At 42.7% G+C, this 72089-nt stretch overlaps 1 protein-coding gene across 1 annotated transcript; it reads left to right on the top strand.

Annotated features, from left to right (window-relative positions):
- Window positions 1-8452: 8452 nt before the first annotated feature.
- LOC120940623 (glutamate decarboxylase 1-like) lies at window positions 8453-49342 on the top strand. Its single transcript, XM_040353579.1, has 15 exons — window positions 8453-8603; window positions 12124-12273; window positions 17985-18227; window positions 19530-19620; window positions 22769-22881; window positions 23067-23182; window positions 24882-24961; window positions 32168-32222; window positions 32369-32485; window positions 33645-33709; window positions 33934-34012; window positions 34557-34706; window positions 38140-38247; window positions 38786-38875; window positions 49055-49342. Exons 1-15 carry the CDS (start codon window positions 8573-8575, stop codon window positions 49232-49234), a joined length of 1668 nt encoding a protein of 555 aa, XP_040209513.1. The 5' UTR covers window positions 8453-8572; the 3' UTR covers window positions 49235-49342.
- Window positions 49343-72089: the final 22747 nt, after the last annotated feature.

Here is a 72089-nt window from a genome sequence, read left to right on the forward strand (position 1 = left end):
GCAGCATAACATCAGTATCTCAGTAGAAAGAGAGAAGAATAAAACGCAAGGTCTCTTTCTTTATATTGCTTCAGACCGGCACCTGGCTATACAGGTGCAAGTGTACAGTACATTAAAGCAAATGTATACAATTAGCATCTCATACAGTAGAGTCCCTGTGCAGCCAATCTGGTCATTTCTAGCCTCAGCAATATGTTAGGACACATTGTGCTGGTATCCTGTAGAGCAGGTATGACCAGAAATACAATGTATTTAGGCTACATAGAGAAGACTGGACTAGGTGAAGTAAACTAGGTGAAACATGATTTATTACAAAGTGACAACAAAACAACAGAAACACAGCATAATACAATACTGTACAAAACTCTTATGCCGCTTACACACGATCGGTCAAACCGATGAGAACGGTCTGATGGACCGTTTTCATCGGACTAAACCGATCATGTGTGGGTTCATCGGTTATTTATCCATAGGTTAAAAAAATCAATCTTGTTTTAAATTTAACCGATGCATACCTAACTGATAGAAAAAAAAACGATCGTTAGTAGGCACGACCATCGATTAAAAATCCACACATGCTCAGAATCAAGTCGATGCATGCTTGGAAGCATTGAACTTCATTTTTTTCAGCACGTCGTTGTGTTTTACGTCACTGCATTCTGACACGATCGGTTTTTTAACCGATGGTGTGTAGGCACGACTGACCATCAGTCAGCTTCATCGGTTAACCGATGAAAACGGTCTATCAGACCGTTCTCATCGGATGGACCGATCGTGTGTACGCGGCATTAGGCAGGTGAAAAATGCTGCAAATTAGAACTGTTAATAGTCTATTTTTTTTTTATCAATTAACAAAATAGAAAATGAATGAATAGAAGAGAAAGTAAACAGGTAATCAATATTTGGTGTTACTACCCTATTGCCATCAAAACGGAATCAGTGCTAGGTTTTTAACATTTTGGAGAACTAACCACAGATCTTCTGTGGATGTAGGCTGCCTCAAATCCTTCTGTCTCTTCATATATTCTCAGACAGTTCAGCATGCATGTATGGGAAGGCTGATTGTACCCAAATCGATCCATCGATGGACTTGGGTACAACCAGCCTGTTGAATTTTTCTTCATGCGTTTACTGCCAGCGACTATAGTGGCTAGCAGTTGTCACTTTATTCTGGTAGCCAGGAAGGCTCCCTGCACTCCACCCCCCCTCCCACCCGGCAGAATACAATAGCACTCTGGGAGGCATTCCCCCATCAACACTGAATGTGTTGATAGGGGGATCCAGTGATTTTATTTCCTTCCATCTGTGATGAAGGGAAAGGAAACAGAGTAATCTATGGGCTGCTTTAGACAAACATGCTAATGTTACAGTATGTAAACAGATACAATCCATGTATGTGTGAACAGAACACAAACGTGACACCTAAAGTAATCTACTCTTTTGTTGTAGGAGCCATGTGACCATTTTGTTGTAGCTTATGTTCTGAAAATGGTAGTAAACTTGATTTTTTTTAATTGCTGACAGACAGGATATCTATGATAGCAGGGACCCCATCAGTCTCTTCTGTCATAAATGCTTCCTCCTGCCTATCTGCCATCATATAAACTAAGCCACGCATGCGCAACTCAGCGAACAATTTACTGCCCTGATCTATGCCTCTGTGATATGATGTGACATCATTGTGGCCCCCCCATTCAAGAGACTGAAGTTATGGCATCCAGGAGGAAGACCGGGGGGGCAAAGATGGAAGCGCCTGGGACCTGCCAGATAGATGGATCACAAAGCAGTCCTAGAGGGCCAGGTTTTACCCGCATCCAATTCGCATGACAGGAGAGTGTGACCGGCTCTCAATGGATTCAGTTCACATAGCTCTGGGGCGGCCCCAGTCCGCATTGAAGAAGGGTTCTGTGCGTCTTTTGGTCCAAGTCAGGTGCAAATTCAGGCAAAAATTAAGACCTGATTTGCACCTGAATTGGTGTACAAGGACGCACCGGATCCCATGCTGTGAGCCACGGCTGCAGCTGTCAGGGAAATAGCAGAGTTATTGGCATTCCTGCCAGTATCCATCATGGGTGCGCCAGACTTACTCCATTGCGCAGATGCGCACGCCAGACAGCGCGCACAGACGCACACAGGCACGCACGCCGTGATTGTGTGGGCACATCCTCTGGCCTATTTAAACCTGTCACTGGCGCATACAGGTTGCTGGATTATCATCAGCTCCCTGTGTCTCCTGTGTCTCCTGTATCCTGTGTATCCTGAATCTCTGGCTTGACCCTTGGCTTACGTGACTCTGCTCATCTCCTCACATCTGACCCCGGCTTGGCTGACTATTCTATTATCTTCTGCTCCTGTGTATGACCCGGCTTGTTCCTGTAAATTCCCTTGGACTGATTCCTGTGTATGACCCCTGGCCTGGCTCCATACTCCATTCTTGGTTTACCTACGTTACCGCACCAGAACCCTTCCTTGCACGACTACTGAGTCCGCTCTTCCAGCGCACCTCAGCTATCTTCTGCCTGCATCTACCCAGTCTGCAGCAGTACTGGCAATCCGTGTACCTTTGGGCCCCGCACTCCCTGTCTCATCCCCAGGGGTGCGGTGCACTTAGCCGCAAGGGGTGCACTCTCAGCAATCTGGTCTCACACCAGAGACTTGACAGCAGCATATGTAAACAGAGCCTTAATATGCCATAATGTGCCAATATGCTGTGCATACTAGTACATTATGACATATCCCACCTGGGGGTCCCTAAAAAGAAGAAATGATAGCAGACTTTACCACCGCTTTAAAATAAGCTAGGACGTAGGAGTGTAAACATTGGGAGTATTTCAGACAGGTTTTATGGGTGACAGAAATACCTATTGGTATTGTATTTGCTTTAAGCAATATTTTTACAAACTGTACATTGTATTTGAAATTATTGGGTCTCCTAGTCTGTATGAGAAAGTTTATGAAAAAAAAATGTAACCTTTAACCTCTCAAGGAAGGCCCCACCTGATATACTGTGGCAGGGCGCACTCCTGTGCGAAATCGCATACCTGTACATAATTTCATGCACAGGGTCTGGGGCGGGCGTGCGGTGAATCGCTATCATTGTGATTGGGCACAGCGGGAGTCAATCAGCGGTCGCAATGTCCGTCGGAACCCACCGATCATTCTCAGGAGAGGCAGAACAACGGTCTGCCTATGTAAACAAGGCAGACCGCCATTCTGTGAAAGGGGAAAACACAGATCTCTGTCTTCCTCCAGGCAAAACATCTCCCACACAGTTAGAAAGCACTCCATAGGAGCACACTTAACCCTTTGATCAACCCTAATGATAACTTCTTCCCTGCCAGTGTCATAGTACAGTAACAGTGCATTTTTTTTATCACTGATCACTGTATTGGTGTCATCGGTCCCCAAAAAGTGTCAGTTAGGTGTCTGATTTGTTCGCCGCACAGTCCCGCAATTTTTTTTTTTTAAAGTAAAAAAAAAAAAAAAAAAAAATGATAAAAGTTCTAGAAATATATCCCATAGTTTGCAGACGCTAAAAACTTTGAGCAAACCAATCTATATATGCTTATTGGGATTTTATTTACGGAAAATATGTAGCATAATACATATTGGCCTAAATTGATAAATAAATTTGATTTTTTTAATGGGTATGTTGTATAGCATAAAGTAAAAAATATAGTTTTTTTGTTGTTCAAAATTGTCTGTCTTTTTTTGTTTATAGTACAAAAAATTTAAAACCGCAGAGGTGATCAAATACCAACAAAAGAAAGCTCTATTTGTGGAAAAAAAAAAGGACATCAATTTTATCTGGGTACACGACCGCGCAATTGTCAGTTAAAACGCAGTGTCGTATCGCAAATGGCCTGGTCATGAAGGGGGGAAAAGAGGTGTTCACTTAAATTTTCCAATTATGTGCAAGCAAAGAATATCTTACTTTCCCTTGCACATCATTGGGTAGAACACAGCTTTGTAAAAATGTAACATTCTCTATACCCTTTGGAAAATCATCCCCAACTTCAAAAAGAACAAGGAGTCAGGCCTCACCTTACTTCAAGATGGCTTTGCTTGATGTAAATCTTTGAAACAAAAGTTCCAATGTTCCATTTATAGTATTATAAGCAGCTCTGCATAGAACCCAGTCATAACAGAGTTTGCAGAAACGAAAGCTGGCCATACACTAGTAGATTTTTTAAACGACTTCTCAGTGCATTTGATAGCTTGACAAATGTTGATTTAACATACGTCGAAAGGTTGGGCTTTACCAAAGGAAAACCACATTAAGGGCCCTTTCACACGCACAGATAAACGGTCCGTTTATTACAAGTCCGTTTACGGACTTGTAATGTACCCCTATGGGATTGCAGATGTTAGCAGATGATGCATCCGCTAACGTCCGCAACCATCCACGTCCGCAAAGATCCGCTTTTGCGGACAGAAGAAAACCCTATTTTTCTTCTGTCCGGCGGAACGGATCGGATGAATACGGACACACGGTCCGTATTCATCCGATTCCCCATAGGGGAGAGCGGAGGAGAGACAGGGCGGTCTCTGCACTGTGTGCGGGGACCGCCCTGTCCGCCGACAGCTCAGCGGGGATTAACGAAGGAATCCCCGATGAGCCAAACGGGCTAACGGAGCGGATCAATACGGATCCGCTCCGTGTGAAAGAGCCCTAACTGTTACACATTTGCTAGTTCTGGAAACAAATGTCATCCTGCTCCTTGGAATATTCTCAACACTGCGGTCGAAAATGAATGTCGTTTTGACACCACTACTGGTTAGAAAATGATATGATCATTCTCAAAATGAAAGATTTCAAACAAAATTCTACTGGTGTATAGCCAGCTTAACATCCAAAAAGTACAGTTTGGATAGAGTGGAAAAGTGTTATACCGTCTGTCAAAATGTTATTGCTATCTATGCCCCTCCTGGGTAGCTTCACCTTTTCCATTTGTTCTAGTGACCGTTGCTTTTGCTGATTCCGTGTTAGTAAAAGACGATTTGCGCTTTTCTGGCTGTTACAGTGTGATGAATGTGCTTACTCCATTATGAACGCTAGTTTTACCAGAACGAGCGCTCCCGTCTCATTACTTGCTTCTGAGCATGCATGGATTTTTAACGTCGTTAAAGCCCACGCACGATCATTTTTTACTACCCGAAAAACGACATAGTTTAAAAAATAGAGTATGTTCGAAAAAAAATGTGGCCGTTTTTCAGAACCCAAAAAATGCTCTGAAGCCCACACACAATAGTTTTAAATGACATTTTAAAAAAAATGTAGTTTTTTACAACCCGAAAAATGATCGTGTGTACGCGGCATTAGAGTTGTCACCAGAATAAGAGGTAAGGGAAAGTTTTCCAGTGGAGAAAACTGTTTTAGTGACAGTGGTCTACCAAGTGAATTCACCAGACTTTGGGAGAATTTCTTATTACTTATGCGAATTGGATGCGGGTTTCCATGTATTCAATTTGCATAACAGGAGACCGTGACCAGCCTTCAATGGAACCAGTCCACACATCTCCAGGGCGGCTGCAGGACGAATTGCACAAGGGTCCTATATGTCTTTGGCTCAGTTTCAGGGTCAATGCCTATTTTTCATGTAGAACAAAAAAGATCTGGAGCCTACACACGATCGTTTTTAATGACCAATTTAAAAAATTTAATTTTTCTCGTCATGAAAAACGGTCGGCATTATACTTACCTGAGCTACAGTGATGTGCATGATAGCCTCGGCTCTTCGAGGACTCTCACTTCTTTCATTGATTTCCGTTACTTTCAATCACAACTATTAAGCCAATGAGGAAAGAGAGGGGGCGGGGTTCAAACTGCGGCTCTGTGTGTGAATGGACATGCACAGCATTGGCTTAGGAGTGTGTGCGCAAGCTGCTTGCACTGGGGGCACTTGGCAGGAGGGAAGGGCCTGGAGCATTGATGGGGCACCTGAGAAGAGGATGATCTGGGCTGCTCTGTGCAAAATCACTGCACAAAGCAGGTAAGTATGACATGTTTTTTTTTTTTTTTTTTTTTAGAACAGCAAGCCTTTAACCACTTAAGCCCCGGACCAATATGCAGCCTAAAGACCCAAGGTGTTTTTACAGTTCGGGACTGCGTCGCTTTAACAGACAATTGCGCGGTCGTGCGACGTGGCTCCCAAACAAAATTGGCGTCCTTTTTTCCCCACAAATAGAGCTTTCTTTTGGTGGTATTTGATCACATCTGCGGTTTTTAGTTTTTGCGCTATAAACAAAAATAGAGCGACAATTTTGAAAAAAAAGCAATATTTTTTACTTTTTGCTGTAATAAATATCCCCCAAAAACATATATAAAAACATTTTTTTTCCTCAGTTTAGGCCGATACGTATTCTTCTACCTATTTTTAGTAAAAAAAATCGCAATAAGCGTTTATCGATTGGTTTGCGCAAAATTTATAGTGTTTACAAAATAGGGGATAGTTTTATTGCATTTTTATTTTTTATTTTTTTTTTACTACTAATGGCGGCGATCAGCAATTTTTTTCGTGACTGCGACATTATGGCGGACACTTCGGACAATTTTGACACATTTTTGGGACCATTGTCATTTTCACAGCAAAAAATGCATTTAAATTGCATTCTTTATTGTGAAAATGACAGTTGCAGTTTGGGAGTTAACCACAGGTGGCGCTGTAGGAGTTAGGGTGCACCTAGTATGTGTTTACAACTGTTTGGGGGTGTGGCTGTAGGAATGACGTCATCGATCGTGTCTTCCCTATAAAGGGAATGACGCGATCGATGCGCCGCCATAGTGAAGGACGGGGAAGCCGTGTTTACACACGGCTCTCCTCGTTCTTCAGCTCCGGGGAGCGATCGCGACGGAGCGGCTATAAACAAATAGCCGCGCCGTGGTCCCGGATCGCTCCCCGAGCGGACCCGACCACCGCATGTAGCGGGGGGGGGTCCCGATCGGACCCCCCACCCGCTAATAGGCGAGGACGTACCTATACGCCCATGTGCCTGTACGTGCCATATTGTGGACGTATATGTACATGCGGTGGTCCTTAAGTGGTTAATATCACTTTAACGTCCTGGTGTGCATCTGAGACATATGCACAAAGAGGGATCTCCTGAACAGCACACAGACAGTAATACCTATCCAATTAAAGTGGAGGTTCACCCGAAAAGTTTATTTTTAACCTTAGATTGATGCTCATTTTGTCAAGGGGAATCGGGTAGTTTTTTTAAAATCGAAGCAGAACTTACCGTTTTAGAGAGCGATCTTCTCCGCCGCTTCCGGGTATGGGCTGCGGGACTGGGCATTCCTATTTGATTGACAGGCTTCCGACGGTCGCATCTATCGCGTCACGATTTTCACGAAGTAGCCGAACGTCGGTGCGCAAGCACCGTATAGAGCCGCACCGACGTTCGGCTTCTTTCGGCTACTCGTGACGCGATGTATGCGACCGTCTGAAAGCCTGTCAATCAAATAGGAACGCCCAGTCCCGAAGATCATACCCGGAAGCGGCGGAGAAGATCGCTCTCTAAAACGGTAAGTACGGCTTCGATTTTAAAAAAACTACCCGATTCCCCTTGACAAAATGAGCATCAATCTAAGGTTAAAACATTTTTTTCGGGTGAACTCCCGCTTTAAGTAGAAATGCTTATCTATACATAAAGTTTAACGTTTTTTTTTTTTTTTTTAAGCTTAGATGCCCAAGATGTTTAGCAGTGTTGATATGCATCAAATAATTTGACAGCAACTCTATGGCCTCGTTCCCACAGCCAAATTGGCTGTGGTGCGCCAAGTTTTTTGTGAAAAACTGAATCCGGGAGGCCAGGTGTATGCAGACAGCTGCCTGTACAAAGCAATGATAGGCTAACAGTGGCCACAGATGTCTGCCTCTGTTTGGATTAGAGTTACCACCTCATCCCTTTAAACCCAAACACATATGGATTACACAGGTTCTGTGGGTGATTACGGTGGTAACTAATCTCACTTGGTGCCTTACCTGCATTGAATTATCCTCAGAATCTGTGTAATTCCCGTGTTTCCCGATGCTCGGCTGCGGAGATGGGGAAATGTCTCCCTGCCTGTGGTTAGCGCAGCGCCGTGCAGACTTCTTGGCGGGCTCTGCACATGGACTGTGCGAACACGCCGGAGCTCATCCCTAATGGACAGCAATCTGCGAACTAGGAACAAATGCAGCTGCACAATCCTAGATCTTTGCTTCAAAATTAGTTACATTTCCACAGCAATGGGCATATATATGAGGATTTACAAAGTTGTTTTGAGGTCACAAAGGAATGAACAGAGCAAATGTAGAACTAATTTTTTTTTGCTGTAATCAATTCTATTTTCCTAGGAAAGTTTAAAGTTGCTGTAAAGTACAGCTGCGACCTTACCACTTTTTTGCTCCAGGCTCCTTTAAGACCAAGAATTAACAAGAAACTACAATGTGTGCTACTAATTGTTAGACACACCCTCAGCAGAAGAGTACAACAGGTACCAATCTGCCTTATGATCAGTTTTGTTGTGTTGTAGGTGGACAGGTTTCTGTAAAGGTGCTGGCTTTCTGGACGTGGTGTCTGCGCAGGAATGGATTTTAAGACTACTATCAGTGATGAATGTAAGGCTTCTTTTTCTTTTCTATTTCTGGTAATTTTGCAGTTATGTAAGAAGATCCCAATAGTTAATTAACCTGTTTTAGAATATTAACATGCTATAGCTTGAAATTTACTGTGGTTGTTTTGCTTACTTGAAAATAAGTTGAAAACCCTCCTATTGATTTAAAAACTTGTATGATGTTACAATCTATACACAGTAAATTGATTTTCATGCTATTAAAAATGTATTCTATAATAAAAAAAAAAAAAAAAAAAAAATATATATATATATATATATATATATATATATATATATATATATATATATATATATATATATATATATATATATATATATATATATAATTTTTTTTTTACTAATCTAATGCCTGTCTGTTGCATGACACTCCTCCTATATTAGTTGTATGATAAGGTAACTGGTGATAAACTTCTTCTGAGTTTGTACCTGAGCAAAAAATGTAATATCTGAATGGATCGTATATATTTAACTATCATGCTGTACCTGCATTTTTGATTGAAACTGATGAGTGATTGTGCTAGCTCTATGTTCCCACTGGTTGGTGAGATGTTGGCTTGGTCAGGTTTTGCCAAGAGTATGTGCATATATAGGCAGTGTATGGTTGCTTAAAATGTATAATAATAATAATATTATTATTATTATTATCGGGCATCTTTGTCATTTGAACCCCGGGCATGTGGCTATTTATGCAACTGAAATTCTTATTTTGTGTACTAATCCGCTTGTTTGAGGATTTTTATTTTATGTTCAGCCAGACTTAAAAAAATAAAATAAAAACATACACTGCATTGGCAGTTTATCTTGGTCCAGGTAAAAACAATAAGCACTAACATGCTATCGAGGGCACCTTCTTGCTCCCCCCCCCCTTTTTTTTTTTTTTTGGTCATTGCATTTGGGTCTGATTAGTTGTTTGCACTTGCCATTTCCCGTACAGTTCTGCAATGCAGGAAATTGCATGATATTTTGATATTCCTGCATAAAGGCTCCCTCACACCACAGTGTGGCTCGGTGGGTTTCCAGCACCACATTTAAAACGTATTGGGTGTGTGAAATGTTGCCGGTGTCACTACGTTGCCTACACTGGATAACAGTGCCGGCCCAAGACATTGTGCTGCCTGGGACCAAGAATGAAATGCTGCCCCCCCCAAAAATAAATCACGCCCACCAAAAGGCCCCCACATTCATTATTTTGTATCATGATAACTAAATGGGACACGTCATGGCTCTATACATGTATAAAGAGGACCTGTCATGGCTCTATACATGTATATAGAGGACCTGTCATGGCTGTATATAGGAGTATAACGAGGACATGCCATGGCTCTATACATGTATAAAGGGACCTGTGCATTCCCGGCGGCCACAATGTCTTTTGCGCAAACTAACCATGTACGCTAATTGTGTTTTTTTTCTTATTTATTTTTTTGGTACCAAAAATATGTAGAAGAATACATATTGGCCTAAACTGATTTAGAAATTCGTTTTTTTATTCTAGCAAAAAGTAAAAAAAAATATATGTATATAATTTTTTTTTTTGTTTTTATAGCACAACAAATAAAAACTGTCAGGGCAGTGGATGGTGTCAGCAGCGTTGTACCTCCATCCAAAAACCAGAATCCGCTCTACTGAACCCAACCCCATACAAACTGTTCACAAAGTGGCACTGTGCATTCTACAACCCTTTCAAGCTCCTTTTTATTTACAAAAAAAGCCCAAAAAATTCAAAGCAATCCACAGGCACCCCACAAATAGAGAAGAAAATAACAGATTAAATATCAGACAGTGCCTGTGCCCCCTCAATAGAGACCTCCATTACAGCAAGACAAAAAAAAAACCTTATGCCGCGTACACACGATCTTTTTTTCGGCATGACCAAAAAAAACAAAGTTTTTAAAAACTTCATTTAAAATGATCGTGTGTGGGCTACACATCATTTTTCGGCTTCTTAAAAAACAACAAAAATGTTTTTTTGAACATGCTGCATTTTTTAACAACGTTTTAAAAAAGTGTTGTTTTCCGGGTAGTAAAAAATTATCGTGTGTGGGCTAAAACAACGTTTTAAAACCCGCGCATGCTCAGAAGCAAGTTATGAGACGGGAGCGCTCGTTCTGGTAAAACTACCATTCATAATGGAGTAAGCACATTCATCGCGCTGTATCAGACAGAAAAGCGCGAATCGTCTTTTATTAACACGGAATCAGCTACAGCTAAAGCAGCCCAAAGGCGAATAGAACTTCCCCTTTAGAGTGCCGCTGTACGTGTTGTACATCACCGCGCTTTGTTCATCATTTTTTAAAAACTATGGTGTGTGGGCAACGTCGTTTTTAATGATGAAGTTGGAAAAACGTTGTTTTTTGGACATGCTGAAAAACTACGTTTTTTTTTTTTTTTTTTTTTTTCATGCCGAAAAATGATCGTGTACGCGGCATTACCTTCCAGGAGCCGCTGCAAAGATGTGTGTGTGTGTGAACCTGTTAGGGGATGGGGTCTGTAATACCACGCTTTCTCCTGCAAAAGCATCACTGGTTGCTAGGACATCAGTCAAGTGGCCCTCCATTCACTGTCTCTCATGGCATCGGTGCCAGCAGCTGGGTGGGAGAGGGAGAGTGCACAACCAGACAGTGCAGTGGCCTGGCTGCAGGACATTACCCCTGCTGGAGCGGGGGAAGAAAGGAGGGGTTTGCATGCTGTTTGGGGGTAGCTGATAGAAGGGGGGGGTAGCAGACATAGGAGGGGGTAGGCGACAGAGGGGAGGGGTGGCTGACAGGGGGGTTGCTGACAAAGAGGCAGGTAGGGGGGTTGCTGGCAGAGGGGAATGGCTTACAGAGAAGGGCAGGCTTACAGAGGGGTGGCTTATAGAGAAGGGTGGTCTGACAGAGAGGGGCGGGCTGACGGGTGGGTTGCTGACAGAGAAGGGGGCTGATGGAGGGGGGTTACTGACAGAGAGGGGGCTGACAGGGGGGTTGCTGAGTTCCTCTGCTTGAGAGGAAGACCAGAGAAAACCATTTGACTGCACAAAAGCACTGCTGGGAAAGGATTTAGAGATTATGTTGCTGAAAAACAAACACTGCCATTACTATTGCCCCATAAGCAAACCTATCATGGGAGTTTATTAACCACTTTAAGACTATGGTATGGCAGCTTTAATATTTATCTGGTGTGGGTGTTAGGAAAGGTAGGAACCTACTGTATCCTGACTCCTCTACCTGATATGATTTAAGCCCATTTTGTTGAAATGTGTCAGAGTGGAGCCTCATCTAAGAATGTTTGTCTGACCTGTCTGGTACCAATAAAACTTGTTGCAGCTCGGCAAGAAAACCCAGTTCAGCAAGAAAACCATGACCCACGGAGGTAAGTATAGGAAGAAGAAAATTGTCCAGGTTAGGCATGATATCTGAAGGGATTCTATTTTAGTGTTGAAGGTGAACTTATGCTTTAGTAAACTTAAGAATGGCACCTAACTTTCTAATTTCCTTTCTTATAAATGCATTTCTTGTCAACAGATAAATCTCTCAAGATGAGCAAAAATGAAGAGAATTATCAAGACAGCAAATGTCTGAGGGATACATTCAATGGTAATCTGGAAACTGGAGATAAATTGCAGAAGACTCACTCTGGGCAACATAATGACTTTTCAAATGTATTTGCTTCGAGTAAGTAGCTATCTGTAAGATCAATCTAATATTGTGCATATTATACTGTTCACACATGCCTGCCACTATTGGCTTTGACACCTGTTTTTTTTTTTTTCCAGATTTGTAGGGCTATAATGAACTTAATGAATACAGTTGACAAACCACACAGTTAAAGCTGTAACACAAAATAGTTTTTGGAGTGCTGCCATGCATTAAGGGCTGGCAAACGATGTGGGATCCTTAACACACAGAATGATCTTATGTTCTTTCAATCATTCCTAAAGTAACTAGATAACCCAGTAATTAGAACATCCAGGAAAAAGCTAAACCAGTATATATACCATCCAGGAAAAGCAAACTGCTTTTTATAAAACATGAGTCTCTCTCTATCTCTCACGTGTTTATTGAGCACAAAATATATTTGTACACACATGGTTCATAGCAAAAGATCTGTCGGTTCCAACACACATCAACAACGTACTATACAGAACAATCTAAAAGAACAATGACAACCCACATTTCACTGTGGATAAAGGAACACTCTGCCCCTCCCCCCAGACAGATGCAGAAGTGCGAACAGCAGACACTCTAATAAAACAGTCGGTCATAGACCAGATCCAATGGGGCCAGTCCGGGAACACCTAGCCATGGGGCCCACAGTTTATCAAATGTACCTCTCTTACCCCTATGTTGATCAGTTTTTCTAACTGGATAGTATCACCCTTTTGGGCAAGCCACTCCTGCAACGTGGGGGGTTCTGTGGATTTCCAGTGTCTTAAGATTACCTTCCGAGCCTGAAAGAGAGCTCTTGCTACCGCTTGCCTGTGGAAGTGCGTCTAATATCCCCAGCAAACAATGTTTAGGGTTGACAGGAATTTTTATCTGAAAGACTCTATCAATGGTACCCAGGACTTGTGACCAGTTTAGGTGGAGCTTTGGGCACCTCCAAAGGAGATGGATCAAATCTCCATGATCCCTACTGCATCTGGTAAATTCTGCACCTGACCTTACCCCATGCGAGCCAACCTAGCTGGCGTGTAGTGCGCCCGCAGAAGAAAATATAGCTGCGACACACGCTGGGCCACATTCAGAGCGCACAGGGGAACGGCCTGCAAGGCCTCCTCCCACTGTTCCTCATGAAAAGTTCCAATGTCCCATTCCCACAGCGACACCACCTTAAGAGGGTAGTCCCCGTGGAAAAGGCAGAGGAGCATAGCATAGCTACAGGAGATAAAGCCTTTATATGTGGTGACCTCAAACATATAATTGAAAATGGAGGTGGACTCCAGGGACCACTAGTCCCCATCCCCCTGGGGCCTGACCGCATGCCAAAGCTGCATGTAGTAAAAGTGCATTGTAGCCGGGAGCCTGAAGGCCTCTCTAAGCTCCGATAAAGGCCTCAGCTTTCCCCCTCGGAAAATACGAGTCAAAGGAGATATACCAAATTGTAGCCACCTGGTGCCATATGGTAATTTTGCCAGTTCTGGGAAGTGGTTGTTATACCATATGGGGCTATATTTAGTGATTCCCTGTACCCCCTGCATTGTCCTCACCTTAGTCCAAACTTTTTGCATTCGGACATAAGTGGGGAATAACCTATAGGATTTGGTAAAGTATAGGGCCTCCAGACCATCCACCACCCCGACCCTGTTGTAAATCTGAGTAGTGCGGGAGTCTATCAAGTTCAAGTGTTGCTCTCGCAGGGGGTGTGCTGCCCTCGCTATATGCTGCCAGGTGTGCAGCCAGATAGTAAAGCCAAGGGTTGGGCAACGCCAGCCCTCCAGCGTCTTTCGGGCGCTGCAGCTGTTCCAATTTGATTCTGGCTGGTTTTGACTGCAAGAGGAGTGACCAGAAAACCGAGTTTATAATACAGATTTTTTTCTGAGGGATGACCATAGGGGTGTTGTCAGGAATATCCTAAGCATACTTCATACTTTGCTTAATCGCTGTCGAGATAGGGTTAGGTCAAATTGAGTCCAATATATTCTAACGGTCGGGGAGTTACCTGTATGCCCAAATATCTAAGAGAGCCTGAAAGTGGAATGTCCTGTATGGTCAGCACAGAGGGATCAGGCGTCGCATCCAGCAACATAAGAGGATTTAGTCAAATTAATGACTAAACCAGAGTATGTCCCAAACTCTCATGACCTTCATAGCCTCCCGAAGAGAAGTGGACATATCGCCAAGGAACAGCATCGTATCATCGGCATACAACATTATCTTTTCATGGAGTTCCCTGTATCTGAATGCCTTTATATATGGGTTGGAGCAGATCATGGCAGCCAGCGGCTCAATGGCCAGGGCAAACAGAGGGCAACCCTGCCTGCTCATTCTGTATAGTTTAAAACTAGGGGATAACTGCCTCCCTCCCTGATGTGTGCCACCGGTGAGCAATATAGCAACTGAACCCATGAGATGAACCCATCTCCAAACCCAAATTTGTGCATAAGTGCCCAGAGATATTCCCATTTCACGCTATCAAAAGCTTTGTGGGGATCAAGGGACAGTTATCCGCTGGAGACTGGATAATAATAAAAAGTTGGCGCAAGTTGATGGCCATCAATTTCTGGGGCATAAATCCGGATTCATCCGAATGGATAATCGAGGAGATCACCGGTATTGACGTAGCGCCAAGACTTTCCATTTCAGCTAATTTAAAAAAAAATTGCAGACCCCTGGCCGAAGTCCCCCTCAAATGATTTAACACTGAACTAATAAACCCACTCTTATGCCGCTTGCACACGATCAGTCCACCTGATGAGAAAGGACCGAAGGACCGTTGTCATAGGTTAACCGATGAAGCTGACTGATGGTCCGTCGCGCCTACACACCTTCGGTTAAAAAAACGACCGTGTCAGAACGCGGTGACGTAAAACACAAGGTGCTGAATAAAGTTCAATGCTTCCAAGCATGCGTCGACTTCTGAGCATGCGTGGATTTTTAACCGATGGTTGTGCGTACTAACGTTGGCTTTTTTTTTTTTTTTAACCAAAGGTTTAAAAACCTATGGGGCCTACACACGATCGGTATGGACCGATGAAAACGGTCCATCAGACCGTTATCCTCTGGTTAACCGATCGCGTGTACGAGGCCTTAAAGTCCAGCATGCACTAGAGGGAGCCAAACTCAAACATAAAACAAACTGTCTCTCAATGATAACTATAGTAGCAAATCTTGGCTACGTGTAAAAAAAAGAAAATGTGTCTATTAAAGGATCACTAAAGAGAATCTTTTTTTTAAAATAACAAACATGTTATACTTGCCTCCACTGTGCAGCTCGTTTTGCACAGAGTGGGCCCGAACCTGGTCTTCTGGGGTCCCTAGGCAGCTGTCTCGGCTCCCCCGCAAGAACTTTCCAACTTTATGCGAGCTCTCTCGCATGGTGGAAAGTTCTTGCGGGCACGCTCCCGTGATACAGCCGGTGGCTATAGCCGCTGACTGTATCACTAGGCCTTGTGGCGCATCATTGGAAATGATTGACAGCAGCGTGTAGTGAAGTCATGTCCAATAGAGAACCATAAGATCCAAAGTAGTGATATAAATAGATAATTGATATTTAGGTATTAGTATGATGACTCTAAATTATATTCCGCAGCAACACACCAGGCTCTCCAGAGAGTGCATTTATTTGACTTCCAATACAGAACAAAGTCCAAATTCCACAGATGATACAAATCCAACAGAGTAATTCAAAATCCTATTTGACTAGATCAGTTCTAGACCTGTGCCATATTCAGAGAATATTCAGAGATTATTCTGAGAGTAACTAGACTGACCTCCAGAATAATATTCCGTATCCACTGAATAGCTGAGCAATTTGATTGGCCGTCTTTGATCTACATCCTGTCTTTCAGAGTGACAGATAATGACCCCAGCCGGAGACGGCTTCAATCATCACATATTCCTAATTTTGCATTCTTGCATACTAACAAGCTTCCTCTGACATGTGTAAATTAGATTACAGATACAAAGGTGGCCTGAGCACATCAGTCATTATCTGTCCCATTTGATATGCGTAGTAAATCTTGTTTGGCCCCTAACTCCTTTTTGATATGTGTAATATGTGACCTGAGTACAGGTTTGATGTATAAAATAGACTTATCCTGGACCTTTGCATATTGACAATCGACAAGCCTCTTTTGATGTGTAACATGTAATTATTTTAACAGGTACCAAATGTCAACTGAAGTCTGGCCAATTTTGGACTACATAATACTAATATGTATATAATATCCCACATAAATCGTCCAACATATTACAACATATACCCCTACTTGGATCGGTTCGAATCAGAATCGATTGACAACCAAACTGCTCAGACATCCCTGGCTCTTAAGGTTTTCCTTATTTTTCTGAATTGTCCTTAATTGTCTTATATCACAATATAAACCAAACAAAAAACATATTAATACAAATTGAATAAACAGAAAAATTATGGAAAGAGTTCTCAATAGCGGGTGAGTAAAAGTGTTATTGGGTTTGCTCCACCAAGGCTCCTGAAATTCCTTAGCAATTTTATTAGAACTGATGAGGTTTTCCTTCACCAGTTCTTGTAAGTCTATAATTTTCCTACTACCCCTCTTAAAGAATATATCCAATTCAACTGTAAGTGGTGGTATTTTCTTAAATAAAGGAGAAATCATAGAGTCCCATTTGCCAAGATCAGTTTGCTCAATGTCCATAGATACTTGATTCATCTGGATATTGGCTCGATTATATGTGTAGGTATATATGGCACAATATATTGTATTGCATTACCATATTGACCAGGAATTCAGTTGAACTGTCCAAGCCAGCTGAATGCTAACATATCAAAGGTACAGAAGACCCTTAGATGTGTTAATCTTATGCAAGACTACCTAGGTGTGTGTGAGGTATGGCCCGTTAATCTCAAAGGTTATATTGTTTACATACGTTAGGAATTATTTATTGATGGTAATTAGACTTGAGGGGATATTCATTCATGGGAAACATTTGGTTGGGGCCATTATCTGTCACTCTGAAAGACAGGATGTATTTCAGACGGCCAATCAAATTGCTCAGCTATTCAGTGGATAGGGAATATAATTCTGGAGGGCAGTCTTGTTACTCAGAATATTCTCTGAATATGGCACAGGTCTAGAACGGATCTAGTCAAATGGGACTTTGAATTACTCTGTTGGATTTTTATCATCTGTGGAACTTGGACTTTGTTCTGTATTGGAAGTCAAATAAATGCACTCTCTGGAGAGCCTGGGGTGTTGCTGCGGAACATAATTTATAGTCCTACTAATACCTAAATATCAATTATCTACCCGGACTCCACTATACATGATATCACTACATTGGATCTTATGGTTCTGTGTTGGATTTGACTTCACTATAAAGCACGAGCCAATGGCTGAGCTGCTTCCAATCAACCAATGAATGAGCCGAGAAGCCGACCAAGAAGCCTGCTTGTTCAAGGCACAGGACTTTCGAAGGGTCAGGTAAGTAAACGGGGGGGGGGGGGGGGGCTCTAATGCTGAGATGTTTTTCACCTTAATGCATAGAGTGCATTAAGGTGAAAAAAATCATAAAATCATACCTTTACAACCCCTTTAAAAAACATTTAAGAGGACTATACTGATGAAAAAGTCCAAAACTAGCTATTCTTGCACAGATTTTTTGTTTTTAATTGTGTGTGTGTTGTAAGAGCAATAAGATTTGATGTTTGTTTTTCACTTTTTTTTCTGATGTTTGGTTTACAGGCTTACTCCCTGCAGGAAATGGCGAAAGATATACTGAAGACTTTCTGTTGGATGTTTTCAATATTCTCTTCAATCATATTAAAAAAACTTTTAATGGGAAAAGCAAAGTTCTTGACTTCCACCATCCTCACCAGCTGCTGGAAGGTTTGGAAGGATTTAACTTGGAACTTTCAGATGAGCCGGAGCCTCTGGAGCAGATTCTTGTAGACTGTAGCGATACCCTAAAATATGGTGTTAAAACAGGTATTGGGCTCCTGCTTTTGACCATTTTTTTTTACTTTCCCAAAATGGGTATTTGCTGTATTCCATGGAATTCTGTTTGGTTCCAATACCTTGCTACATTGAACATAAGTCCTCTTCCATTATTTTAACTAAACTGAATAAAGATGTAATTTCATTACTGGATATAGCTGCTTTATATTTATACAACAGAGAAATCAAATTCAAGATTTCAAATATAAGCAAACATATTCAAAAGCAACTTCAATGCGCAGTACTAGTTGTGTAATAATGTGCTTCCATTCACCCATCAACCATGGAATGCTGTATCCTGAGGGATGCTAGAGTTGTTAACATCTCTTAATTACCCCAGATTATTATTCAGTCCTGTGATACTTTTAATGACAATTACTCAGCCATGCAACACTGTACACAAATACATTTTACATAATTTTTGAGCCCACTAGAAATTTATTTTGGTGCTATAACAGATTTCTCTTACAGTAAAAGAGCCAGGACAGTACAAAGGTGGAAAAAATATGTTTCATGGTAATGGTGCTCTACAGATCCTACAGACAGAAAGGTGAAGGAGAAGTTTAGGTCAGAGTGGGAAGATGGAGATGCAGGGGGTTATAGGTATATGCGCAGGATAAGAAAAGTGTAGCGTTAACATACAACCACTCTGATCGGCTCTGTACACTGTGACTATGATTTGAACCAGGCCCGTCGGAATGCGACAGGCAAAGCAAGCGAACTGACAGGGGCCCCAGCAGGGAGGGCCCTTGCCGTACCGCTGCGTCCTCCTGCAGTCCGGTCGGCCGTGTACCATAACCGCGCGGTACAGGAGATTCAGGTTCCTGTTCCCGGCCGGACTGACAGGAAGTGCACACACTGAGTGTTCACTTCCTTTCAGTCCGGCCCCGGGAACAGCAAACTGTCTAAATCACCTGTACCGCGCGGTTATGGTACACGGCCGACCGGACTGCAGGAGGACGCATCGAAGGGGGGAAAAAAAACACAAATATTTGTTGGGCTATATTCAAGTCAAATGTTATCCTTCCATAGCCCCATGTGAAATTATCTATAAAAAGATTGCGAGGGGGGGAAAAAAAACATCCCCTCTGGGCGATCACTATAAAACTGTTTGTAGCAGACTGTTTAAAAGTAATATTCTCTTGGCAAAAGTGCCATCCCCCTTCAGTATGGTAAGGATGTACCATGTTGTAGTGTACAATGTTAGGCAAGCTGCATAACTGCAGAGAATTTTTTATATATGGGTACTGCAGGATCACTTTTATATTTAAAATGTTTTATATTTCTTTTCAGGCCATCCTCGTTATTTTAACCAACTTTCTAGCGGACTTGACATGATTGGCCTCGCTGGTGAATGGCTGACAGCAACTGCAAACACAAACATGTATGTAGCAATGGTGTGTGTGTGTTTTGACCCCCACCCCCATTCTTGTGTAGCGTCCTCTACCATAGGTGTTGGCGTGAGGTTTTTGTGTGATGGCTGCCAGGCAGGTACATTTAGGCAGGCCTATGCTCCATGCTAGGCCTGCTTGTTTTGATCTGGGGGGCAGGGAGTGGTTTGTGTAGTAGTGGGTGTGAACACCTGTGCCTCAGATCTTGGGCACCTTCCCTGCTTCCAAGGAGAATGTTCTGGAAGAGGGGCAGGGCTGGGAATTGGAGTAACAGGGAGCTCATGTGAGGAGCCCTGACCAATCCCCAATTGGAATTGGCAGGGGGCCGGCCTCCTACATAAGCTCAGGTCCAGCCCAACTGGACCTCGGCAGAGGAGCTGGCGAGCTGGGAGGAAGCCTCTCTCCTTACACAGTCCTAGAGGAGGTGTTCTGAAACATGACTGTTCATTGTCTCCTGGAGAGTGATGTACGAAGGTCTGGCAGCAGGATAAATATGGTGGGTGTTGGTAACCAGTAGCAACCATCCGCTCCACCTGCATATTTGTTTAATATTTCTGCAAATATCGAAATTAAAAAAATATTAACATTTCTATATTGAACATCCTTTATGGATTTAGGCATGGAACAGGTATTTGACATTTCTGACATTTTAGGCATGGAACGTGTGAGCATATGAACACGGCTCTATTTATTGACTGGCAATGTTTATTTCTGCACTTGTCCACATCCTGTTTTGAATGACTGCTCCATCCATACTTAGATGCAGCAAAGCCTGATTAGCTGCTTGAAGTGGAATTGTGAGCTGAATCTGTAAGCCGCAGATCATCACCAGGGCTGAACTGGAAATTAAATCCTGCCCTGGAAATTTCATAACAGCCCCATAGCATTTTCTTACCAGCCCAACAGCAAATGTCATTATTTTATTTTCTTAAAAGGGAAAACCATACATTTTAAAGCACAGAGACCACCTTCTGCAGAAACACTATTGTAAAAGGGGGGGGGGGGTAGTTACTGATATAAGGGGGAAACCTTTATATCAATTACCCTTATATTATTGTATTTAGTCCCCCATATTATTGTATTCAGTCCCCCACTTACATCAGTGACACTCACCCCTGGGAGTGGTCTCGCAGCGCTGTCACTGACCTCCTCTCAGGTGCACAATGCTGGGATCAGTCAGATGGCTCCAGGTTGGCAGCTCTGGTTTTCCTATAGTCTTCTATCCACAGTACACACACATCTGACTTCTCCCATGACTCCCATCCCGTCGGCACTCCCACTCTTGACTCCTCTCCAGACTCCCTCAGACTGCAGACATGATGCAGGAGATGGTCAGACTGCATACATACTATAGGAGATATTCAGAGACTGCGGAAAAGTTGCAAGCCACATGGTCACACTGTGGACATGATACAAGAGATAAATGCAGCCTCGCCAGTGCCTTCATTACACACAATTCAATTGAATCTGTTTTCTGTCTATCACAATCTAGGAGGCGGGCTTTGTTACAGTAAGTGGACAGCTGCCGAACAGCTCAGTACAGACCCCGGCTCTGTTACAAAGCAGGAGATGCATACCGCTGTGTGTAACTACAAAAGTGGCGGGAGAGGAGGCACTTGGATCGGCCCTGGGCGCTGCTGCAGCCGCAGCTCAAAGTGGCCCCAGGGTAGGCAGCCTACCGGGAAATATCCCGGCAGGCCAGTCTGGCCCTGATCACTTTTTGCAGGAGCTCTGAGATTCTATATGCTGTTTTTTGCTTGACCTGCAGTGCTGGAAATGTCCCCCCACATCTAAGGCAAATATGCCTATGTGTACAGTTTATTGCCATTTAAATATTGAGTTAGTAGCTTCTGGTCACATAGATTCTCCAAGGCCTCCATTTATTTGTATTTTTATTTTTTTGTGACCGTCTCTCTGTGCTATGCATCCTCTAGTGCATGGGTGCTCAAACTGTGGCACTCCAGCTGTTGGACCTATGAGTTCCATCATGGCTCTGTCTTTTTGTAACTGTCAGCCCTGCTATGCCTCATGTCAAGTGGCTATGCTTGCCTTTATGACCTGTCCCACAGGTTGATTATATAGTTGTACATGGAGTGGCAAACCGCCATGTGATGGTGTAGGAAATTGGCTAAGCCATAACCAGAAGTCTTGTAACTTTTTTTAAAATCTGTGGCAAAGGTTGGGTTGAGATTTGCACTTTAAATTATTTTTAATAATGACCTGGTGGAATATGTAGTGCTAATTTCTGCTCTTTAAATGTAAATTGTAGAACTGTAATAAGTGCACTGCTACAAAATGACAAACAATAACAACTAAGTTCTCTGTAGCTGGCCATTTGAGGGCAGTCATGTGTGCATACAGTCTGACCACTTGTGGGCTAGAGCCTTGTCATTCTGCCACCCTGCTGGAAAATAACCTGATGTGTCAGAAAATGTATAGACAAACAGCCTTTTTTACAGATGTGGCAGTTGGCAGCTCCTAAATTGTGTCTAGTAGTACCATCTCTAATTGGCAGATACAGCAACCAGTCTTCGCCTCTGGGTCTAACTGCTCAATGCAGAAGGCCTCCCTTATGCTCCTCTAAATGTCCAATCATCACAATCATTCAATGGACCTAGAATCAAGATGACTTCTTTCCATTTTCTATCATGGCTTCATTTATGCAGTCTCTTGACAGCACACTGGTGTGTCTACACTTTTGTGGTCTAGTGACCATTTCTTCATCTCTTAACCACTGCTCCTTTTTCAATTCAGAATCTTACCCTAGCTCGACACCATGAAAACTCGCTTATCTGCAAGCTTGTGACCTCTTACTAAATTCTACAGAGCATATAAAGAAATATGTTCTGCAGACCCAGCATCACTCACGTTCAAGTTATTCATTGCTAGCTGATGGCATGATGATGCTCAGAGTCTTTTAAGGAAGGCTCTAGAGAGAACATTGTCCTAATGCTCCCTAAGGGCTGATAAAATAAAATCTATCATCTACAGTAGTAAGGTGTGCCATGCACCAAAGCATGACCTCCATACTTTAGCAAGTACCCTTTCTTGGTATGTCGTAAAGTTCCACCAGAGAACATGGGATCCCATGACCCATGTTTACTACATAAACCTGGACCCTTTTTTTTTTTTTTTTTGTAGGTTTACATTTGAGATTGCCCCAGTGTTGATTATTATGGAAGAGTTAATAATCAAGAAAATGCAGGAGCTGATTGGATGGAGGGAAAGAGAAATGGATGGCATATTTTCACCTGGTAAGCTTTTTGAAGTTTGTCTGTGTGTTCTGTTAACCCTGATTTTATTTCTCCATGGCTACAAAATGTTACCCCCCTCCACCCAGCATTGGCATAGTATTTTTGTTTTTTTTGTTTTTTTCCCCAAATACACCAATCGCCTTTTGTATTTTTCTGTTGTGCATAGATTTTTTTTGTTTTTTCAGGAGGTACCATCTCTAACCTTTACAGTGTCCTAGTAGCTCGGTACAAGTTTTTCCCTATAGTAAAAACAAAAGGAATGGCAGCGCTACCAAGGATTGTGTTATTTACATCAGAGCATGTATGTAAACTTTTTATTATACCATACTGTTTATAAAATAGAATCCAGTCTCTTCAAATGATTAGGAAGTACCTGTAGCTTAGGACTTCTAGACCACATATAGAAAACAAACATAGCACCACAATCCTAGCAGTATAAACATTTAGGACAAAATTGATATTTTGATCTTTATGGTTATATGGTCTGCAGGAACAAACTTGAGTCTTTTGCATAGGTAAATATAGTGGTGGGCATTTTTTGTAAATTCTATGAAGCTTTCTGCAGGTTTTTTTAAGCCGTCCTTTTGTTTTATCACTTTCTTCACTTGAACTAGACTGTTTAAAGAATTAAGAAAATTAATACAAAACCTTAAACTGATCACCCACTCTCCTATCCACACTTAACCTCCCTGGCGGTATGATTATTTCAGAAAAAAGGTGCTGAAAGCGGTACCATTATTTTCAAGGAAATTTGGCGTTTTATACTGTAGGCCTGCAATTCTTAGGAATAACTAACTTAAATCTGACCAAACAAGAGTCTAGTAGGCATCCCGGGTATTATTTTTTTTTAAAAACAAAATTATAATATAATAAATAATTATAAATAATTATAACAAATAATAATATAATTATAATAAAAATGATTCAATAATGTAATCAACTCAAAATCACTGAAATTTGCTCAGTTGCAGAATTGTCGCTGTCATTACTTTTTTATTTTTTTATGACGAATTTCCCCACAAATCGCTATCGCACAATTCTGCAAGTGATTATAATTTATTATCACTGTTTTCTAGCTGCTCTAAAACCATTTTTGACATAAAGGGACACTTTTGGTTGCTATGGACAAAGAACAGTTTTTATTATATAAAAGTACATGTAGGACACTGGGTAGACCACTAGGGACATGGGGGGGGGTGTGTTTTTTACATACAGTATACTGTAATCTTATAGATTACAGTACTGTATGTATTGTGTTTGTTTACCTTTTTGAATTTGGCGCCGTTCTCCGCTCCCGTGCGTCGTAACGTTGCAGGGAACGGAGATCGGTGGCATCGCTGGATCCAGGGACAAGGTAAGTAAACCAAGCCTGTGGATTCAGCGAGGCGAGCCCGAGTCTGACTCAGGTTACCGATCGTAGCCAAAAAATCTCACCCCGAGTCAGACTCTAACACCGCAAGGGGAGGTTAATTATGTGGGTGACTGAATATTTCACTGCTATTCATGTTCTGACAGAAGGCACCCATGACTGTTGGAATATACAAATAGTAACTGCAGCTAATTGACTGCAGTCCCCGTTCAGTGGACCCTCCTTGGATTTCCACAAAATTTTAGAAATGTATTCAAGCCACATATGGACAGCTTTAAGCATGCCCGAAGAAGCATGGGGGCACATTCTTTTGTCAAGAAAGGATATGATTTAGTTTTAAAATTTAGCTGGTGCAAGCCTCCAACCTTCATTGGTGTCACTACTTTATTGCGACTCATGGGCTGTTTATCAGTGAATACTGGTTAAGCCCATACAATGCCCAAGTCCACTGTTCCAAGGTAGTTGGTACTCCTAATGTCAGTAAGTTGGATCAGTGAAAACCGTATCGTAAATACATAATGTGCTTAAACAGTTGGCTGCTAATCTATGGTTCCTTGCATTAATGCTCCACACAGTTTGTTTTTCAACTGATATATTTCACATGACTTATTTAACATGTTGTTCCTTATAGAGTCACTATTCTTTTGAAAAATCATCTGCGGTACTTGGCATTGGGACAGAAAATGTAATTGCTGTAAAGTGTGATGACAGGTAAGGGTTGCATAGAGGCTTCTATTTAAAGAATACATCCTCTGGGGTCTTTAACGGGTCACAGAACACCAAAGTATTTTCAAACGAAACAAATCTATTACAATTGACCCCACCTTCTTTACCAAGCATTAGCCATTATATTTACCGTGTAATTTTTGCTTGTGATGGGTTTTGTTTTTTGTTTATGGTCAACATTGATTTTAAGAGAAAACTATTAAGTTTATATACAATATGCAACAGATTCACCATGTTGACGGTATGCAGGCCAAGGACTATTTAAAAAAAAAATTGTGGCATTGAACTTTGGAAAATAGGCAGAGGAATTAAAACCATAACTACTAAAGGCAATTGTTATGGTGAGGAGCTAGAACCTGGGAAGTTCCAAGTTCTTTTATTTTGGTCTATGTCCCAGTTAGTGAGATTTCACCCTCTCAAATTTTCCTGATCAACAATGTCATCTGAAATGTAAATGAGGGTAAATCCAAAACTTTGAATTGCAACCAGAAGAATAATCCAATTGCGATACTTCCATGACAACAGTTTTTTTTTTTGTTTGTTTTTTTTTGAGAGGGAATACCTTTCAAATTGCAAAGATTCCCTCAATTCCTGCTGATTCTCAAGAACAGGAAGTGGAGAAATCTCCCTAGTGAGTTTCAAAAATCGGAACAGTCTTGGCTTTAGGTATGCTCGTATCTTTAGGTGATTGTTGGTCTTCTCTCTCCCTCTGAATGAATGGGAAAGTGCTCTGTGCTGAGCGGCTTCCTGTTTAAAGTGAAGCATAGTAAAAAGTTTACTATGCTTTAGTTATAAATGAACTCCGTGTTCACTGGGTTCATTTAGAAAAGGAAGGCACTGGTAAATGAGTTACTAGCCCCCCCCCCCCCCCACACACACACACACACACACACTCTCCACCCTGGAACATCCCCACATCAGCTGGGAAGAGAGGAGATAAAGGAAGCCAGCAGAACTGCGGGTTGTCGGAGCCAACACTGGGAAAGCCTGGGCAGTAGGGGGAAATTTACAATACACGTAGTGATTGGGGTGTGCCCAGGCATACCTGGCACATCCCCTGTTCACGCATATGGTTATTGCCTCTGTCCGTAAAAGCCTGGGCATAGTGCAGGTTGACTATTGATCTCCATGGGTACAAAGACTTACAAAAGCTTCCACAACATACCTTCATTATGAGCATACCATGACTATTGGGTCGCTCCTAGAAGGATTTTCACCCCCAAAAGTCTTTGCTTAGAAAAAACTGTCTATTCTTGTAATTGACCTGCTGTCTTTTGTCCTAAACAAACATCTCACAATACCTACTGAAGATGTGACTACATTTAGGACTCTGCTGATGGAAAACTTGAGCTCCTCTTAAAAGTTGTTGCGTACCTGTATGCAGAGCTCAAAATGACAAGGGTGGCCTTTTGCACAGTTCCTGAATACCCCTGAATGTTGTGAAAGGGACTGCAGGGGGGGAAGGGAAGGCACAAGTGCTAAGATGTACATGCTGTGTGCAGAAACTTGGGTTAGGTCCCACACCTGCTAAGTGATGGCAGAACCTGAGTCAGGAGCAGGCATACGTTAACAATCAGGCAGTGAGCTACAAAGTTATTGGGCAGAAGAGTGGTCTGTAGACTAGGCTGGGGTTTGTACCGAAGGCAGACTGCCCAAACATGCAGGCAAGGGAAATCCGAGCAGAGGAAGCCAGATCAGTAACCGGATCAAGGATGTGCCTCAGGACTGGATCACTGAAACAAGTCTGAACAGACCATACAGCACAGAACTATTGAAGCATTCAGGTTTCGACTGTCAGCAGTGGATGTGCATGTGTTCATACATGTGGCCAAATTTGCAATCTGTTTTGTACTGTATGCTCTTTGTAATGTGCACACTGTTGCATTAGCCAAATAGCGTGTCTTAGCCTGACAGCTGCCAATATGTTCCTGACAAAAGCTCTTTAACCTAGCAGACCCAGACTTGCAACCAGCTCTTGCAACTATTTCTGTGTCAAACTGCAGCTAATTGGATTAGGGCAATAAATAAGCAGCGTGCCCCTTTCGGAGTGTATGGTTTCAGTGCAATTGCAACAACTGCCTTCTGCTCTTATTTGCTGCTTTTTAAAAGTGATCATTTTTATTTCCCTAGATTGGAAAGTTCTTGCAACAGATACAAGTCAAGTTTTAATAATTTATTAAATGATACAAGTACAAATGATATTAAGTACAAGTATCGGACCGGTTGGAAATTCCTAGTTTAGCCCCTACTGAGTTGATTCTTAATGGGTTATTAAGCTAGACTTGGAAGGTGTATAGATGAATCCGCGCAATGGAGACAAATGCCAAAAAGTGTGTCAATACACCGTGTATATGTGGGGTAATTAAAAGCAGCTGCCTCTACGCAATTTATTCCACCTGGGTGAAATAATAAATTGGATGGGGTGTGGGAGTAGGGGTGGCGCTAGCTTATTAATTGCCTTTTGATTAGTGAAAAAGTGTGTTAATGATATGGTGCAAAACAATGTGCCATACTGCAATCTATGCGATAATTACAACTTATGAAAAAATATTTAATTAATAAATAGGTTGACACAATAAAAATTAAAAATATATGAAAAAAGGTATAAAAATTCAAAAGTGCGCAAATATAGGTTAAATATCCATATGCAGTGGGTGAATTGCGGTGCTTTCTATAACACAAGTCCTAAAAATCAGAAAGTGCTTCATGCCAGGTGAAATTCTATTCCTGTATTTCACTGTGACCACCAACTGTGCTCTTATGTGGCCCGCACTCACCAGATCCTTCACCCCCCTCCTGGGGTGTAAGACGTTCACAGTGTGTGCCACTGTGCAACACTCTGGCAATATTCCATCCTATTTTGTTCCTGGCGGTGCTTCCAATAGTTTCCCCATATGCAGAAGAGAAGGGTCCCAAAATAGTGTGATACCGTGTTTTTTAAATTTATATGCTTTTATAAAAAAAAAAAATGGGTACTCGCATTTGGCAAAAACAGAGCATTTCATGCTGACATGCATTTGCGGAAGTGTTGTGACATTCTGTCAAAATGCTCGACCGGTTGTCCAAAGGGATCATGCAGGGAGCTTTCCAGCATCTCAGGTGGCACAGAGGTGAGCTACAACAAGACACTGCAGAGCTCCCAAGGTCAGATTTGCATCCCGATAAAGATGCTTAATTTGTGTGCAGCCAGACAATGTCACCACAGTGGCATATATAAACCATTTCTCTGATCCAAATCCTAGGAGTGGGCAGCTGTCATTTGGACAAACTCAAGCTGCCACTGCTTGGACTGGGAGAATGGTGTCGCCATCTAAATGTGTTTAGTCTCTTATGTCAAATGTGGGGGTGCATTGGATGTGGCTATCCTAACGCCCTGATCTACTGTTTTAAGGTCCTATATTCCACCTCAATTTACAGTCTCTAAATTTGAAGGCATGGCTATTGAAGCCAGGGTGTTAAATGACCTTGGCATCTCGGAACCAGTGTTGTCTATTTTTTTCAATTCTAGAAAAGCTCTCACTAGGATGCACTATCATAAGGTCTAGAAGACTTGTATTTCTTGGTGTGAAGCCAAAAAATTGCATCCTCGGAAATGCGTGATTGGGACTTTCTTTTCTTTCTTTCGCTTTGAGTACAATCAGAGGTCCATTTTCAGCCCTATCTGTATTCTCACAAAGGCCTTTAGCCTCCCATTTACTGATCCAAACCTTTATGCAGGGGGCAACTTGCTTGCTTCTCCCCATTAGGTCACCTAAATGTCCTTGGGACTTGAACTTGGCGCTATCTGTGTTTACAGAAACAAATATTTGAACCTAATCAAGGAAATTCCATTAGGCTTGCTGTCCTGCAAGCTAGCCTTCCTGATGGCTATTACCTCAGCCAGAAGGGTGTCGGAGTTGGCGGCCCTTTCATGCAGGGAACAGTACTTGATCCTCCACCATGACAGGGTTGTGTTACGACCTGTTCCATCCTTTTTTGGCAAAAATAGTGCAGGCCTTTCATTTAACCGCTTCCATACAGGTCATTTTCACCCCCTTCCTGCCCAGACCAATTTTTAGTTTTCAGCGCTGTTGCACTTTGACAATTGCGTGGTCATGCAACACTGTACCCAAACTAAATCTTTGTTTTTTTCCCCCCACAAATAGAGCTTTCTTTTGGTGGTATTTGATCATCTCTAGGGTTTTAATTTTTTGCGCTATAAACAAAAGAGCGACAATTAAAAAAAAAAAAAACACAATATTTTTTATTTAATAAATATCACAATTTAAAAAAAAAAACGTTTTTTTTCCCCTCAGTTTAGGCCGATACGTATTCTTCTACATATTGTTTGGTAAAAAAAAATCGCAATAATCGTATATATTGATTGGTTTGCGCAAAAGTTATAGCGTCTACAAAATAGGTGATAGATTTATGGCATTTTTATTTTATAAATTTTTTTACTAGTATTGGCGGCGATTTGCGTTTTTTTTTTTTTTTTTTTCTCTTTTTACTGTCATCGTGACATTGCGGCGAACACATTGGACACTTTTGACACGTTTTTGGGACCATTCACATTTATACAGCGATTAATGCTATAAATATGCATTGATTACTGTGTAAATGTGACTGGCAGGGAAGGGGTTAACCACTAGGGGGCGTCGAAGGGGTTAATATGTTCCCTAAGGTGTGTTATAACTGTAGGGGGGAGGGGACTCTTAAGGGGAGGAGACCGACGTGTGTTCCTCTGTACTGGGAACACACATTGGTCTCCTCACCGCTGACAGGAGGTGGATCTGTGTTTTTACACACACTGATCCACACTCCTGCCGTGATTACGGCCAATTGCGGGCACCCGGCGGCAATCGCAGCCGCCGGGCACCCACGCCGGGTCATGAGCATCGCCACGGGCGCACGCCCTAGATCGCCGAGAACACAGGACGTCATATGACGTCCACCCGGATCGGCAAGTGGTTCATGCCGCCGTCATTTTACAATGACACGGTATGGAAGTGGTTAAATCATGACATTATTTTGCTTTCTTTTTTCTCTCTGCCTCATTTGGCGGAAGAGAGACGACTCATTGGATGTTGCTTGGGCAGTCCAGGTTTGTTTGTCTAGATCTGCAGAGATCCGAGGATAAGATTCCTTTTTTCCTTTTACCAAAAGGACCCAAGAAGGGGCAGGCAGCTTCCAAGGCTTCCATTTCCAATTGGGTCCGTCCGTAATTGATCATTCAGCCCTATGGTCTGAAACGTAAAAGCTCCTCCCTTTAGGGCGAGAGCTCATTCTACCAGGGGTGTAGGCACCTCCTGGGCTTTTCGCCATCAGATATATGTGGCTCAGATTTGTAAGGCTGCTACCTGGTCTTCAGTGCATACGTTCACAAAATGTTGTTATATTATAAGTGGATATTTGGGCTGCCGTACAAGTTCTGATGGCTATTGTTTGGCAGGGTGTCCTGTCCCTCTCCCAAGGCTATTGCTCTGGGATGTCCCAGCAGGTAATGAATATTGGCCTGACTGTGTCCCATGATGTATGGGGAAAAAAATAGGATTTTTTTTGTCATACTTGCCTGTAAAATCCTTTTTCTTTGAGTACATTGTGGGACACAGATTCTCCCCCCCCCCCCCTCTTTTTTGAGGATTCAGTGCTTGCTACAAAACGGATGCGCTTCCTGTGTGGGAGGGGTTATATATGGGATCACTTCCTGTCTAAAGACCCTTGGTCTATCAGTGTTCATTCACCAGGAGATGGAGTATAACCCAACAGGTAATGAATATTGGCCTGACTCTGTGTCCCATGATGTACTCAAAGAAAAGGATTTCACAGGTAAGTATGATGAAAAAATCCTATTTTTTTTTTCAGTTTTTTTCCCCGACAAGCCCTTGTGAGCCACAAATTTGATAGGAAACGGCACCCAGTGTTCTATAGAAGCAGAACATTGTTTCCCATGGAGACTAGATAAGCTGTCTTGGAGAAAGGTTGTTTGGCTATAAAAGTAGGCATTGAAGTCTGTTGGGACAGGTAATGATCACTATCCACGTTTTTATTACTGTCTGTGCCCCCATTAGGGAGATTCGTCCTCTCTATTTGCTCTATTTTACCATTCTAGCTGAAGGCAAAATAAAATCCCACATTTTTGTCTGTCCCCTGAAATATTCCAATATGGACACTAGTTATGGTGACCTGGGGGTCCCCAGTGAGTTCCCTTAATTTGCAGGGATTTTCTCTCGCTTCCTCTTTGGCTATGTTACAGGAAGTGAAGGGAAACTTCTGCAATGGGACACAGATGGTGAAAATAATCTGACAGGTGTTATGACCTCTCCCTTGCTCTATCTACACAACTTGTACCTACAAGTAATCCTATGAGGCTTACCTGTAGGTACTATGAATATCTCCTAAACTTGCACAGTTTAGTACAGATTTAGAGTGCATGCAGCTGATGACATCATTGGCACATGTGCTCTGAAGGTCAGGCTTACAGTGCCGGACCTCCCAGAGCCCGTGCCAGAAATGGCGGCTCTCGCGTACATGTGCAAGGGAGTGACTTCATCACATCTCTGGCCACTCACATCGCCATAGCCTGCAAACCCAGAAGAGACTTCGGAGGAAGCTGTCAGCCATCTCAGCGGTGAGCAGTCACCACTGAAAGGGCTTTGTTCTAAGTATTTCATAATGTGCTAGTGTGCAAAGCATATTGGCACAATATTTGGTTATCTTAAAAGGTGTGTGTGTGTGTGTGTATGTGTGTGCTTTTTTTTTTTTTTTTTTTTTTTGTATTCTTCAGCGGTTTACAACAGATTTAATTACTGCATGCATTTAATTTCCTTTTTGTGAATTGCCTTTTAACCCCTTTCCATGCGGTATTTACTGACAGTTTTTTGAGCATTTTTGTGATAAATACCACATAACATTATAGTGAATTTACAATTTTCAGGATCGCATGCGATATTTAGCAAAAATGTGTCAGGGCACCTAAAATACCACATGCAAGATGCTTTTTGTGAATAGATCCTATTTGAAGTGGTCAGCAATGGTAGCCTCTTTTTCTGACCGTATCGGTTTTATTTATATACAAAATTTGGTTCCCAGTATTTAGCTTTTCTTTAAGTTGTGTGTGTGTGTGTGTTTGTTTGTTTGTTTGTTTTTTTTCCTGCTACATCTAACCATGTGTGTGGTGTGTTTTTTTTCTTTTTTTTTTTTAACACTCAGAGGAAAAATGATTGTGTCTGACTTGGAAGAGAAAATATTAAAGGAGAAAGAGCAGGTGAGGAACTAAAACAACGCATTGATCTTTTGTTAGGATATTTTAAACATCTGAGTACCAATAAAAGATGTGCTTTCTTTTAATCTTGGAATAGGCACAATGCTTTTGTGTTCCATTACCTGATATATATTTTTCTTTTTTTTAAGGGACATGTTCCATTTTATGTCAGTGCCACAGCTGGGACCACAGTGTATGGAGCTTTTGATCCTTTTTCAGAGATTGCTGACATTTGTGAGAAATATGGACTATGGATGCATGTTGATGTAAGGCCTTTGTGTATCCTTTTTATTTTCTTTAATAGGATTAAAACTTCAGATGTGTTCTGCCACTTGGATGCAGCTGACAGTGACTGTCAATACACTGTTCCATTTTCTTTGGTTGTACTAAACCATATTCTGTTAACCTTTCGGCTCCATGCACACAGAAGCTGATAAACTGCAGTTTATTGGCATTTTGGTGTTTTTTTTTTTTTTTTTTTTAAAAAGCCCATAAACTGAACTCTGTTAGCCTATGTGCCCATGCACACCTGGGCGTTTTTTAGTGTTAATGAGCTTTGGAGTTTATTGGCTTTTTTCTGAACGCCCGAAATTTGTGTTCAAAGTGCCGTTTTTCGTCGGGAAACGCTCAAAAACGCAAAATGCTCAAAAACGCTGGCGTCAGCATTTTTAGCTTTTTTTTTTTTTTTTTTTTTATCCATTGGGAAAAAAAAAGCTAATAACGCTACACTGAAAAACGCTATTGCAAAAGTGCTAAAAAACATTGAAAGACTCCCTGCAAAGCTACTGGCGTTTTCTATAGCTTTTTTTTTTTTAGCTTCTGTGTGCATGGAGCCTTACTAAGTATTGTTTTGCCTTTGAACAAACTTATTTTAGGCATGCAACAAGATCACCTCTGAAAGGTGGTCGGCATTCGGATTGCTTTTCAGATGCTTTTGATAGGCAGTGAGAAGGTGATGTGTCACCTCCATGTCATCTGTTTTTAACCCTGTAAGTGCTACACCATGTCCAGGGACATTACTGTCCTCTAAATGCACCAAGGGTGATCATTAAAAAAAAAATCCATGCCATGATGCAAAGCACCACAGCTTGTGAACACCCTCATCTGCTGCCTTTAGAGCTTCGGGGGGGTCAAGAAGTGATAATTTGCAGCTTTACTGACTGCAAGTCCAAATGAGCCTTAAAGCCCAATTTTACATGTCGGTTGGGGGGGGTTATGGTGAAGACTTTTTTTGAGTTAAAACGGGCAGTAAGGAGGCAACACTGCCTGTCAAACACTTTTTTTTGGTAAAACTGATCCCCTGCAGACAGCTCTTCAGAGGGCTAGTGCTAGTGTAATTGAGCCCTTAATGAGTTTTTCTATTTTGATAATTGTCCTACTATGACAGCATGTGCTATAACCAAAACGTTTTCCATTGTGTTGCAGGCAGCTTGGGGCGGGGGATTGTTGCTTTCAAAGAAACACAGATTTAAGCTGAACGGCATTGAAAGGTACTAGAAACCGTTTTAATAGACTTTTTTGTATTGGTTTTTGCTAACAATTTTTTTGCTATTTTTAAACTCCAGAAGCAGGGACTAATTCCTAGGCCTTTGCAGCACACTTCTGGCACCCCAATATAATGCCATATAATATAAAGAGGCTGTGGCTGTAGAGAACTTTTATTTTTTACTAATGCCTCCTGTGCTCACACTAACTTGCACTATCATTTCATTAGGGCTAATTCCGTAACCTGGAATCCTCACAAGATGATGGGTGTACCCTTGCAGTGCTCTGCAATCCTCATTAGAGAAAAGGTAATTTCATAAAATGCACTGTGCGTGTGTGTTGTAATTTTAAACAGCATAGATAAAGAGACTGTGACAAAACGCGTACTGTAGCACAGCATAAGCACTTGAACTGTGGGTTTATAATGAAACGTTTTTTTTTTTTTTTTTTAAATATAGATGATTACATCAAAACAGATCAAATTGATTTTTACACACAATTTCAACAAACCCATTTAAAAAAGTATGTTCATTGCAACAGCAGTAAGAATAATTTGTTGCAGCCATCTAGTGTGTGTGGTGTGTGGGTTTTTTTTTTTTTTTTTTTTCTCTCTCCATGTTCTTGTATATTTTCTATCATTGTGTATAAATTCTATTGTATCTGGAATTATTTCACAAAAAATGATTGGTGTTTTACTTGCTACTTGAATCTATTGTATAAGATGCGTTATATACCCGTCATTTACATTATTCCTCTTTTTCTAGTTTTATTCTATTCTGCTGTATATAGTCAGAATTCATTTTTATTACAAATGCAGAATTTCTTTCAAAAGCCTAACTTTTCTTATTTCAGGGTCTCCTGCAAGCTTGTAACCAGATGCGTGCCAAATATCTCTTCCAGCCAGACAAGCCATATGATGTGACCTATGACACTGGAGACAAAACAATCCAGTGTGGTAGACATGTAGATATATTTAAGCTTTGGCTTATGTGGAAGGCAAAGGTAAGTGGTCTGTAAGGGGAAACTTGATCACTGGGATACTCCTACAAGAAGGGAGCAGGAGCTTTTATAAACTGTAATTACAAAGGTTCAAAGTTAATTTGTATTTCTTTGGAACAATTCGCAATAGTTTTTGTTTCTCTATCCTTAAAATTATTTATAAGTGAAGTGTGGCATGCATTTGTATTCAGCCCCCCTGAGTCAATATTTTGTGGAACCACCTTTCACTGCAATTACAGTTGCAAGTCTTTTTGTGTTGGTCTCTACCAGATTTACACATCCTAGAGTGACATTTTTGCCCAGTGTTTGCACAATAGCTCAAGCTCTGTCAAGTTAGATTGAGCGCATCTGCACAGCAATTTTCAAGTCTTGCCACAAATTCCCAATTGGATTTGGGTCTGGACTTTGGGCCATTGTAACACATGAAACACATGAAACACATGAATATGCTTTTATCTAAATTCCATTGTAGATCTGACTGTATGTTTAAGGTTGTTGTCCTGCATGAAGGGGGAACCTCTGCCCCAGTCTCAAGGCTTTTACAGACTCTAATGCCACATACACATGGTCGGAATTTCCGACAACACATGTTCGATGCCAATTCCGACGCATTTAAAACCCTACGCATGCTCGAAATCATTGAACTTCATTTTTCTCGGCTTGTCGTAGTGTTGTACATCACTGCGTTCTTGACGTTCGGAATTTCCGACAACATTTGTGTGACCGTGCGTATGCAAGGCAAGTTTGAGCGAACGATCCGTTGAAAAAAAAATACAGTTTTGATATCTGAATGCCCGATCGTGTGTGCCCGATCGTGTGTACGCGGCATAACAGGTTTTCTTCTAAGATTGAACTGTATTTGGCTTCATTCATCTTCCTATCAACTCTGACCAGCTTCCCTGTCCCTGCTGAAGAGTATCCCCACAACATGGTGCTGCCACCACCATGTTTCACAGTGGGGATGGTGTGTTCAGGGTGATGTGCAGTGTTATTTTTCAGTCACATGGCTTCTTGCAAATTGCAAACAAGACTTCTTATGGCTTCCTTTCAACACTGGCTTTCTTCTTGCCACTCTTCCATTAAGGCCAGATTTGTGGAGTGCATGACTATTAGTTGTCCTGTGGACCGCTTTCTTCCACCTGAGCTGTGGATCTCTGCATTACCATGGGCCTTGTGGCTGTTTATCTGATTAATGCTTTCCATGCTCAGCCTGTCGGTTTAGGTGGACAGCCATGTCTTGGTATGTTTGAAGTTGTGTCATACGCTTTCCATTTTCGGATGATGGATTGAACAGTGCTCCACAACTTTAATCCTGTCCTGTGTGTTGCTTGGCCTTCATTGTGCTGTTTGTTCACCAAGGTTCTCTAACAAACCTCTGAGGGCTTCACAGAACCTCTGTATTTATACTGAATTAATTCTCACACAAGTGACTCTATTTACTAATTGGCTAACTTCTGGAGGGAATTGGTTCCACTAGATTTTAGTTGGGGGGGGGGGGGTGTATCAGTAAAAGGGGCTGACTACAGATGCACACCATACTTTTTAGATATTGATTTGTAAAACAATTTGAAAACCATTTATTTTCCTTCCACTTGACAATTATGTGTCACTTTGTTGGTCTATCACATAAAATCCCAATACAATACATTTGTTTTTGGTTGTATCATGACAAAATATGGAACATTTCAAGGGGTATGGATACTTTTTTTCAAGGCGCTTTATGTTGAAGTGCACAATCCTATACCTTCATTAAACTACTGAGAATCAATAATGGGGTGTTTAAATAATGGTTAATGCCTGTAAAACTAATGTGAGTGTGTGGGTCTTCTCACTGTTGGTCACCACACCCTGCACACAGCTTTATTAGAAAAAAATCGTACAAATGTAGCACCAAAAAATAAAAATGGTTTCATGATTTTTCCCCATATAAATTTAGAATTTGAACTGGACACCGTTGTCTTCAACCCATTCCCATCCACTTTCTGTATTAAAACATTCCACAGCACGATGCCTTGTGTTGCAGATAATGAATGCTAAATGACACATGTCCTTTAAACAATGCAAAGTTTTATTGGTACTGAAATTATAGTGCTAGTCCAATTAACTGATGCATATGGATGCTACAAAGTTTTGACATGGGCATTATGTCATTCCTTATCCCAGTAATGAAAGTGTAGATGAGGCAGCACTGATTCAGTCCGCAATATACTGTTTATCCAAATGTTCATGACACTGAGGCCGCGTAAACACGGTCGGAAAAAAACGATGAGAATGGACAGAGGTTCAGTTTCATCGGTCCAAACCGACCGTGTGTATAGCCCATCGGTCTGTTGTCCTTCGGTCCAAAATTTTAAAACATGCTTTAAAATCGAACAGATGGCCCGCTGCCCGATCGGTCCAAACCGATGGTTAGTACAGAAAGCATCGGTTCAAAACCCACGCATGCTCAGAATCAAGTCGACGCATGCTTGGAAGCATTGAACTTAGTTTTATTCAGCACGTCGTGTGTTTCACGTCACCGCGTTCTGACCCGATCGGTTTTTGGAACGATGGTGTGTACGCACATCAGACCATCAGGCCACTTCAGCGGTGAACCGATGGAAATGGCCCGTCTGACCATTCTCATCGGTTTGGAACGACCCTGTGTACGCGGCCTAAAACTTCTCTACTCATGTCCTGCTCAGGGTTGCTAGGGGGAGGTCCTCTTCAGCTGTGGTAGCAGCCAATCGGAGCACAATCTCTCCTCTCCTCTCCTCTCTCCCCTCTCTTTTATATAGGATTTATATAGGATGTTTTTGTTTAGAATGGCTTTGTTTTTTAACATGCAATTTACCACCCAAGCTTTTAGATTCCTTAACCCTTTGTCAAGACAGACAGTGTGCACATATAGTTTGCAAATGATATTGAGATTTGCAAGCACTGTACAGTGTTAATGATGGTAAACATTCCTCCACAGCTCAGTCTTTAAAGCTGAACTTCAAGAAAATTGGGTTGTGCCCGCACTACACGGGTTACCTGTTAGAAATTTGCTTATCAGATCTTCCACTCCCACATGCTCCTCCATGGTGCTAGACCAGTCTTCTCCCTGCTCTCCCATCTAAGTTTTTCTGACATCCAAGAATTATGCCTGGCATTGCATGTCACAGGGCAGTCTACTGCCAGCCCCACTGCTCGGGGGATTTTTTTCATGGATCTGGGCTTTGAAATTGCATAGAAGGGGAAATCTGTGTAGGATTTTTGATCAAGAACAAATTTAATCAGCAATTTGTTTTAACAAATAATAAAGTGTGCATCTTCCCAATGTGTCCACAAAAGCTAAAATACGCTTTTAAATGTAAAACTGACTATTTTACTGAGCTATAATCCACACCTTTTTAAACTAAAAGGGCTAAAATTGTTTTTGCTATTAATTTGAGTTTTGCATTTTTGTTTTAAGGGTACTTGTGGCTTTGAGTTTCAAATTAACAAATGCCTTGAAAATGCAGAGTACTTGTACAAAAAGCTTAAAACACTGGAGAACTTTGAACTCGTTTTTCCTGATGAGGTAAGAATCAAGCTATTAATGTCTTTTTAGTCTACACTTGTTGCTTTGCCTTGCTTGATTCTCATTTTTAGTAGGAGATATTTCCATTGTATAAAAGTTAAGGTGTCATAAGCATATCCTAAACATTGGCATGTAAATGTGTATTGCTTAACAGATCTTCAGAAGGTTTTAGAAGTATACAAATTGGCAAAGAAAAGTCTGTATAGAAGTACAGCATCTGTATGTGCAAGTGGCACTGATTTTGGTGGTGGTGCTCTCCTACCTACAACAATGTTCACACGTTGGGTCTGATTTAGTAAGATTTGAGAATTGTTTGTTTGTTTAAACCTGTTCAGCTGAAAAAACCTGTTCAGCTGAAATAAGTGAACAGGAATTGGCTTTTCACATAATTGGATAATTGGAGTTAATACTTTTTACAATTGTGTGAGCATTCTTGACTTTAGTAAATTGTCCTCCAGTATATCTTTTATCAACTATAGCTTGCTTACAAAACCATTAGACCTTTTGATGATGTAATTATTTTCTTCTCATGTCATAGCCTGAGCATAGTAATGTTTGCTTTTGGTATATACCACCCTGTCTCCATGGTATGCCAAGAGATGAAGAATGGAATGCAAAGCTGCACAAGGTAATTTTTTGTATTTGTTTTTTAGTTTTATAATTATTCTATTAACATTGAAGCAGCCACAACTAAAATTTATATATGTACATGGATGAAGATTTTCTCATTGCAAACACTGGCTCTGCTATATGCTATTGCAGTACTATGCAACAATCTACTTTACAGCTTCTGAAAAACGCAACTGAAAGCACCTTTTTTTTGATGCACCATGGCACACAGAGTGAGGCTATTATTCTTTACTTACTGGGTTAAACTCCATCTCCAGGTGAATGGGCACTGGTAGACCAAAGGTCTTTTGACGTGATCCCCTATATAACAACTCCCATACAGGAAGTACTTCAGGTTTTTACCAGTATGTGCAAGGTGGATGGACACGTTGTTTTTGTTTGAGCTCTCTCAAGCTCCAGGTTTGGAGTTCCACCACGGTTCTTAAATGAATCAAGGGATTGACCGACTGGATACATTTTAAACTGGCTTATATGCTTAGATAAATGGTACCCCAGCCTCACAAGAAAGGCGCAAGGATCCGGCAAGGTTTTGCCTCTGATGTGACCTCTGGGCGCTGGACACTACAGAGCTATGGCATTCCTGCAGGGTGCTGTACAGGTCCAAGGGAGTGGACCCTAAGACATGAAAAGGGTACCCGGTCCTTGAAGGTCCCCCAAGGGACAGAACCCGCCATGGTGGGTGAAGATTTGGCTCTTGGTTTCTAAGGTTGCCTTGCACCTGGACGGGTAAGTAAACCCCCCTTATTTACTTATTGTGGGGTGTAACAAACTGTCAATCTAGCTAAGACTGAACACCTATGTATCGGTGACCGCAGGGGGGAGTTTTGGGATGACTGTTGGTGTTTTGAGTAAGGAGTACCTTTCTTGTCTTGGCTGCCTTCTTGTAGATGGTCCGCGCACAGGACCATGCTTGTGCACAAGTGGAGTGTCCCAGCGCTCAGTCATCTTATTTAGGCTGAGATGTGGTGCTTCTAGGGGGCATAGAGCAGGCTCTGAAAACCTTTTGCTTTCTGCAGTATACTCCTCCATACCCAGGTCACCAGCCGTTGGTTGGCAAGCTAAAATGCTTAGCAGGATTGTTGCCTAGGGGTTTGGTAAGCCCTATTAAAGGATCTCCCTTCTGGGGTAAAATACTAAACCCAGGGGCTCCCTTTTTGTGACCTGCAGTGTCTTCATAAGAGAGGAGCGAGGCTAACAGTACAGGAAAGGGCACACCTATGTCGTCAGAAGCTCCTGAGGAGCCTAGTCAAAACCCTAGTGTTGTATCCCTTGAGAGACCAGATGCTTCTGGGCAATCTGAGCCATTGGGCCTGTCTGGTTTTGTGCCTACAGTCAGTGCTCCGGCTTCACCCTTTATCACCAAGGATGAACTGTCCTCATTCCTAGCCAGGTTAGAATGCATGATTTCCTCCATCCCACAAGTTGGCAAAAAGCGTGACTGATCCCCCTCCCAGACCCTCCTAATTTGGAGCAGGAGCTAGATATGCTAAGGACTTGGGAGATGGCCCAGCAGATGAGTCTGCTTCTGAGGAATCTGGACCAGAAGATGCCCAGTTGGTATAAGCCTCTCAATTGCAAATGCTTTTGATCTAGACTCTTACCGAGATGATTCATTCTGCCTTTAAGTTGCTTCCTGCAGAGGTTTCTGAGCCCCCCTGGTCCTCTTTGGGGTTTCTGAGGCCTCCTCGGGCCGCATAAGCTTTCTCCCATTGTTGGAACAGGCGGTTTATGCTAATTTGGAACATCTTGATATAGGAATTTTGTTCCTTCTAAGAGGAGCAAAATTAAACATTTGTTAAGAAATCGAGCATGCCAGCTGCAGTTTCTTCCTTAAACATGAACTTAAGTTGTCCAGTGGATAATGGCTTGAAAGACCCTGTTGACAAACTGGATCTTTTGGCCAGTTCAACTATTCAGCCAGCTGCCGCAGCAATTGGTGTCTGCCAGTCCTTAAAGGGATTGTAAACCCTCATGCTTTTTCACCTTAATGCATCCTGCATCCGACCATTTTTTAAATTGGTCATTAACCACTTAACGACTGCCGCATGTACATTTACGTCGGCAGAATGGCACGGACAGGCAGATGTACGTGCCTGCCTTCCCGCGGGTCGGGGGTCCCCCTGGTACATGCGGCGGTCGGTAAGCCTCTGGGAGCGATCCAGGATGAGGGGGCGGCTGTTCGTTTCTTGCCACCCCCTCACGATCGCTCCCAGCCAATCTTCTGCCGAAGGACCTCCTCTGCCTGTGTAATGTAAACACAGGCAGGAGGAAGTGATGTCATCTCTCCCCTCGGCTGTATTTTCATTCAGCTAGAGAAGAAATCACAAAGTGAGTTGCACCAACAGCACACATACACAGTAACACACAGCACACTTAACCCCCCCCCAGCCCCCTGTCAGTGTCACTGATTGCAGTGATCATTTATTTACTGATCACTGCATTTAGTGTCAGTGTGACAGTTAAAAGTTGCAGGGCAGTTAGTCTTAGGCCCATTTAGGTCCAGTGTAGCCCCCTACCCCCCAATAAAGGTTTAACCCCTTGATCACCGCCCTAGTTAACCCTTTCACCCCTATTGCCAGCGTCACTAAGCGATCGTTTTTCTGATCGCTGTATTGGTGTCGCTGGTGCCGTTGGGTAGCTAGTTATTTTTTAAGGTTCGCCGCCAGCTTTTTAGAGCGTTAGGTACCCCCATAAATTTTCTAAATAAAGGTTTTAACCCCTGATTGCCCCTAGAGTTAAACCTTTCACCAGTGATCACTGTAAAAGGGTTACTGGTGATGCTGGTTAGTTGGTTTGCTGTTTATAGCATCAGGGCACCCGCCGTATATAACCCAATAAAAGTTTAACCCCCTGATCACCCGGCGGGTGATATCAATTACATTTTAGGGTCTGCAACGCCCCAGGTTCGTGCCAGTAACGCTTACACTCACGCACAAAGCATACACCCCCCTTAGTGGTATAGTATCTGAACGGATCGATACCTGATCTGATCAGATCTATTCTAGCGTACCCAGCAGTTTAGGGTTCCCAAAAACGCATTGTTAGCGGAATCAGCCCGGATACCCGCTAGCACCTGTGCTTTGCCCCTCTGCCCAGCCCAACCCACTAAAGTGCAGTATCGATCGATCACTGTCGCTTACAAAATACAACACATATAACTGCAGCGTTTGCAGAGATGGGCCTGATCCCTGTGATCGCTAACGTTTTTTTGGAAGCGTTCTCTAAGTAAAAAATAAAAACACAAAAAAAAAAAAATAGTTGTCGTTTTATTGTTCTCTCCCTCTCTTCTCTCTATTGTTCTGCTCTTTTTTTACTGTATTCTATTCTGCAAAGTTTTATTATGTTTTTTCATGCTTTCTTTTCAGGTATGTAATTTACTTGACTGTTCTCAGGTACGCCATTCAGCTGTTGCGTGGACTTATCTTGACAGCAACATCGTTTGCTCCCACGATCTATAAAGCCGTGACTCCAGTGCTGTAGGAGCATGGTGGCATTAGGGGCGGAGGAGCGATTTTGCTCCTAATGCCGCGTTCATACGGTCGAAATTCCAATGGAGGCTTGCCCGTGGAAAAGTCCGACCGTGTGTACGCGGCATAACTTTTTTGCGGGAGGATGCCCCCATGCTTCGGCATATATAAATGGTGCATGTATGCCCATCATTAGAAATGGGTGGATGAAGGGAGGTATTCTAATGGTGGGCATACCCACTGATCAATCTTTTTTTCGTTTAGCCAACAGGCTGCATGAAAAAAAAGATTACAATACATGTCCAACAAGAACCATCAACGTACTGGTATGTTGCTGGACTTTGAATGGTTATACCAGAATGATGCCTGTGGGTTTAGGTATCATCTTGGTATCATTCTTTTCATCCAGCGGTTGGCTTTTATGTAAAAGCAGTCCTAGCGGCTAATTGGCCTCTAGACTGCTTTTACATTCAGTGGGAGGGAATGTCCCCCTCCCCCCCCCGAAAATAAACGGCACCATTGGGAAAGCATTTTATCATAGCGATCTTGGTGTGGTCAGATGCTTTGAGGGCGGAGGAAAGATCTAGGGTCTAATAGACCCCATTTAAAAAAATAAAAGAGTACCTGTCACTAACTATTGCTATCATAAGGGATATTTACATTCCCTGAGATAACAATAAAAATGGTAAAAAATAAATAAAATGGAAGGAACAGTTTACAAATTAAAAAAAGCTAAATAAATATATAAAAAAGAAAAAAAAAGCACCCCTGTCCCCCCCCTGCTCTTGCGCAAAGACGAACGCAAGCGTCGGTCTGGCGTCATATGTAAACAGCAATTGTACCATGCATGTGAGGTATCACCGCGAAGGGCAGATCGAGGGCAGTAATTTTAGCAGTAGACCTCCTCTGTAAATCTAATGTGGTAACCTGTAAAGGCTTTTAAAAATGTATGTCGTGTTTGGTATCCATGTACTCGGCCTAAGATCATCTTTTTTATTTCATCAATAATTTGGGCAATATAGTGTGTGTTTAGTGCTTTAAAATAAAAAGTGTATTTTTTCCCCAAAAAATGCGTTTGAAAAATCGCTGCGCAAATACTGTGTGGGAAAAAAAAAATACAACACCCACCATTTTATTCTGTAGGGCCTTTGCTTTAAAAAAATATATAATGTTTGGGGGTTCAACTTGACTTTCTTGTTTTTATGTAAACAAACAGTGTCAGAAAGGGCTTTGTCTTTAGAAGTGGTTAGAAGAGTGGGTGATGTATGACATAAGCTTCTAAATGTTGTGCATAAAATGCCAGGACAGTTCAAAATCCCCCCAAATTACCCCATTTTGGAAAGTAGACACCCCAAGCTATTTGCTGAGAGGCATGTCGAGTCCATGGAATATTTTATATTTTGACACAAGTTGCGGGAAAAATTAAATGTTTATTTCATTTTTTGCGCAAAGTTGTCACTAAATGATATATTGCTCAAATATGCCATTGGCATATGTGGAATTACACCCCAAAATACATTCTGCTGCTTCTCCTGAGTACGGGGATACCACATGTGTGGGACTTTTTGGGAGCCTAGCTGCGTACGGGACCCCAAAAATCAATCACCGCCTTCAGGCTTTCTAAGGGTGTAAATTTTTGATTTCACTCCTCTCTACCTATCACAGTTTCGGAGGCCATGGAATGCCCAGATGGCACAAAACCCCCCAAATGACCCCATTTTGGAAAGTAGACTCCCCAAGCTATTTGCTGAGAGGTATGGTGAGTATTTTGCAGATCTCGCTTTTTGTCACAAAGTTTTGAAAATCGAAAAAAGAAAAAAAAAAAAAAAATTTTTATTTTTCTTTCTTCATTTTTAAAAACAAATGAGAGCTGTAAGATACTCACTCACTATGCCTCTCCGCAAATAGCTTGGGGTGTCTAGTTTCCAAAATGGGGTCATTTGGGGGGGGGTTTTGTGCCATTTTGGCATTTTATGGCCTTCGAAAATGTGATAGGTAGTGAGGAGTGAAATCAAAAATTTGCGCCCTTAGAAATGCTGAAGGCGGTGCTTGGTTTTTGGGGCCCCATACACGGTTAAGCTCCCAAAAAGTCCCACACATGTGGTATCTCCGTACTCAGGAGAAGCAGCAGAATGTATTTTAGGGTGCAATTCCATATACGGTAACCATGGCATGTGTGAGCAATATATAATTTAGTGACAACTTTTTGTAAAACATTTTTATTTTTTTGTCATTCTTCCATCACTTGGGACTAAAAAAAAAATATTCAATGGACTCAACATGCCTCTCAACAGTTTCCTTGGGGTGTCTACTTTCCAAAATGGGGTCATTTGGGGGGGGTTTTGTACTGCCCTGCCATTTTAGCACCTCAAGAATTCATAAGCAGTCATAAATTAAAAGCTCCGTAAAATTCCACAAAATGTACCCTAGTTTGTAGACGCTATAACTTTTGCGAAAACCAATAAATATACGCTTATTGCGATTTTTTTTTTTTTTTCTTACTAAAGACATGTGGCTGAATACATTTTGGCCTAAATGTTTGACTAAAATTTTGTTTATTCGATTTTCTTATAACAAAAAGTAGAAAATATCATTTTTTTTCAAAATTTTCGGTCTTTTTCCATTTATATCGCAAAAAATAAAAATCGCAGAGGCAATCAAATACCATCAAAAGAAAACTCTATTTGTGGGAAGAAAAGGACGCAAATTTCGTTTCGGTATAACATTGCATGACTGCGCAATTACCAGTTAAAGCAGCGCAGTGCCAAATTGTAAAAACACCTTTGGTCCTTTTTAGCTGCATATTGGTCCGGGGCTTAAGTGGTTAAACGATCGTGTGTAGGCTCCAGATCATTTTTCTCTACGTGAAAAATGGGCATTAAAAATTTAGAACATGCTCTATTTTTTCTCGTTTTCCACGTTGCCATTTTTCACGTCGTCGTTTTTCACATCATGAAAAACGGTCGTTTGTAAGCTTTAATGTCGGGGGGGGGGGGAAAAAGTGCATGCTCAGAAGCAAGTTATGAGACTGGAGCACTCGCTCTGGTAAAACTAGAGTTTGTAATGGAGATGGCACATTCGTCACGCTGTAAGACTGAAGAGCGCGAATCGTCTCTCACCAAACTTTTACTGACACAAAATCAGCAAAAGCAGCCCAAAGGGTGGCGCCATCCGAATGGAACTTCCCCTTCATAGTGCCATCGTACGTGTTGTACATCACCACGCTTTGCTCGAGCATTTTTTTTTCACGATCATGTGTATGCAAGGCAGGCTTGACAAGAATCACGTCGAGAAATAACAGTTTTTTTTTTCCCATGACAATAACAACGGTCGTGTGTACGTGGCATAGGAACTGGTCAGCCGAGCTTCTCTGTAAGACATTATTGGCATGGTTCCTCTGGCATGGTTCCTCTTCCATGGTGAATGTTTGATGATCTGGACAAGTACATCCAAACAATTTCCAGAGGAAAGAGTTCTTCCTGTGAAGAGAAGGACCAGGCATCCCCCATTTAAAATCTTGGACTTCCTCAGGTAGTAAAGCGCCATGGCAGTTCTGCTGCGAACAGGGCGTTAGAGCCAGGGGCAAGCCCTAGGGCCAGAAAAAAACTGGATCCAGAACTCTTCCAAACCCAGCCCAATCACTCCTTTTCAGGGGGTGCTCCCACTCTATCGAGTGAGGGGAAAGCTGCTCTAATTTTACGGACATTTGGAGAACAGTGGTGCGCAGGACGAGTGGGTCCACCTCATCAATGTCACGCAGTTACAAGCTGGAATTACGGAGGTTTTCTCAGAGGTTTTTAAGATCCAACGCTCCTGCAGATCCTCCAAAAATAAACATATTGGGCCAGATTCAGGTAGAATTCCGGCGGCGTAACGTATTGCATTTTTGTTACACCGCCGCAAGTTTTACGGGCAAGTGCTTGATTCACAAAGCACTTGCCTATAAACTTGCGGCGGCGTAGAGTAAATCCGTCCGGCGCAAGCCCGCCTAAATCAAATGGGGCGTGTATCATTTAAATTGGGCGCGTTCCCTCGCCGAACGTACTGCGCATGCTCCGTTTAGAAATTTCTCGCTGTGCTTTGCGCGAAATGACGTCCTTTTTTGAACGGCGACGTGCGTTGCGTCCTTTCCTATTCACAGACTTGTGCAAAAAAAAAAAATTAAAATTTGACGCGGGAACGATGGCCATACTTTAACATGGCAACTCTAAATCTAAGCCAAGAAATAGCAGCTGTAACTTTACGCCGGGAAAAGCCGACTACCGACGACGTAAGAGAATGCGACGACTGCGCGTACCTTCGTGGATCGCCGTAAACAGCTAATTTGCATACCCGACGTGGAAAACGATGCGAACTCCACCCAGCGGGCGCCAAAGTATTACACCTACGATCCGAAGGCGTACAAAGCCGTACGCCTGTCGGATCGAAGCCAAAAGCCGTCGTATCTTGGTTTGAGGATTCAAACTAAAGATACGACGCGGCAAATTTGAAAGTACGCCAGAGTATCAGCAGATACTCCGGCGTACTTCTTCTGTGAATCTGGCCCATTGTTTTAAGCACTAAAGCAATTTGGGAGTGATCATACAGGTTCCGGTGTCCGACAGAAGAGGCACAGAGTTTTATTTGAACCTGTTCACGATTCTAAAACCAAAGGGGGACATAATGCCAATCTGGGACCTAAGATTCTTGAACCAACATCTGTTGGGCCAATCTGTCAGGATGACCGTTCGGTAGTAGCCTCGGTCCAGATGGGAGACATCTTAGCCTCCATCGATATCTATCTGGGACGTGTATTTACATGTACCTATCTTTCGGCTTTATCAGAGGTTCCTGCGAGGAATGAAATTTCTAATTTGTGGCCCTGCCCTTCGGGGCTGCCACAACACCTCCAGGTGTTTACAAAGATCCTTGCACCTGTACTGGGTCTTTTAAGGGCGATTGGGATCTTGGTGCTAGAATACTTGGATGACCTCCTGTTCAGAGATCACTGACCACAGGCCCTGGAACACAGTGTAGTGCAGTATTTAGAAATGCTGGGCTGGGTCCGAAATACTGAAGTCAACCTTGAGACCAGCTCAGAGTCTGAAGTATTGAGGTCTGATCCTGGATAAGGGGACATGTTTTGGGAAATCTACCAGTGTTGGGGGTGGCCACAGGTTGATCTATTGGCATCCAGGTTCAACAAACAAGGTACAGCAGTTTTTATCCCGAACAAGGGATCCCCTGGCAATCGGAGCAGATGCTCTAGTAGTTCAGTGGAACCAGTTCTCCCTGGTTTATGCTTTTCCCTCCAATCCCTCTCCTTCCACATTTGTTGTGCATGATTCAGAGAGGGGGGGGTTCCAGCCCTTCTGGTGGCACCAGCCTGGCCCTGGTTCCCAGAGATCATCAATATATGGGCCATGGACACTTGGGTGCTGCCCCAAACTACTGTCTCAAGGTCCTATATTCCTCCCCAATTTACAGTCTTTAAATTTGACAGCATGGCTATTGAAGCCAGGGTATTGAAGGGTTTTGGCATTTCGGGACCAGTGGTGCCTACCCTAGTGAATGCTAGAAAAAGGATCACCAGGAAGATCTATTATAGGATCTGGAAAGCTTATATTGCTTGTTGTGAAGCCAGAAAATGGCATCCCCCGAAATACAGGATTGGGAGAATTCTTTTCTACAGTCGGCTGTAGAAATCTGGAGTCTGTTTTTGGCCTTGTTGGTATTCTTCCAAAGGCCTTTAGCATTCAAATTCCCTGATCCGAACCTTTTATGCAGGGGGTAACTCATTTGATGTCCCCCCCCCCATTAGGTCACCTATGTGTCCTTGGATTTGAACGTGGTACTGTCTGGGCTACAGAAGCAACCATTTGAGCCTATCAAGGAAATTCCATTAGTCTTGCTGTCACGCAAGCTAGCCTTCCTGTTCGCCGGGAGAGAAATGACTGCACTCCTTGGTGCGAGCAGTCAGTTTATTTGTCTAGATCTGTGGAGATCTATGGTCTGAAATGTAAGGCTCCTCCCTTCAGGGTGAGAGCTCATTCCAGCAGGGGTGTAGGAACTTCCCGGGGCTTTATGCCATTGGGTATATGTGGCTCAGATTTGTAAGTCTGGTACTTGGTCTTCAGTGCACACGGTCACAAAATAATATCAAGTGGATGTTCAAGCAGCCGAGGATTTGTGTACTGCGGGCTGCCGTATAGGTCTGATCTGATGCATATTGTTTTGGCAGAGTGTCTCCCTGCCCTCAAGGCTATTGCTCTGGGATATCCCAGTAAGTAAGAAATAATCTCCCCACTTTGTGTCCTGTAATGTACGACAAAGAAAAAAAGATTTATTTTTTATCATACTTGCCTGTAAAATCCTTTTGAGTACATCCCGGGACACAGAGGTCTCTCCCCTCTTTTTGAGGAATAAGTGCTTACTACAAAACTAGTACTTCTGGTATGGGAGGGGTTATATAGATTAAATCTAAAGGAAAACGGTAGAAGAAAATTTAACATGTCTGGCCAGCCTTAGACAAAAACTAACTTTTGTCTTAATTCACTAAACTGATATTTTCAGCAAACATGGCAATCATATGGGTAAAAAAACTATAGTAACAAATGGCATTTTGTTATAGTTTAGTGAATTTAGTTTTTTGTAATTTGAATGGGATAATCCCCATTTTAGGATTGTACTCGATTGCTCAGTATTCATTGTTTATTTCAAAAATTGTATAGGTTGCTGCCAAAATTAAAGCAAGAATGATGGAAGAAGGAACTACGATGGTCAGTTACCAACCTCTTAAAGACAAGCCTAACTTCTTCCGAATGGTGTTTTCCAATCCTGCCTCTGATAAGACTGATATAGATTTCCTTTTGGAAGAGATTGAACGGCTGGGGCATGACTTGGAATTGTGATAATGATGCAATGTTACACCTTACTGAAAAAGCAAAAGTACTGTATATGGATCTTTTTTAATAAAGTGGTTTTTATTAACCTTCCTCAAAAGGGAGACCGTTTTCAAACCCAAGAGAGACATGATACATTTTGTTTACAGAAGCGTGTTGCCCATATAATGACTTATTTATCATTTTATGTTTGAACATCACAATTTAAGATAAACGGTTAGTTTTGAATAGTATTGTGTGTGTGTGTGTGTGTGTGTGTGTGTGTGTTTTTTTTATTATAAATAAAACTGGATTTATTGAATGTTGCTTGTGCTTTTTTTTATTTTTTTCGTATAAAAAAAAAAAATTAAGCTTTTACATGAAGAAGCATTCATATCATGCAGGTTTCAACATCTTGTATTGCATTTTAATGTGACAACTTCATCAATAAGTATTAAAAAATTGAAGAAAAGGTAATCAGATAGCAAGGTTAGTAAATATACCACTTGCTCATCAGGTGGAGGGTGAAATGTATTCATCCACATATTACAAATGTTGTATCACCATCAGTTTGCATCAAGAATAGAATAAGTCATGGTGATTAGGGAGTTAACCATATAAATCCCTGGTGCTTTTGGTCAGGGGTTCATGTGAGATCCACTGTCTAGATATTTTCTGGCCAGGTAGCCCAAAACAGGTGGTAGAAAGTGAGGTTTTAGGATTGAGGAATAATGGGTAACTTCTGCATAACATCCCCCAGTACGTATTGATATGACACTTGGGACAATCGGGTTGACCTGAAGACCCTTTTCACACTGGTACGGTTTTCAGGTGCTTTAGTGCTGGAACTCGCTTCTGCTAAGTGCCTGAAAACCGCCTCCCATTCATTGCAGTGTGACTTTTCACACTCTGGCAAAGCTTTTGCAGGACGTTCTGCAAGCAGCATCTTTGGGTCGGGTTGGGAGTGCTGTATTTAGGGCTCCCAAAATGCCCTGCCCATTGGAAAGAATAGGCAGCACTTCGGAAGCATCGCAACACAGGAGTTTTTAACCCCTTCTTTGGTGTTAAAAGCGCCACTTAAACAGCGATAAAGCACCACTAAAAAGAGCTGCGATTTACTGCGAATGCCGCCCCAGTGTGAAAGGGGTCTTGCTGTTAAAGTGGAATTAAACTTGGGCGGAGGAACAAAAATTGGAACCTTTTCGGTATGCTCTTCAGCACATTTCCTCTGGGGACTGGTGACGAGAACAAGACGGAATACTCCAGATGTGGCTTAAAGGATCACTAAAGGAATTTTTTTTTTTTTTTAGCTAAATAGCTTCCTTTACCTTACTGCAGTACTGGTTTCATGTCCTTATTGTTCGTTTTTGCTTTGAAGTAGCTGTAATTCTGCTCTGATCTCCACACTTCCTGGGTGTCTATTTCCTTATAACCATAGTACTGGGAGCTCAGATTCATTTTAAAAACAAAACACTGCCCTGGATTTGTTTGTTTTTGTTCTGTGTGTCTCTCTAGTTCACAGGTAAATTTGCAATTGTTTTTTAGCCCCAAGTGTATTATTTTACATTTTTCTATATTAATCCTAATTTGCCATGTAGTTGCCCATCCCATTTTTGTTTTTCTTACTCTAAAATGTCTATGTCCCGATGTGAAGTTATTGCCATGCTTATTTGTGTGTCTGCAAAAACTGAGATTGAGCCATTTATCCCATCCTCTATAACAGGGATATGCAATTAGCGGACCTCCAGCTTTAGCAAGTCCCATCATGCCTCTGCCTCTGGGTGTCATGCTTGTGGATGTCAGTCTTGCTATGCCTCATGGGACTTGTAGTTCTGCAACAGCTGGAGGTCCGCTAATTGCATATCCCTGCTCTATATCATTTATGAATAAATGAAACAATTGGTCATATTTCTATAGTATGAATAGCAGGGGCATGGTTTGGGAAGTTGGCCACTGTTCAGGGACTTCCTGTGGAAAAAGGGTCAATCTAGGATATGCCTTTGTACGTTACAACGGCCGAAGAATAGAGGTGGAATGGCTCTACCACATCTTTGGAGTTATTTTTTAGCAGCTCAATTTCTACATTTAGAGAACTGTGCTTCCCTAGAAGGCAATCATACTAGTAGATGTATATTGTTGCCCTGTACCCTACATTACACACTAATGGAGGCCCTGGTAGCAGAGTCATTGGGGATGAGAGCCATGAAGCCCAACAATTTGCCTATTAAAACTCTGGAAGACTTTGCATACATTATTGCAATATAGGGATTATAAAAACTTTCCGCAGAGGAAGAGATTGGATACTTTTAGTAATTGGAAACAGAAGGGGATTGCATGGCTTTCACAATATTATACTTTGACATTGAAATCCTTTCAGTATTTAAAAGAGGCGTATTCTCTTGTGAACCAATGCTTTTTTCCAGTATTTACAGTTGTGGCACGCTTCAACAGCTCAGTTTAAAATGACACTATTGGCATATATATATAAAGACCTTAACAGTAGGTTCATAATTTTACAAGGTAAAATCCAAGGTCGAGCTACAACTATTGCCTCTGTCTATGCCCCCAACGAAGCACAAGCTTAATTTTTCAATCACTTTTTTGCCATTTTGGACAGTTATCTCTCCCCCGCATTTAATAGAAGGGGGAGATTTTAATCTCATGGCACACCCAGGCTTAGACAGAAGCAGGGTCACTCCCTCCTCCCAAGGCTTTCCCTGAATCACTTACCAGTAGCCTAAGCTCGCTACAACTTATTGATGCATGGCGAGCACATATTGGATGCAGATCCTACACATTCTATTCAAACCCACATGACAGTTTGCTAATGCTCGCTTAGATTACATCTTCTGCTCCCTGACAGTCTTGGCGAACTCTTCTAGGGCAGACATACATGGTCGGATCACCAAATGGTAGCTATCACAATTTCTAGAATAGGCCTTAAACCTACAACTTACACTTGGAGAATCAACGATTCCTTACTGACAGACCCCTCCACTGTTGACACCCTTACATTACAACTTAACGATTATTTCGAAAATAATACGCTCTGACACCCCACCATGCACACTCTGGACAGCTCATAAAGCTGTTATGCAGGATCATCTTATTAGTATTGCCTCCAACAAAAATAGGGCCAAAGTGACCAAGCTCTGCTCTCTCACAAAAGCTTTGGACAGACTATATAACCGTTATAATCCCCTTCCCCAGAACTATTCCAACAAATAGACGGCTTTAGACCTGCTCTCTGACAGTACGGAGAAGACCTTGAGGTGGGCTAAAGCCACATTTTTGTTATACAGTAACGCTGCATCTACTATGTTTGCAAGGAAACTCAACCAGGCCATGAAACCATCCCACACCTATAAGCTATGCAACCCTGCCGGGGTTTTGGTTTCACACCCAAATGATGTAATGGACATTTTCGTAGACTAGTACAAAAACCTATTTGCAGTATCTCAACCAACTAGTGACCCGTCTACCCAGACTTGGTTCTCAAACCTGACACTACCCAATCTGTCCAGCCAGCAATTCGAGGCCCTGAATGCTCCCTGCACTGTGGTGTAAATTTCAACTATTATCAAATCACTTAAATCCTCTACCGCACCGGGCCCAGATGGTTACTCTACCTCCCATTACAAAATATTCTCCCACATCTTATCTCCCAATTTGGCCACCCTCTATAACCATATTTTAAAAGGGCAATGATTTTCCAGCAGAAATGTTACTAGCCAATATGTCTCTTATCCCTAAACCCCACAAGGATCACTCCCTTCCCCAAAATTTCCGTCCGATTTCGGTCATTAATAATGACCTGAAGATCTTTGGCAGATTGCTGGCCTGATCTCCCTGGATCAAACTGGGTTTATTATCGGAAGGCAAATAACTGACAATATTCACCTAGTCACCAATATAATACAAGATGCATTCTGGGTCTGGGAGTTAATTTAGCAAAATGCTATGCCAATAAATATACCGAATGACCTTGCAGCGTCACTTCTCATTCGCTTGGTGTACTCAAACATTTCGTTACTTAGGAATACAGCTCACCCCTACCTTTCAGACACTTTTTCAAGCAAATTATTACCCTATAGTCTCCCATGTCAGATCCCTGGGATAAGTACATTTTGTTTCTGGGCAGGGTCACAGCCATCAAAATGGCTATTTTACCCAAGTTGTTATTTTTTATTTTTTAGAACCCTCCTTATTTATGTCTCTAAGATGTACATTGAATTAATCCAAAGAGATGTTAATAGATTCATATGGCAACATAAAAAATGAGATTCCATAAGTCTCTGTGGTACAGACCCCAACCCCTTGGAGGGCTGGCTCTCCCAGACCTATGGCGCTATTATCATCCAGATTCGCACAAACGGCCCAATGGTACACCCCCTCTACCGATATACCCTGGCTATCTTTTGAAGTACACACTTTCTTCCCCTTCCACCTTTTAGGGTTACTGTGGTCCAGATCTCTCAAAGCCAGTCAACTCACTTCATTGAACATGATCGTATATGCCAATCTGTATACCTTTTGGTCTCTTTACGGTAATAAATTCCACCTGGTCTCTCCCCTCTCCCCCTCCGTTTTTCCGCCAGCTTTTCACAATAGGACCCGGTTCCTTCAGTTCAATTCTTCAAAAAGGGTCCTCATTTTAAATCTTTCCATCAGTTACAGACAGAACACAACTTTCCCCTCTCTTAGCTATACAGGTACTCACAAATTAAGCATTTCTACCTCAGTAGAGGTACCATAGAATCCCGCCGAGCACATAGCACTCAATATGAACACATATGTACTCACTCCTCCAGAGACAAAGGAGTTATTTCCAAACTGTATTGCATGTTTGGAGGCAAAAATGAACCCAACTGGGAGAGAGAGGTGGGCCATACTTTTGAGCCAACTGAATGGGAGGAGATGCTGCCAACATGTTTAAAAACACAAGGTCATATTCGATTCGCGAAACCGCTGTCAAACTCCACACAAGATGGTATATGACTCCCACAAAACTCCATTCTATCTACCCTGCGGCATCTCCATTTTGTTTCCATGGCTGTACCGAGTTGGGCTCATTAACCAATATTTTTTGGAGCTGTAAACCCCTTAAACCCATCTGGCAGAAAGCAGCTACAAAGGCATCCACCATAGCAGGGTGCTTAATCACTCTTACCATACAAATGTGCCTGTGCTTCACTTCTATTCCTGATATCCCTGCACCTTGCAAAAAAACGAATCCACACGCTTTTCGTAGCCATACATTGGGTCACCGTACTAAACTGGCGTACCTCTGCTCTTTCCTGGTCGCAAGTGCTAACTAGAATTAAAGCTATCAAACTATCCGAACGCATTCACCACACCTTGTATGATACTATGCGTATTCATGATAATAAATGGAAACATTGAAATACCACATTTTATATAACCCTGTAATATTCCTCCGTAGTAGTTCCATATGATGTTCGCACTGTTCCTGCTGAAACGCGTTATATTGTATAGTTTTTCTGTGTTGATCCCCTTTTTTTTTACTTGACCTCAATATTTCCCCATGTCTGTAGATGCTATACCATATTCAGAATGTTTGACTTTGACGCATTAAATGTATGTTTATAATCTTACAATAAAAGCTTTTGTAATCGATAAAATGACACCTTTGGAATGGTGTAAGTCTCCCCTTCTCCATTTGTTAGTAGCCCCTTTGTCAAAGTAGTTGTTGCTATCAGAGGAATATTCCAGTATACACTTGGTGGCATTAAATGGTGATGGAGATCTTCCATGCAGAGTAGGTTGAGTGGAGGAAAGATTCAGGAAATTTGACGAATGGAGAGTAGAATTACATCTTGGAATCAGTTTCCCCATCTCAAAAATGTACAACTTTTTATACTTCATAGAGCAGGGCTCAAAATTTCAGGTCCTGAACTACTAGCCAGGCCTTAAGAGTTACTCGCAACCAGTTGCCCCACCCAAACCCTACCCTGCCCCGCCCTTAAATCAGCCCCTAAACATGCCCACGCCTCCCCCAGTACATCCCTACCTCCAATGCCTCCCCCGTTACATCCCTAACTCCAACAACTCCCCTAGTACATCGCTACCTCCAATGCCTAACTCAGTACATCCCTACCTCCAAATCCTCTTCCCAGCATATTTCTGTCTCCAATGCACACTGAGGGTAGAGCGTCGTTTGAGCCTGGGGCAGTCCCAGGCGGTGAAGTGCACAGTCTGTGTGTCTGGGCGGGGATGTGCAGAACAGAGGAGGAAGAGGGCAGTCCCAGGCGGCTCTTGCCAGTATAGTGCAGTGCACGGTCTGTGTGTCTGGGTGGGGATGTGCAGCAGAACGAAGGCGGAGAGGGGCGGTCCCAGGCAGCGAAGTGCACGGTCTGTGTGTCTGGGCGGGGATGTGCAGCAGAACGGAGGTGGCGAGGGGCGGTCCCAGCGGCTCTTTCAAGCTTAATGAACAGCACACTCTGCGAGCCTGGGTGGGGATGTGTGGCAGGAGGTGGAGAGGGGTGGTCCTAGGCGGCTGACATTCATGTGATAGCACAGCCCTGTCATTACTCGCCCTCCTCATTTGTTTACTCGCCAAATGCGAGTAGGCGAGTGCAAATTTTGAGGGCTGTCATAGAGTATAAAGCACCCCACATTTATTTTTGTATGGACAATAACTGAATGCTTTGCCAAGGTGTGGGAGCTCACCTGGGGCTCTAATTTATGTTTTGGAGATGTCTTAAGATTTATAGATACTGGGTGATATACTGAATACAATAAACTCAGTGTTTGGAGCATCTCTGCCATTAGAGCTTAAGTTATGTGTACTAGGTTACATGGGGGGTTATTTACTAAAGGCAAATACACTTTGCACTACAAGTGCAAAGTGCACTTGAAATTGCACTGAAAGTGTACTTGGAAGTGCAGTCGCTGTAAATCTGAGGGGAAGATCTGATGATTTTATTATCCAATCATGTTCAAGCTAAAATGCTGTTTTTTATTTTCCTTGCATGTCCCCCTCGGATCTACAGCGACTGAATTTCCAAGTGCACTTTCAGTGCAATTTAAAGTGCACTTTACACTTGTAGTTTATAATTTATTTTTTGTATTTTTGTAATTGGGATTTGAGAAAAAAAAAAAAAAAAAAAAGATTGTAGGGGATCTACAGTTTTGTTTATTTTTGTTGGAGGGAGGGTGGTATGATGGGATACAGTTTATTTAACCTAAACTGTTTCAATATAAATGATTTGAAAGAAAAAAAAAAACATTTTTTTTTTTATTTAAAGTATTACCGTTGGAGAACTATTTTGTACTTTGATATAGTTGATATAGTTGATATAGTTGATATAGTTGATATAGTTGAAAATTATGTAACCTAAATGCACAATGGTTAAATACATAAAAAATTTTTTATAAATTTTGTTGGCCTTTTGAAATGTTTGTTTTTAAATCTTGTATTACAATTTAACACATCTAGTGAACTACTCGTTTTGTTGTGTTTTTTTTCTTCTTTTTTTTTCACTCTAAACAGGAGTTTGTTAGACTTTTTTATTGCCTATTGTTATTTCAATACAATACATTTACTAATCAGAGCTGTTTTTAACCTTTTTAGGACTGCCCACCATCATGTGCTGTGACCAGATGGCTCCTACAGGCACAGCGATATATCTGTATGTACGCAGGGAGAAAGAACAAATAGATTTTTCTTAAAAAGCAGCACATAATACACATTAACACTTGTTAGGCACACACTTAACCCCTGGATTACCCTGAGATGTTAACCCCTTCTCAGCCAGTGTCATTAGTACAGTGACAGTGTATAGTATTGTCACTGGTAATGTCAGTTAATTAGTTCCCATCCAGTGTCAGATTGCCCGCCGCACACTTCCACTATAAGTTGCTGAAATAAAATTCCAGTGTGTGTGCTGTCATCTGCCAGCTCAGCGGGGATCAACGGAGTGAAAATGGACATTATGTGTGGGCCTTGGGCATGAAAGGGTTTTATAAGCTGGAGTAGTTAGTATAGGACTTAGATAGCCATTTTAAGCTTAGTTAGATCTAGACCCCTACTTATCAATAAAGATTTTTTTTGTTAGCTAAATGTCACAGGCACATTTATACAAATTATTAGGAAGGGATTAATTTTCATAGTTTTTTTGGGGGGAGTTTTGTGACACTTAAAACATTGTTTTAAATGGTGACAATTCTCTTAGGGAGGTTGACACACTGACGTCATCTCCTAGTGGACTGGTTGTCTGCATGCCGGCCGGCTTTTCTTATGTGCTTTTAATATTTCTCGTTCTTGTAAGTGCAACTTTTTATACTCAATAAATACGCACATTTTACTGTATTAAGCTATGCAAGTGTTTTTCTTCACTCCACGTGGGATAAGTTTGAGGACCTCCCTGACTGCCTGGCCTGCTAACTTGGATCAGCCCGGTTTCCCTACTGTTCCCTTGCTGCTGGAGGTGCCATAGACCACAAATGTGAATGCTTGACAAGCTTTACTTAGTCTGCTTTTTGGTAAGCAGGCATTTTTTAATTGGTGGAGGTACACATGTGTTTCCGGTGGACCTTATAGGCTCACTCTTTTCATCATCCATTCATTGTGATTTTTTTCACTATCAGGACTTTTTATATCACTGGTCACCATCATTGTATATTATTTTTAGGTCCACGCTGTATGTTTATTTACACTTTACATATTGATTTATGGTATTGTGTGTAGAATTTATGGTTTGATCACATAATTGTGGTCTCCTATATATTCATAGTGCAGTTTTTTCTTTTCCCAAACACTTTTTATATATGTTTGAGCATTTTTTACATATATTTATATGGTGTAAGGATAATGTGATTGCTGATCTTTTATTTTTTACCAAAATTGTGTTTTTATATATACTTTTTTTTTTTAGCGCAGCTTTCTTATTTTTATTTTGTTTAGCACGTGGTATCTTATAGCTGCTGCTGGCTATTATTGTTTTTAATTGTATATTTCACCTGTTAGAGCGATATTACCGCTTCTAATGCTGCGTACACACGATCATTTTTCGGGTTGTAAAAAACAACGTTTTTCAGCCTCTTGAAAAAACAAAGTTTTTTTCAACTTCATCATTAAAATGACATTGCCTACACATGATAGTGGGAAAAAACGGTGACGTACAACGGCACTATAAAGGGGAAATTCCATTCAGATGGCGCCACCCTTTGGGCTGCTTTAGCTAATTTTGTGTAAGTAAAAGACGATTCGCGCCTTTCTGTCTGTTACAGCGTGATGAATGTGCTTACTCCATTACGAACGGTAGTTTTACCAGAACGAGCGCTCCCGTCTCATAACTTGCTTCTGAGCAACGATCATTTTTTACAACCCGAAAAACGACATTGTTTAAAACGTTGTGAAAAAATAGAGCATGTTCGAATTTTTTTTTTGTCGTTTTTCAGAACCTGAAAAATGCTCTGAAGCCCACACACGATTGTTTTAAATTACATTTTTAAAAAACGTTTTTTTTTACAACCCGAAAAATAATCGTGTGTACGCGGCATCATTCTCTACAATGCAACACCTTAATGCGAGCTATCCATTTTTGTATGCATCGGTGCATGTTACAGTGCCTATTGAGGACAATCTTTCACTTGCATAATTCAATAATTCAACGCCGTAATTCTATTGTAAAATGATTTAACTTTTGGTGCCTAATTATAGAAGATTTACATTTACGTTTTATATATTTTTACAGAAATAACTGATTCTGACTATTTATTTTTCTTTAGCTGGCATCAGTCATTATTTTTCATAGAAAGAAGCTAATGTGGGGACGTTTCTCATAGTGACAGCATTCTTTTTCAATCTCTCTTCATTTAGCTAAAAAGCTTTATTTTTTTCACGTATCTTCCTTTGTCATGGTTTTACAGACTAGAGCAGAACAAGACACGATTTGGCATTGAAATTGGGCAAGTTCTGCAAAGAAGAAATATTATTTATATTTTACCAATAGGCTCCTTTTTGATCCCTATGCTTCATCAACTGTCTTTTTCTATTTAACAGCACCACCTAGTGCTAAAGTACATGAATTTATAGATCAAGCACATTAGTCAACTTTAGAGCACTTAACAATGAAAAAATTCCTAATATTTGGTAAAACACAGAGGTATCCCTTTACATTTATAAATATATAGAAAAGTCAATGTCAAAGCATCCTTGCACATTAATGTCTAACTCTGTTCTACTGTACACTGACTGGATTATATAATGCATACACTTACAGGTAGTCTATCAGGACATTCCATCCTTAGTGTGGAGATGTTTAAGACCTGAACCTAATTTGGGCAGCTAAACACCTTATGGGCACTGTATATGCACTCAGTACAACAATCAGACAATATCATAAAATGCATATGTTACTACAGAATTGCCTCACCACAAGTATAGAAGTTTTAATTAGGGGTAAGATTTGTGTTTTAGATCAGTGGTCATCAACCCTGTCCTCAGGGCCCACTAACAGGCCAGGTTTTATGTATTACCTTGGAGAGATTCAGACTAGAATACTACAATCACTGAGCAGCAAATTATATCACCTGTGATATATTTCAGTTATCTTGCAAACCTGGCCTGTTAGTGGGCCCTGAGGACAGGGTTGATGACCACTGCTTTAGACAACCATTGGTTCAAGGCAAATTCAGCTTGTCTGATTTTTGTGATCCCTGGTGCTGAAATATAGGGGTAGGCAGGCGGAGCAAGTCCCACCCCCCGGGTGCTGCATTGATAGGTGCATTGCTGCTCCCATTACTCCTGTCAGCAGTATCACTACTTCTGAGGGTGGGATTAGCACATCTGGAAGGATGCCAATACAGTGACAGCTCAGCCAAGTAAATAAAGAGCGCCAGCAAAAGAAGACTTCCACCATTGGTTTCCTCTGCTAGGCTCTGCATTAGATGAGTCATCAGTCAGAGTCTGTCAAATAGGTAGAAGTAGTCTTCTTTTGCTGCTGGCTCTATGTTTAAAAGTGGCAGCAGTGATCGTCTGAGCTATCACTGCTCTGGCTTACCTCCAGAGGAGCCCAGGCCTGGCTTGTCCAAGACAGCAGTGATTGAGCTGTCACTGCATCTGTCTGGAGAAAGATCAGCAGAGATGAACATTGGGGGGATGATTCTTTTACAAGATTCCAGATGATTTCAAGCAGGTAGGTATTGAGCACCAGTACCCCCTCCCCCACTGACTGGCAGTGCACCCCAGGGCAGTACAGTTGGCTCTTCTTTACCAAACCCAGCCCTATCAGTTCAACAGAGTGCTCCGGGGAACCTGACAAGTTGAAGGTACTGCCTTGTCACTGTATCTGATCCTCCTGTAGCTCCTCCTGCCAGCTCCATCCCAGCTAACTTCTACTACCATGTGGTGCCTTTCCACTGCTGCTGGAAGAGTCATAGGGAGATCAGCTCCAGTATCTAACCCTGGGGGTCCCTCCAAATCCATACCAGGCTCTTTGGGTTTGATATGGAATTTAAGGGGAACCCCACGCCAAAAGTTCAAAGACAAATCTTGTGGGTTCCCCCCTAAAGATATGGGATGGATTTGGAGGGGAACCTCTACACCAATATGTAAAAAAATGGTGTGCAGGCCCTCCTAAAATATATACTAGACTCTTATCCGAGCATGTAGCCTTCCAGACCAGGAAAGTGGGAGTATGTCACATGGGGGTGGTGCCACCAGGTAACATCACTATGTAGCTTTGGCCCTTACCTTAAGACAGCGGAGCAAGCAGTTGGTGGGGAGCCTTCATTGCAGGTGGAGCTTTTTTTCTCACTTCGCCTTTCAGGACTGCACCTTGGAGAGAGCGTAGCTCCACCTCTTCCAGGAAACACTGTGTGACAACACCCCTTTTAAAAGCATCTGCTTCCACTATGCCTTTAGTTTTAGTGTTTCCTCCACCATGGCCAGAGGGTTTTGGCAGAACCTATAGAACAGTCTTCATTGAAATTTTTGACACTCAAAACTATTCTGCTGGTAGCAGTAACTTCTGCTTGAAGAATAAGTGAATTACAAGCTCTTTCAATCAAAGAACCTTTTATGAGGTGTCTACCAGATAGGCTAGTCTTAAGGACAGATCCAGCTTTCCTGCCGAAAGTATCATCAATCTTTCACCGTACACAGAAGATCATTCTCACTTCCTTTTGCCCCTTACCTTCGGGACCAGGGGAAGAAGCCTTCCACAGTTTGGACGTCAGGAGGTGTCTTCTAATGTATCTAAAGTATCTAGAAGTAACAAAGAATATCAGGAAGTCTCATTCACTATTCATCCTGATGGAAGGTGCTAACAAAGGTAGTAAAGCTTCCAAGAGTGCCATTAGAGAGGCATACATCTCTTTAGGACTGGAACCTCCGTTGGGTATTTTACCTCATTCTACCAGAGCAGTGGCAGCATCATGGGCAGAAAAGGCCGGGGCATCTCCGGAGCAAATCTGCAAGGCGGTCACTTGGTCCAGTTTCTCAACCTTCATAAGACACTACCGCTTGTATCTGATGTCAGCCTCGGACCAGTCTTTTGGTAGGAAGGTTTTACAGGCAGTGGTCCTACCCTAAAGTAAGTTTCTCGGTTATCCTCTCCAAGGTGCTGTCCTGAAAGGCGAAGGGAGAAAAGAAAACATTAGTTAGACTTCTACGAGCCTTTCAGGACAGCAGCCTACTTCCCTCCCTTGGTTATCATAAGTAAGATATCATTTGTGGGACCTGATAATTGTCTGCTTACTGTATATCTTCCAGCAGGTCGTAGGATTTCTCTGTAACAATTGAAGGCATGGTGGAAGCAGCTGCTTTTAAAAGGGGCGTTGTCATGTAGTGTTTCCTGGAAGAGGTGGAGCTACGCTCTCTCCAAGGTGCTGTCCTGAAAGGCTGTTAGAAATACCGTCACCGGTAAGTCTAACTAAGGTTTTTTTCCCTAGGTCCAGCAGTGCAGCAGATGTGATTGACAATAAGGGCTATTTTTAATTTTTTTAAAGAATTGCCGCAGGGTTCCCTTAAAATCCATACCAGACCCAAAGGCGCTGGTATGGATTTGGGGGGGGGGGGTGCACGCTGTTTTTTTTTCACATTTTTGTATTGCCAGCAATGTGTTTTTTGTTCCTTTTCATTCAGCTATCAGCGGAAAAGCCGGCTTCACGGCTGGCTGCTTAACAACCAGCTATTCACTGTGACCTGATTGGGCAAAGCCCGCAAATTCGGGTGAACTGATGCTTGGCCCGAACTGTTCGCCCATCACTACTGAGCACCAGTGCCCCTTTTATTCCCCCACTGAGCACCAGTGCCCTCTTGTCCCTACATTGAGCACCCCTCTGAGCACCAGTGCCCCGCTGTAGCCCTGCTAAGCACCAGTGCCCCCTTGTCCCCCACTGAGCATCAGTGCCAATCATCTCCACCCACTTATCCCCAGTGCCCTTTTTTTGTCCTCCCCTTCCCACTGAGTACCAGAATCCCCCATGATCCTCTGCTACACAACAAATACTCTTTTTGTTGCTCTTATTGGCTCAAGCTCTCCTGCTCTCTGATTGGCTCAAGTCCACTGCCAGGAGGAATGGAAGGGGGGAATAATTTCACCAAAGCCTGCTGTAAAGTTCGGGGGACCAGCTTGATCGCAGGACACAGGCTTTTAAATCAAAACTGAGGTTTATTAAACACAAATGGCTTCACAGCAGTAAAAACAAAATAAATAATCAGTCTCACCGACTCGTAGAGCTCAGAATTGCTATCACAGTTAAACAGTCCTTGCAGGTAAGTTCTCAGGTAGCAGGCTTCCAGGCAGGACACTGTCAAGTCCTTTCACAGCTTTTCACAGCTTTTCACAGCTTTTCATAGCTTGTCACTGTCCACCATTATTATGCATAGTCTCTACTACACTCCTTCACTCTCACCTGCAACTTCCTGTCTTGCTTTAAACCACTTCCTTAGACAGGTGCGTTAACCCTTTCCATTCCCTTAAAGGCACCACAGTCCAAACAGAGGGGAAACATAACGTCCTTCCAGGACCCAGCCATGGCGTCCTGTACATATCCCCCCTGTGTCCCAACACCAAGGAGGTGGAGGCAACAGTGGAGCTCAAACAATGGACTCGGGAGAGGGCATCTGCACTTTGATGCAGTCTCCCGGGCCTATGCTCCACTACAAACTTAAGTTCTTGGAGCGCCAGGAACCAACGTGTAATCCTGGCATTAGTCCCTTTACCCTGCCTCATCCATGTTAAAGGGGCATGATCAGAAATGAGCCTAAACTTCCTCCCCAAGAGGTAATACCTGAGGGACTCCAGAGCCCACTTAATGGCCAGACACTCTCTTTCAATTATAGCGTAGTTTTTCTCCGCTGGTGTCAACTTTCTACTGAGCAAGACTACTGGTTGGCACAGTGCTGACTTGAGCTCCAAAAAAGCCTTTTCAGCGTCTGCATTCCACTCCACCATGACCGACTTCCGACCCTTGGTCAGATCAGTCAATGGAGCCGCCAATGTGGCAACGTTGGGTACGAATCTCCTGTAGTATCCCACCATGCCCAGGAATGCACATACCTGCTTTTTTGTGAAGGGGCGGGGCCAACTCTTTATAGCCTCTACCTTGCTGACCTGAGGTTTCACCACCCCTCTACCCACGATATAGCCCAGGTATTTCACCTCTTCTATTCCCAAAGCACATTTTTCAGGGTTTGTTGTAAACCCCTCCTTCCAGAGAGAGTCCAGTACTGCCTGGACTTTGGGCAAGTGTGATTCCCAGTCTCTGCTAAAAACGACTATGTCGTCCAAGTACACTGAGGCATACTCCCGATGAGGTCGTAAAATCCTATCCATTGCTCGCTGGAATGTGGCTGGAGCAGTTTGCAGTCCAAAAGGCATTAGTTTGTACTGAAAACTCCCCTCTGGGGTAGAAAAGGCAGTTTTCTCTCTAGCAGCCTTAGTTAATGGGATTTGCCAATACCCCTTGGTAAGGTCTAATGTTGTGATATACCTGACTGGACCTAGTCTCTCAATAAGTTCATCTACCCGGGGCATGGGGTAGGCATCAAACCGTGAAACCTCATTAAGTTTCCGGAAATCATTGCAGAATCGCAAGGTCCCGTTGGGCTTTGGTACCAACACAATCGGGCTCGACCACTCACTCTGCGATTCCTCAATGATCTCCAGGTCTAGCATCTTCTTCACTTCCTCTGAAAGGGCCTTCCTTTGAGCCTCTGGGATGCGGTAGGGCCGGACAAAAACTATGACTCCAGGTTCTGTGATAATATCATGCTCTATGATACTAGTTAGCCCCAGCAAGTCTGAAAACTTCTCTTTATTTCTCTGCAAGAACTCCTTTGCCTGCTGACTTTGGATTTTAGATAGGGTATTTGCTACTTGGACACTCTCCACCCCAACCTGAGGCTCAAGTCTTGCACTAGCCAGGGAGGTCACCGGTTCCCTGTCTGTCCAGGGCTTTAACAAGTTGACATGATATATCTAAAACGGTTTCCTCTTGCCTGGCTGGTGGACTCTATAATTGACCTCTCCCACTTTTTCCACAACTTCAAAGGGTCCTTGCCACCTGGCGAAGAATTTACTTTCCACAGTGGGAATTAGCACCGCTATTCGATCCCCCACTTGGAAGTGCCTTATTTTAGCAGCCCTGTTATAGACCCATCGTTGAGCCTCCTGGGCCTTTTGCAAATGCTCTTTGACTAGTGGCATCACGGTTTGGATTCTTTCCTGCATTTGGGAGACATATTCCAGAACACTCTTATGCTGAACAGGTTCACTTTCCCATTCCTCTTTAACAACGTCAAGAGGTCCGCGAGGTCTCCGCCCATATACCAACTCAAAGGGCGAAAACCCCGTGGAGGCCTGGGGCACTTCCCGGATAGCAATCCGGTGGTTCACTTGGACTTCACACTCAAACTTTTCCTCACCCAGGTCGAGGTGTGTGGTGCACACTTTATGTCCATAAAAAGACCCCCTCCGAAGAACCCCGCATTCCATGGGCTCCTCTTGCAGTGGGCAGTGTGCCCGGGTATGACCCCAGGAATGACATCGCCAACATTGTACATCCCCTCCTCTCCGAACAGGAACAGAACGCTGAGGAGGTACCGGGAGTGACTCTTGGCCTTCTGGGGTGTTTGTTCCAGGGCTCCTTGGAATTTCCTTTCGAAGGGCAGCAGTTGGTCGAACAGACTGTGGCAGACTGGACCCTATGCGCTTGGTAGGTCCGAGCAGGTCCTCCACCACTGTATATCATTCCACCATCTCGACAAGGAGGTTTGCTGTTTTGGGGTCTCCATGGCTGACCCACCGTTGAAGGTCATCTGGCAGGGACCTCAGGTATCGGTCCAGCACGACCCGCTCCACGATTTGGGGCCCAGACAACACCTCCGGCTGCAGCCATTTTTTTACTAGTTGCATCAGGTCATGCATTTGAGACCGGGTGGCCGATCTGGACGATATTTCCATTGGTGTACTCGTTGGGCCCGAACGGTCGTGGTCACCCCCAGACAAGCCAGAATTTCTGCTTTTAGCTTTTGATAGTCTTTAACATCATCTGGTGGCAGGTCGAAGTAGGCTTTTTGAGGATCTCCGGTGAGAAAGGGAGCGATGAGGCCGGCCTACTGGTCCTGAGACCACCCTTCTCTCTCCGCTGTCCTCTCAAACATAGCAAGAAATGCCTCTACACCATTGCCCTCACAGTCACCTGGTTGCCAAGGGCAACAGCCGCTTGCTCCTGAACCTGAGACAGCTGCTGCACCGCTTCCTTTAAGGCAGTCACCTGAGCCTGGATAACCCCTTGCTGGGCTGCTAACTGGGCCACCAACAGGCGAGTATTTTCTAGCTGCAGAGCCAGCGCCTCTTTGTGGTAAGTTTGCGCTTGCATGTTAGCCAGGGTCAGCTGTTTAATTAGCTCCTCCATTGCTTCAACTTTTAATGTTTGTGCAGCTTTAACCCAGGACATAAATCCAATGTACTGTCCCTTTAAATGTCAGTTCAATATAAAGTCCAATGCGAAAGAAAAAAACGTTTTTTTTCTTCTCTTCTTATGCCTGTTATTCTGTCCTGCCCGCATTCGAGCACCAGTGTAAAGTTCGGGGGACCAGTCTCACCGACTCGTAGAGCTCAGAATTGCTATCGCAGTTAAACAATCCTTGCAGGTAGGTTCTCAGGTAGCAGGCTTCCAGGTAGGACACTGCCAAGTCCTTTCACAGCTTTTCACAGCTTTTCATAGCTTTCACAGCTTGTCCCTGTCCACCATTATCATGCATAGTCTCTACTACACTCCTTCACTCTCACCTGCAACTTCCTGTCTTGCTTTAAACCACTTCCTTAGACAGGTGCGTTAGGTGATGTGGCAAGTGGACAATCCGCAGCTTGTGGCAGGTGGACAATCCGCAGCTTGTGGCAGGTGATGTGGAAAGTGACACGCTAAATACAAGTACACTGCTCTCTCAGCTGCTACTCACTCTGGTCTCACAAAATGGCTGAAATGGTTAAATAATACTGTTTTTTGAGCTTAGGGAGGGTCTTATGATGTTTCTTAACTAAACGCTTATAAATGCAAACGCAGTAAATGGCGGTAAAACGCCGCGAAATCGCAGCAAAACAGGCGTTTATAAACTGCCCCTGAACACATTAAATGTTATCCTATGTGTCCATGCACACAGTCTCGTTTATTGCCGTTTTTAGGCAGTTGCGTTTAACCACCTGCCACAAGTTGTGGATTGTCCACTGGCCACGTCACCTGGCCACGTCACCTGGCCACATCACCTGCCATGTCACCTGGCCATGTCACCTGCCACAAGTTGTGGATTGTCCACTTGCCACGTCACCTGGCCATGTCACCTGTCACAAGTTGTGGATTGTCCACTGGCCACGTCACCTGGCCACATTACCTGGCCACATCACCTGACCACGTCACCTGCCACAAGTTGTGGATTGTCCACTTGCCACGTCACCTGGCCACGTCACTTGGCCACAAGTTGTGGATTGTCCACTGGCCACGTCACCTGCCACAAGTTGTGGATTGTCCACTTGCCACGTCACCTGGCCATGTCACCTGGCCATGTCACCTGCCACGTCACCTGTTCACATCATTTGGCACGTCACCTGCCACAAGTTGTGGATTTTTCACTTGCCACATCACCTGATCACGTCACCTTGCCACATCACCTGGCCACAAGTTGTGGATTGTCCACTGGCCATGTCACCTGGCCACGTCACCTGCCACAAGTTGTGGATTGTCCACTTGCCACATCACCTGGCCACGTCACCTGCCACGTCACCTGTTCACATCACCTGGCATGTCACCTGCCACAAGTTGTGGATTTTCCACTTGCCACATCACCTGGCCACGTCACCTGCACACAACTTGTGGATTGTCCACTGGTCACGTCACCTGCCACAAGTTGTGGATTGTCCACTTGCCACATCACCTGGCCATGTCACCTGCTACGTCACCTGTTCACATCACCTGGAACATCACCTGCCACAAGTTGTGGAGTGTCCACTAGCCACATCACCTGGCCACATTACCTGCCACAAGTTTTGGATTGTCCACTTGCCACGTCACCTGGCCACGTCATCTGCCACAAGTTGTGGATTGTCCACTGGCCACGTCACCTGGCCACGTCACCTGCCACAAGTTGTGGATTGTCCACTTGCCACGTCACCTGGCCATGTCACCTGGCCACGTCACCTGGCACGTCACCTGTTCACATCACCTGGCACGTCACCTGCCACACGTTGTGGATTTTCCACTTGCCACATTACCTGATCACGTCACCTGGCCACGTCACCTGCACACAAGTTGTGGATTGTCCACTGGCCACGTCACCTGCCAAAAGTTGTGGATTGTCCACTTGCCACGTCACCTGGCCATGTCACCTGTTCACATCACCTGGCACATCACCTGCCACAAGTTGTGGAGTGTCCACTAGCCACATCACCTGGCCACATTACCTGCCACAAGTTTTGGATTGTCCACTTGCCACGTCACCTGGCCACATCATCTGCCACAAGTTGTGGATTGTCCACTGGCCATGTCACCTGGCCATGTCACCTGGCCACATCACCTGCCACAAGTTGGCCACCTGGTCACATCACCTGCCATGTCACCTTGCCACGTCACCTGCCACAAGTTGTGGATTTGCCACTTGCCACGACACCTGCCACAAGTTGTGGATTGTCCACTTGCCACAAGTTGTGAATTATCCACTTGTCACGTCACCTGCCACAAGTTGTGGATTTTCCACAATGCAATGCAAGCAATTACAATTTTTTTTTAGATTTTTTTGATGGTTTTTCATCATTTGCCATCACTTTTGAGATTTCTAATGTAAAAAAATAGGTCACCTTTAAAAATTCTTATAAACGAAATCACGTTTAACCTCGTTTTTCCAGAAGCAAAAAAATGGGTTCAGACGTAAATGTTCTCCACGTTTCAGACGCAAAACGCGGTACTGGCGTTTTGCCGCGTTTAGCGCCGTTTTGCATCTGAAACGTGAAAAACTTTTGCGTCTGAACCCTTTTTTTTTAGCTTCTGGAAAAACGAGGTTAAACGCAACTGCCTAAAAACGGCAATAAACAAGACTGTGTGCATGGACACATAGGATAACATTGAATGTGTTCAGGGGCAGTTGAAAAAAGTGTCCAACTGCCTCTGAACACGCGTTTAACATCATTTAACAGCGTCTTGTGTGCATGGGGCCTAACAGACCAAATTTGCAAGATAACTGAAATACATCACAGGTGATATAATTTGCTGCTCAGTGGTTGCAGTATTCTGAGGAAGAAATTGCTACTATTAAAACTGCTTCTATAGTGAGTGTACAGCTCTTTAGTGCCATTTGTTCTCAGTCACTTCCCACATAAAAAGACAGCAGATTAATGTATTGTATAATAGAGGCTCTGATAGCCACTGCTTTTTAAAGTGGATGTAAACCCGATTCATAAAATTGGTTGGGCACATATATCTGCAGTGTTTTGTTATCAGCCTGATAACTGACAAATTCTAGGACACATCAGATAAAAGCAGCCTGAAATTTCTGCAAGGTTGCTAAAATAGATTAGCAGGGAGCCGGTCCTGTTACAAAACACCTCTGTGAGTCTCTGCCTGTGATGTGATGAGAGGAGGTGTGTGCCTTTCCTTCAATTAGAAATGTTAGCTATCTTGGCTGTATGCCCAACACTCTGTGTTAAACAGGAAGAGAAAATCTTTTAACACGATCTGAACTTTCTAAACAGTATATAAATGTGAAGACAGCAGATATTCATGTAAAACCTATGTAGGGAGATTTGGTTAATCCTGTGTATCATCTGAGGCTTTTCACTTCACTGGGTGTATGGAGGGTTTACATCCACTTTAAGCCTCCTACACATGGTCGGATTTTCTGCAAAGCGTCAGAGTTGGCCATGAACTGCCTTGCATACAACCAACAACGAATTGTTGGCCAACAAACACGAATATAGTGACGTACTATGAGACTACAAAGTTGAAGTTCAATTGTCAGGCACCACCCTTTGGGCTCCTTCTGCTAATTTTGTGTTAGTAGAAGTTTGGTGAGTGTGGATTCGTGCTTTTCAGTTTGTGCTTTTCAGTTAGTTTCTGAACGGCCGTTCTTCAACCAGCTATGTTGCGGAATTGGAGGAGAGAGTGTGCCATCATTGGGTCAAAGCAATAATCCCAAGCCCAAGTCCAGTCCAGGAACAGGAGGAGTTCTTGGATCAAAAATTGGTTGCTTAATTGTGACCAATTATGTCATATGCCTTTGCTGTGGGAGCTCCAGGAGAATAATCCTGATGATTTTAGGAATTCTCTCTGAACTACGGACCCCTGCTTTCACCAACTCTTGGCATTGTTGACCCCCTATATTAAGAAGCAGGACACATGCATCAGGCTTGCCATTACTCCCAAGCAAAGGCTCAAGCCACTGTGCAGTACTTGATGACAGGGAGAAGTCTCCAGGACCTCAAGTTTACCATTGGGATCTCCCCCCTAGACTCTGGGACTCCCTATTCCAGAGACATGGTCAGCCATTATTCAAGTGCTGCAGAAGAACTATTTTTTTCCTTTAACATAACATTTTATGAATTTCATGTTTGCTAATGTATTGTATTAATTTCTTGATTCCATATTTAGCAATATTGTAATATGGTATGAATGTCCTCTTTGTCTTCATGCATGCTGTGAGCTTTTCCTGCTCCTTTTTTGGCCTACATGCATATTTCCCTTCACTAACCTCCCCAACATGCTATCCTGGGCCCATACACACCTAGCCTAGTAACTTCGCAATGTTTTCGTCAGCTACATTTTTGGCCTCACCCTAAACACCCCCTAAAATGTGTCCAAATGTTATTGTTGTCCTCAAAATCGGGCAAAGTGCAATAAGTCATTTTTTGTGGCTCAAACTCATTTGGTGCCCCCCCCCCAAATGCAAAGTCAACAGATACAAATACTCTATCTGTTGACTTTGTAAAACCCATGTACACTATACCTCTATGGTGGTCATATTTCTGGATTAATTCACCATATAATTTAGTGCAAGGGCCTGCTTGATTACCATCAAATTGTAACATTACTATTATCTTGCTAGGTAATTTATGAATGTCAAAATGTGCTTCAATTTGGACAGTGCATATCCATATTTTTAGACTATGACACTTCTTACCTGTCCACTGGGCTGCCAATAGTGTAAGTAAGGAGGGGCTGGCCAAAGTCTCACACATCTCACACATTATTTATGCAAACAGCTCTCATGGAAGTGGAGATGATTACCTGTCCAAAACATCTATACATTACTTCCCCCCCACCATAACATTTTTGGATTGGGCCACCAGAGGGGGTGAGGAATCAGATAAGTTGACCTTACACTTTTATCAATAAATACTCCTTTAAGTTATATACTTATGTTGGCCAAGAATGTTTGTGTCAAATATGCTTGGAATGTTATGTGCAGAAGTAGTAATTTATTTTTTCTTTTTTTACTCGTTTCCTTCCAACCCACAGCAATGGCAGGACATTGCAACCCAGTTCCTGCATCAGTGGGATTTTCCCAACTGTGGTTGTGCTATTGATGGAAAACATGTCCAGATTGTTCCACCACCCAACTGAGGTTCATATTATTTCAGACACAAGGGCTTTTGCAGCATAGTCCTGCTAGCTGTAGTGTCTGCCACATATGAGTTCTTGTTTCTGGATGTTGGAAAGAACGACCACCGGCCACAACTCTGATGGAGGAGTCATTATGGAGACAGAGTTCTACAAGTGGCTCCAGAATGACACCTTAAACTTGTCACCTGCTGAGGGAGAATATTGATTACCTCAATTTTGTTTTTGTTGCAGATGAGGCCTTTGCTCTGGGGGGACATCTTATGAAGCCATTTCATATGAGGGTCCTCACCCCAGAGCAGAGAATCTACAATTACAGGCTCTCTCATGCTAGAAGGGTGGTTGAAAACGCCTTTGGCAGCCTCTCCAGTCGGTTCAGGCTGTTTTTAACACCAATTAACCTGGAATTCTACAAATAAACCATGTGGTATTGTGCTGCTGCATCCTCCATAACCTACCTTGCCTCAGTGCCAACTAATGCGGACCCTGCAGTGTCAGGCCCAGCTGAAGAGGCTACAGCTCTTCCGTCTGTGGGAGCGATGAAGGCTCTATAAACTGGCTGTGCTGGATTGCCCTCCCAAAATGGCAGAGATATCCAAATAGATATCCGACAAAAATACCTTGATTATTTTGTGGGTAGAGGAGCAGTGGATTGGCAGCACATTGTATCTGATTATGCCTAATCTAGTTTTTGAGATCATAAACTCATATTTTATTTGAACTACTGTTGTCTGTGTTTATCTTTTTTTTGACAATCAGTGATATTGTGTGTGTGTGTGTGTTTTTTTTTAGAACTGGCACAGGT

The sequence above is a fragment of the Rana temporaria genome, chromosome 5, assembly GCF_905171775.1.
Source record: "Rana temporaria chromosome 5, aRanTem1.1, whole genome shotgun sequence".
NCBI lineage: Eukaryota > Metazoa > Chordata > Amphibia > Anura > Ranidae > Rana > Rana temporaria.

What these genes read in the sequence shown, in the direction of transcription:
- LOC120940623 (XM_040353579.1), top strand. Translation starts at nt 8,573, where the DNA reads ATGGATTTTAAGACTACTATCAGTGATGAAT. An exon ending in AAAATATGGTGTTAAAACAG is followed by an intron (nt 18,228 to 19,529) that starts GTATTGGGCTCC and finishes ATTTCTTTTCAG; the next exon opens with GCCATCCTCGTTATTTTAAC. An exon ending in AACTCGTTTTTCCTGATGAG is followed by an intron (nt 38,248 to 38,785) that starts GTAAGAATCAAG and finishes CTCATGTCATAG; the next exon opens with CCTGAGCATAGTAATGTTTG.